General features: G+C 46.7%; 4 protein-coding genes and 1 long non-coding RNA gene across 6 annotated transcripts; 2 read left to right on the forward strand and 3 right to left on the reverse strand.

Moving 5' to 3' along the window:
• The first annotated feature begins 10,616 nt into the window (after window positions 1-10,616).
• Window positions 10,617-17,265, forward strand: LOC120967817 (uncharacterized). Of its 2 annotated transcripts, XR_006667338.1 has the most exons (3): window positions 10,618-10,853; window positions 16,482-16,551; window positions 16,727-17,265. It is a non-coding gene; the product is annotated as an uncharacterized lncRNA (long non-coding RNA). The 2 variants fall into 2 exon arrangements; XR_012189105.1 differs by having other exon boundaries at window positions 10,617-10,853; window positions 16,482-17,265.
• On the reverse strand, window positions 10,885-16,482 carry LOC109755847 (uncharacterized). The gene is made up of 2 exons (XM_020314728.4): window positions 11,432-16,482; window positions 10,885-11,342 (listed from the first exon to the last, which is right to left on the reverse strand). The coding sequence occupies exons 1-2, from the start codon at window positions 14,514-14,516 to the stop codon at window positions 11,053-11,055; spliced, it is 3,375 nt and encodes a 1,124-aa protein (XP_020170317.1). The 5' UTR covers window positions 14,517-16,482; the 3' UTR covers window positions 10,885-11,052.
• An 18,686-nt stretch (window positions 17,266-35,951) lies between the features above and the next one.
• Window positions 35,952-36,900, reverse strand: LOC141026793 (uncharacterized). Its single transcript, XM_073503645.1, has 2 exons — window positions 36,246-36,900; window positions 35,952-36,136 (listed from the first exon to the last, which is right to left on the reverse strand). Exons 1-2 carry the CDS (start codon window positions 36,898-36,900, stop codon window positions 35,952-35,954), a joined length of 840 nt encoding a protein of 279 aa, XP_073359746.1.
• An 8,312-nt stretch (window positions 36,901-45,212) lies between these two features.
• On the reverse strand, window positions 45,213-46,161 carry LOC141026794 (uncharacterized). The gene is made up of 2 exons (XM_073503647.1): window positions 45,507-46,161; window positions 45,213-45,397 (listed from the first exon to the last, which is right to left on the reverse strand). Exons 1-2 carry the CDS (start codon window positions 46,159-46,161, stop codon window positions 45,213-45,215), a joined length of 840 nt encoding a protein of 279 aa, XP_073359748.1.
• An 8,755-nt stretch (window positions 46,162-54,916) lies between these two features.
• On the forward strand, window positions 54,917-57,499 carry LOC109755858 (fatty acyl-CoA reductase 1). Its single transcript, XM_020314740.4, has 10 exons — window positions 54,917-55,124; window positions 55,199-55,302; window positions 55,412-55,611; window positions 55,718-55,818; window positions 55,909-56,101; window positions 56,191-56,352; window positions 56,432-56,513; window positions 56,605-56,871; window positions 56,967-57,094; window positions 57,182-57,499. The coding sequence occupies exons 1-10, from the start codon at window positions 55,031-55,033 to the stop codon at window positions 57,333-57,335; spliced, it is 1,485 nt and encodes a 494-aa protein (XP_020170329.1). The 5' UTR covers window positions 54,917-55,030; the 3' UTR covers window positions 57,336-57,499.
• Window positions 57,500-71,014: the final 13,515 nt, after the last annotated feature.

The following is a 71,014-nucleotide window of genomic DNA, read 5'->3' on the forward strand; positions in this document are numbered from 1 at the left end:
CCACTCCCACAATGTCCCTTTTTCCTGAAAGAACTATGTGGCGCTTTGGCTCATCGTATGATGTATTCGCTTCCTTATCTTTTCTTTTCCTCGGTCTGGTAGACATGTCCTTCACATAGATAACCTGTGCCACATCATTGGCTAGGACGAACGGTTCGTAAGTGTACCCAAGATTGTTCAGATCCACTGTTGTCATTCCATACTGTGGGTCTACCTGTACCCCGCCTCCTGACAGATTGACCCATTTGCACTTAAACAAAGGGACCTTAAAATCATGTTCGAATTCAAGTTCCCATATGTCCATTATGTAACCATAATATGTGTCCTTTCCCCTCTCGGTTGCTGCATCAAAGCGGACACCGCTGTTTTGGTTGGTGCTCTTTTGATCTTGGGCGATCGTGTAAAATGTATTCCCATTTATCTCGTATCCTTTGTAAGTCAATACAGTCGAAGATGGTCCCCTGGACAATGAGTACAACTCATCACAAACAGTGGTGTCACCTCTGAGACGTGTTTCCAACCAACTGCTGAAAGTCCTGATGTGTTCACATGTAATCCAGTCGTCACACTACTCCGGGTGTTTGGAGCGCAGACTGTTCTTGTGTTCATCGACATACGGGGTCACCAAGGTAGAGTTCTGTAGAACTGTGTAGTGTGCTTGAGACCAAGAATGCCCGTCCCTGCATATTATTGAGTCCGCTCCTAGCGTGCCTTTTCCAGTCAGTCTCCCCTCATACCGCGATTTAGGGAGACCTATCTTCTTAAGGCCAGGAATGAAGTCAACACAAAACCCAATGACATCCTCTGTTTGATGGCCCATGGAGATGCTTCCTTCTGGCCTAGCGCGGTTACGGACATATTTCTTTAGGACTCCCATGAACCTCTCAAAGGGGAACATATTGTGTAGAAATACGGGCCCCAGAATGACAATCTCGTCGACTAGATGAACTAGGACGTGCGTCATGATATTGAAGAAGGATGGTGGGAACACCATCTCGAAACTGACAAGACATTGCGCCACATCACTCCTTAGCCTTGGTATGATTTCTGGATCGATCACCTTCTGAGAGATTGCATTGAGGAATGCACATAGCTTCACAATGGCTAATCGGACGTTTTTCGGTAGAAGCCCCCTCAATGCAACCGGAAGCAGTTGCGTCATAATCACGTGGCAGTCATGAGACTTTAGGTTCTGGAACTTTTTCTCTGGCATATTTATTATTCCCTTTATATTCGACGAGAAGCCAGTCGGGACCTTCATACTGAGCAGGCATTCAAAGAAGATTTCTTTCTCTTCTTTCGTAAGAGCGTAGCTGGCAGGACCTTCATACTGCTTCGGAGGCATGCCGTCTTTTTCGTGCAAACGTTGCAGGTCCTCCCGTGCCTCAGGTGTATCTTTTGTCTTCCCATACACGCCCAAGAAGCCTAGCAGGTTCACGCAAAGGTTCTTCGTCACGTGCATCACGTCGATTGAAGAGCGGACCTCTAGCTCTTTCCAGTAGGGTAGGTCCCAAAATATAGATTTCTTCTTCCACATGGGTGCGTGTCCCTCAGCGTCATTCGGAACAGCTAGTCCGCTGGGACCCTTTCCAAAGATTACGTGTAAATCATTGACCATAGCAAGTACGTGATCACCGGTACGCATGGCGGGCTTCTTCCGGTGATCTGCCTCGCCTTTGAAATGCTTGCCTTTCTTTCGACATTGATGGTTGGTCGAAAGAAATCGACGATGGCCCAGGTACACATTCTTCCTGCTTTTGTCCAGATATATGCTTTCAGTGTCATCTAAACAGTGCGTGCATGCGTGGTATCCCTTGTTTGTTTGTCCTGAAAGGTTACTGAGAGCGGGCCAATCGTTGATGGTTACAAACAGCAACGCGTGCAGGTTAAATTCCTCCTGTTTATGCTCATCCCACGTACGTACACCGTTTCCATTCCACAGCTATAAAAGTTCTTCAACTAATGGCCTTAGGTACACATCAATGTCGTTGCCGGGTTGCTTAGGGCCTTGGATGAGAATTGGCATCATAATGAACTTCCGCTTCATGCACATCCAAGGAGGAAGGTTATACATACGTAGAGTCACGGGCCAGGTGCTGTGATTGCTGCTCTGCTCCCCAAAGGATTAATGCCATCCGTGCTTAAACCAAACCATACGTTCCTTGGGTCAGCTGCAAACTCAGCCCAGTACTTTCTCTCGATTTTTCTCCACTGCGACCCGTCAGCGGGTGCTCTCAACTTCCCGTCTTTCTTACGGTCCTCATTGTGCCATCGCATCAACTTGGCAAGCTCTTCGTTTCTGAACAGACGTTTCAACCGTGGTATTATAGGAGCATACCATATCACCTTCGCAGGAACCCTCTTCCTGGGGGGCTCGCCGTCAACATCACCAGGGTCATCTCGTCTGATCGTATACCGCAATGCACCGCATACCGGGCATGCGTTCAGATCCTTGTACGCACCGCGGTAGAGGATGCAGTCATTAGGGCATGCATGTATCTTCTGCACCTCCAATCCTAGAGGGCATACGACCTTCTTTGCTGCGTATGTACTGTCGGGCAATTCGTTATCCTTTGGAAGCTTCTTCTTCAATATTTTCAATAGCTTCTCAAATCCTTTGTCAGGCACAGCATTCTCTGCCTTCCACTGCAGCAATTCCAGTACGGTGCCGAGCTTTGTGTTGCCATCTTCGCAATTGGGGTACAACCCTTTTTTGTGATCCTCTAACATGCGATTGAACTTCAGCTTCTCCTTTTGACTTTCGCATTGCGTCCTTGCATCGACTATGACCCGGCGGAGATCATCATCATCAGGCATTGGTTCCTCTTGATCTTCAACAGCTTCCCCCCTTGCAGCATCATTGGGCACATCGTCTGGTTCCTCTTGATCTTCAGCAGCTTCCCCCGTTGCAGCATCACCGTATTCAGGGGGCACATAGTTGTCATCGTCCTCTTCTTCTTCGCCGTCTTCCATCATAACCCCTATTTCTCCGTGCCTCGTCCAAACATTATAGTGTGGCATGAAACCCTTGTAAAGCAGGTGGGTGTGAAGGATTTTCCGGTCAGAGTAAGACTTCGTATTCCCACATATAGGGCATGGACAACACATAAAACCATTCTGCTTGTTTGCCTCAGCCACTTCGAGAAAATCATGCACTCCCTTAATGTACTCGGAGGTGTGTCTGTCACCGTACATCCATTGCCGGTTCATCTGCGTGCGTTATATATAATTAAGTGTGTCAAAAACCATTACAGAACATCATGAATAGATAATTAAGTGACCAAATTAATAGAAGTTCATCATCACATTAGAACCAAAGTACATACATAGTTCTCATCTAACAACATATATATAGCTCTCCAGAGCATCTAATTAATTAAATCATACACTGAAACTATGTAAAACATTTCAATGCGAAAACAAATGCGATCATAATCGCAACCAAGGTAACAATTGATCCAACGGCATAATGATACCAAGCCTCGGTATGAATGGCATATTTTCTAATCTTTCTAATCTTCAAGCGCATTGCATCCATCTTGATCTTGTGATCATCGACGACATCCACAACATGCAACTCCAATATCATCTTCTCCTCCTCAATTTTTTTATTTTTTCCTTCAAGTAATTGTTTTCTTCTTCAACTAAATTTAACCTCTCGACAATAGGGTCGGTTAGAATTTCTGGTTCAACCACCTCCTAGATAAATAAAATCTATGTCACGTTGGTCGGTATATTTGTCATAAACAATAAATGAACCAAATAGTTATAAAAAGATAATATATACCACATCCGAATCATAGACAGGACGAGGGCCGACGGGGGCGGATACCAAAACCATCGCACTATGTAATAAGAAGGAATAATAAAAGTAACAAAATTAGACAAGTAACTATCTAAAGTAAGAATTTTTTCCTTTCAGAAAGAAGATAAGAACAAGAGGCTCACCACGGTGGTGCTGGCGACGAGATCGGCGCGGGCGATCAACGGCGGTGAAGACGGGGACGGGACGTGACGGACCGCTAAACCTAGACAAATCTCGGGGAAAATGGAGCTCGGAGGTCGAGTTTCGAGAGGACAAAGATTAACTAGTGTGGCTCAGACATTTCATCGAACACCTCATGTGCATAGGAGGTGAGCTAGAGCACCCAAATGCCCTCCCCTTGCCGGCCAGAAAAAACAGAGCACTCTGGAGTGCTCTGCTGTGGCGATGGGGTATATATAGGGAACTCATTGGTCCCGGTTGGTGGCACCAACCGGGACTAAAGGCCTTTGGTCCCGGTTGGTGCCACGAACCGGGACCAATGCCCCCTTTAGTCCCGGTTGGTGGCACCAACCGGGACCAAAGGCCTTGTGCTGCCCCGCGTCAAAAGTTTATTCCCACCTCGCTAGTTGAGAGAGCTCGAGAGTGGTTTATAAGCCCTGCTGCGCCCACCCTCTCGAACTCCTCTCAACTGCAGGCTTTTGGGCCTAACAGTTCTCTTTGCCTGTGGGGCCTACTGGGCCTTCTGCGGGCCTGAATCCTGGCCCATGGATGGGTTTCTAGTCGTATTCAGGCCGTGGTGGCCCAGTAAGTGGCATAATTTTTTTCCTCTGTTTTTTTTCTCTTTTGCTTTATTTGTTTTGTTTTGTTTCTACTTACAACAAAAAACTTATTTATTTTATTTCTAATTACTTATGTATTTTACTTTAATTATTTTATTTTTATTTATTTTACTGCTGCTATTTTTATTTATTTTACTGCTGCTATTTTTACTTAATTTATTAAGGTTTATTTATTGTAGTTACTATAGTTTATTTTATTTTATTTTATTAAGGTTTACGAGCTGTGGGAGGGACGAGGGGTGGTGACGTGCTGTGGGACACGATGCAGGGGCCAAGGAGGGACATAGAGGAGGGGCCGAGGAGGGAATTTAGGGTTAAGTTTTTATACGGGAACTGTTACACGGGCTTTAGCGGGCTTTCACCGGGCTTGTGGGGTTTTACCAGGTCATCGATGAGAGTTTCCAAAAATGTCATTAGAAATCCGTCATGGATTAACAGGTTTCTTGTAGTGATATGTCGAGCACAATGAGTGGTGATCCCATGGCCTCCCACTTGCACGCAGCCGCCGCCACCCTCCCGCTCGCTCGCCGCCGCCGTCGTCACCAGTCCCGGCCATGGCGCCGCCGCTGCCGTCGTGCCCCTGAAGACCTATTCATCTTGCCTGAAGGTGATCCTGTGTCAGATCCTGCACGATACCTCATCACTACAACACGTCGGCGGCGGTGTATGAGGCGTCCATGGCCCTGGTGGCGCCTTCAAGGGAGGACGCATGATCTTCAAGGGAGGACAGGCCATCAGATTCATCCACTTGGTAGCGTCTTTGTTCATCCAGGTTTGACGATTCATCTTTTCATTATCTAGTCTCTCAGGGATGTCAAACGTACCCTCAACAACTAACGTCAGCATTTATTTTGTTCTGTAGTGAACCCCCTCGATGAATGCATGTCTGTTGCCGTGGCTAGAGAAAATTCTACATATCCACATCCTGATAACCAACAAGATAAGTAGCAGCTTTGATATGGAGGTATTTTCCTTCACTGCGTGCTTTTTCTTTGTGCCCTTTACTGTACTGTAGTAGCATTTGCTAAATTGCAGAGAATAGGACGGCACAACAAGCTAGGGCTTCAAGAAAACCAACCAAATTCCTTTTTTTTTGGGATCAACCAACCAAATTGCTGTAATAGCACGATCCGCAAGACCGAGAAGGGATCTACACATGACATCGATGGCTTCTCCTCCGCCTGCTATTTGCCGATTTGACACTGTTGACAGATCCGAGTTCCACCTGCTAGGCTCGAATGGTAGATGTTACGGCCAACTGTATGTGAATCCCACTCCAAGGGATCGCCCTTCTCTATCCCAGATATGGCGGTTATGGAGTTGATGGCTCGTGTTTTTTTTCTCTTTTGCTTTATTTGTTTTGTTTTGTTTCTACTTACAACAAAAAACTTATTTATTTTATTTCTAATTACTTATGTATTTTACTTTAATTATTTTATTTTTATTTATTTTACTGCTGCTATTTTTATTTATTTTACTGCTGCTATTTTTACTTAATTTATTAAGGTTTATTTATTGTAGTTACTATAGTTTATTTTATTTTATGTTATTAAGGTTTATTTAGTTTTATTTATTTTATTAAGGTTTATTTATTTTATAAATATAAAAAAATGAACATAGATGCGCTTATAGAGAAAATTAAACCTAAATTAATAGTAAATTTCAAATTTACTATGAATTTAGGTGAAATTCCCTGTATAAGGGCATCTATTTTCACTTTAAGAGAAGCTCAACAAGGCATAGAGGGACGGGCTTATAAACTGGTGTGAGCGCCCTTCGGTTGGCGAGGTGGGACTAAACACTGGCCGCAACTAGGACCAGCCCTTTAGTCCCGGTTTGTGGTATGAACCGGGACTAAAGGGTGGTGGGCCAGGAGCGTGGCCCATTGGTCCCGGTTTGTCCCACCAACCGGGACCAAAGGGTCCGGACGAACCGGGACCAATGCCCCCACGAGGCCCGGCAGGCCCCTGGCCGCACGAACCGGGACCAATGCTCACATTAGTCCCGGTTCATGACTGAACCGGGACTAATGTGAATATTGCCCTATGACCAAAGCCCAGTTTTCTACTAGTGCTTGTGGCGTGTGGCGTGTGGCCTGTGGCCTGTAATATGCAAATATATATTCAGTCAATTTTCACATAAAAGTATATGCATGTTGCTTGATGTCATTTTAGAAATAAAAATCTTGTCATGTTTCTTGATGTTATAGGTTTAGGTGAAAAGGAAATAGCTGTAACTAAATGATGCTTTTGTGCAATTCATGAAAATGGTTTGAGTACCGAGTTCTTCGAAAGGGTTGGAATGTGTAGGGTTAATTGTTATGCGAAATTCAAAAACCATTAGAATATATCATCTACGGTCTCAAACTTGCTGATGTTAGAGCCTTGGAATTTGATAAAATAGTAAGCAGTCCTTTGAAGACGCCTCGTAGCAAAGATTTAGATAAAATCAGTGTTCATCTTTTGTTTTTCATTGATTTATTTATCCCCATTAATTTAATCTTTTACTATATTTATTTCGTGTTTCTATGCTGCTCTAGGTTTGCATCCTGGTCAGAATGTGTATTGTAGATGACGGTAAGATTATACTGGTAGCAAAGATTTAGATAAAATCAGTGTTCATCTTTTGTTTTTCATTGATTTATTTATCCCCATTAATTTAATCTTTTAGTATATTTATTTCGTGTTTCTATGTTGCTCTAGGTTTGCATCCTGGTCAGAATGTGTATTGTAGATGACGGTAAGATTATACTAAATAAGTCTGCAGTTAGAGACTTTGGGATCATAATATCTAAAAAAAAGTAACGATTTTGGCAGTCATGCACAGGTCGACAAATCTATAGAAGTCTGGAGTTCGCCAAAGCTGGCCACGCTGTCGCAGATCGGTTCATGATCGCGTGGGGGCATCCTCTGGAGCTTCCCTGAGGTCAGTGTTGTTCCCCATGGTGTATGCCTGTGTTCTTCTTGATACATGCATACCTGATCCCCTGTTTCCTCTGTTTCCTACTGGGTAAGCTCGATTCTGAGTGATCTTATGTGTATTGAGTGGAGTGTAGCAACAAGCAATAGCACCATGTTACATTATGTTAACATAAACCTGAAGCATGCTTTGTTTTTTCTCATATAAATGATAAACAACTATCACGAAGGAGTAATACAAGCGCAAGAAACTGTCAGCCTGTGACTGGTCCCTTTAGTCAGTTGTATAACAGTATAATTCACCATATAATTAATTCATCAATTTTTTTGGCTGCTAGTTGCTTAATTAGTATCACCTGTAGTATATATCAGGTGTAAAAGTTTGTCAGTAGCATAGGAATCACGCAAGGAGCAACTCAGTTTCCAAACCCATATCAACCTCGACAATATTTTTCTCCAAAAGTAATTAAACAATGATTTTGTTCAGAATTTTGCAGTCACCAACACCTTTACATTCACTTCTTGTTTCTAAGCTTCCAGCTTTGGAAGCTTACAGCAAGAGCACCATGTACTTGTTTGTGAATATGTGAAAGAAAAGTAGGAATGCAGAGTCACAAGGAATGCTGAAGCAGCAGCTGAGATTATGCCCTGGTTCATCTGTATTACGTCATGTACTGCAGAACACCTCGAACCACCAAGCACTAGGCAATAATAAATTTGTTTATTTCTGAATTTTTGCATTCACAACAAGCTACATTCACTTGTCTGAACTCACAAGCTTGCAACCCGTAAGTACTAGATACATTCACATTCCGAGTTCTGATCAATACTCACCAACGATATACAGTTTACAGTATATACTCTGAAACAACACACACATTCAATAAAGAACAATTGCAATGAGCTCATAAGCTACAATCTGCAGGTGCTAGATACGTTAAGCTGGAACAAAAACAACCAGAGACATGGTCCTTGTTGCTACACAGCTCACACAAGTGTAGCAGGCGCACGTCGTCAGGGCAAGGAGCAAACGCTGGATGCGAGGGAGCAGCAGATGGTGCGCTGGTTGCGGCCTGCGGTAGAATTGGCGTCAGGAACCGGCAAGACGGCGGCCGTGCGCGGAGGTAGGCCAAACATGGTGGATCTCGCCGCGGCCATCAAAAGGAGACGTGCGGCAGTTTGAGGCAGAAGAACGCGGAGGTCGGCTAAGTGCAGCTGTTGTGGAAGGAATTCGCCCGGGCCGCCGCCTTGGAGCGATTGGACAAGATCCAGATTGAGAAATTTATATTTTAGCAAAGGTCTGCTTTGGCTGAGGGGTCATTTGCAAATTCGCAAGAGCGGCTGCCGGTGTGTTTTTGTAGATTCGTGTTACTTTTGATCCCATGCGTGAGATCTTAATCGGCTGGCCGAGGAGTCGCGGGATACAGGGATGCATGAGCCATTGATATTCATCAAACACATAATTTGAATAGAGCTTGTGAAAAAATGCCCATAGAAATATTCACTTTGGATTGGTTGTGTCAAAAGGATGCAACATTTGTAACATTTCTTCTCATATTCATGAGACTTTCACTCTGTTGTTGCATTAGTCAAGTTCAATTTCATTACATATGTGTGCATGTATTAGTTTTCATATGTAAAGTGATATATTTAAGAGTTATGAGAAATTTTGCCAAATTTGATGGGCACAAAATAGAGGCATCTGGAAGCAGGACAGATGTCACTGATATTTTTTTGGTCATTTTTAGCGTTGCATCTCAAATGGAATGGCACTCATGGAGGCATTTGAACCAAGTTATCTGTTGTATGCCTAACTATGGCTTTGTAGTTCTATTGGCTCCATTGCCACTATTGGATGCTGCCTTGCTTGGGAAGGGTTAGCTTTTATGATCTCATGACCGCGTTGAACTCGGTGATGCTACTCTTTTGGTACAGAGTGAGTGTTTCTTCCTACCCCTGAACCTGATAATCGGTTATCCTGTTACATGTGCTAAATTTGCCTTCGTACAAATGTAGCATGCCGCTTGATCTTTCACCGCTTGACCGTATCGTTGGGACTGGCACCCTCGCGCCAAGGCGCGTTGCCGATCTAGTATATATAGCCACAAGTGGTGAAGCTTGCAAAACTTTTATCTATAGCATTTTTCTTACACGTTGTACATTTTTCGTATACATCAATAACATTTTCTATAGATGTTTAACAGTTTTAAAATACAAGATTAACAGTATTTAAATATATTTTTGAAGTATACTTTTATTCATACACGTACATTTTTGTATACATCTATAACATTTTTTAAGGATTTTTAAAATACACAATTAACATTTTTTTAAATACTTATTTTGAAAAAAATCCAATACATGGTAAAGTTAATTTTAATACACACTTTTGAGTATGGTATAATTTTAACTACTCGAAATTTTTGTACATTGGATAAGCATTTTTAAATTCTTTACAACATTTGGTATGAAATGGATGTATTCTAAATGTAATGAACATTTTATGTATGATACAATATAGTTTTTATAAATTGTGCGAATATTTGTATACACTGCATTTACATCTTCTTAATGTGTTGTGAACACTTTTTAAAAAATCAAGTAATTTATTTTTTATAATATATGTATTTAATATTTTTAAAATATAGATAAAGTTGAAAAAGACATGCGTGATGATGTCACGTTGTTACTGGACCAGCCCAGTACTGGCTCGCTGCAGGCGACGCTCCCGTGGGGAGTATACCTGGCCATCCGTCAGGCCGGGCCGGGCCTACCAAAGCCCGACACAGAAAACCTAGGCGCGAGCTTGGCCCGGCCCTATCGTCAGGCCTAAAAATCAGGCCCAAGCCCGGCCATCAGTCAAAAAGCTCGTCGGGCCTCGGGCCAGGCCTCCTCCTTAAACTGCAAATACGACAGGCCCGAGCCAGGCCCGGCCCAGCCATCGGGCTCAAAATCTTGGCACAGGCCAGGCCCATGGGCAAGGTCAGGTCGGGTCGGGCCGTCTGAGCCGGGCTTCCCATGGCCAGGTATAGTGGGCTCCCTGCTGAATTCCGTATTGGGCTGACCTTGGATAACAAGGGCTGTGAACAATGGGCTTTGTATTTCTGTCCTCCAAGGCCCATCAAAATGCTCTGCGGCTGTCTGTTCTTCCCTACCCCCGCCGCCGCCTGCCGTCGGAGATAAAAAGAAGCAAAGTGCCGCCGTCGATGGGTGATTCGCCGGCCGGAGATGAGAGAATAAGGGGAGAGCCAAGACAAGCCATTGCTAATTGGAAAGGGATGCGTCCTGAGCTGCCGCGAGTCCTGGGCGAAGATCCCAGGTCGTTATAAGGTGAGCTTGGTAGGGAATTCATTCTTGATTCCGACCATATAACAATGCAATGCATCAATCTTTTGCTCGTCGTGCCTACCTGATTTACAGCTTATTAATCATCAAGACTTGAAGATTCGCTCGGCCGAGCATGTTCAGTGCAGTACTACTGTACTAGTATGTGACCACAATTTATGCAACTCAGGGAATCAGGATCCATTCATACACCGAGAGCTCGATGGATCTGCTGCGTGTCTGGCCTCTCATGAGGGGAATCTTGTAGGCACTGAAACGCCACCGATATTAGCCGATTGATATCCTGCGCCTCGTCGGTCTTGGGCGTGGGAAGACGGCGGTCGAGATGCTCTTGAAGTATCATGTCTTGTTCTTGCGCAGCTGCAGGTCTGTTTAGTAATTCTCCTGGATGCTTCCTCATCAGCACCTCCAGCATCACAACGCCGAGGCTGTAGACATCGCATTTCTCGGTGACCAAGGGCGTGTAAGAAAGTTCTGCATCAAGCAAGGCAGCATAGTTACAAGGGATTGTTTTTGAAGGAGCTACAATTAACCAACAGTTTTCACTGGGGTAGTTTGATTACCAGGTGCGATGTAGCCGTATGTCCCCGCCAGCGCGGTCCAGTTCGATGAATCGGGCTTCAATATCCTTGCCGTGCCAAAGTCCGAGACAAAGGCCTTGTATTCAGAATCTAGCAAAATGTTGCTACTCGTTATGCCCCGATGGATTATAGGTGGATCACAGCCATGGTGTAGGTAGGAAATAGCTTGCACAACATCCTTGATGAGAATTGCTCTTTTCTGCCAATCAACTTGGATTGCTTGGTCATTGTTGTTCAGGATTGAGGCTAGACTCCCCCTTTCTATGTATTGGCAAACCAGGAACCTGTACTGCGTATGGGAACAGAATCCATACAGCTTGACAATGCTGCGCTGACGGACTTTTGTTAGTACTTCAATCTCACGACGAAAGCATTGCTCATCATGCATCCCTTCCTCAATAGGATGAAGCTTCTTCACTGCAACCACTTGTCCATCTGGGAGATCCACCTTGTAGACATTACCAAATCCCCCCTCTCCAATGCAATGTTTTTCATCAAAATTATCCGTTGCATTGATGATATCCTCAAAAGCTATTTTACCATCGAAGTTCCATATGGAGAAGAGGTCCCCTCTCTTTACAATGGCACTTTCTCTAGAAGAGGATTTCTTCCTCAAAATCAAAACGAAGAAGATGCATGCAGCTATACAAGTAATAGCCACAAAAACAGGGACACCCACTTTTAACATGAGGATGTGGTCCTTTTTCTGATGATTTGCAGCAGAAGAATGACAAGACGGAAGGCCAGCCAGCTCCCCGCAGAGACCTCTATTGTGAACAAACCATTCTGCCGAGGAATTATGGATCCTTCCCGGAACTGTGCCTTGTAATCTGTTGTAGGACACATCAAATACGGACATGCTTCGGAGTCCTGCTACCGTGGCAGGAATGCTTCCACTGAATTGATTGTGGGAGAGGTTTATGCTTACCAACATATCTAGATTTCCTATTTCTGGAGGAATGGCACCATCTAGGTTGTTATGGCTGACATCAAGTGTTGTCTGTAGGTGAATCAGTTTGCCTATGGAACCAGGAAGGCTGCCGTTTAAGCTGTTGTTGTTGTTCAGTTTCATGGACTGTAGTCTCGCACATTTCCCAACTTCTTCTGGTATTCTTCCATCTAGTTGATTGCTTGACAGGTCGAGAACCTCAAGAACATCCATTTGACCAATGTTTTGAGGAATGCTTCCAGATAGATCATTTTGGCTTAAGTCTAGCAAATATAGGTTGACTAGTTTGCCAATTTCAGGAGGTATCTCCCCTGTCAACCTATTCAAATGGAGGTCGAGTTTTCTGAGTTTGGTTAGCTTTGTGAGCTCACGAGGTATATGACCAGTAATCACGTTTCCTCCTAAACGCAGTTCTGTCAAGTTACCGCATGAACCCCAATCTGTTGAAAGCTGACCGTGCAGTTTGTTTGAAGTTAACCCAACAAATTTCAGATGTGGGTACACCCCAAGCTGTTGTGCTATATCTCCATCCATCTGATTGTACATGATGTCGAGGATGACTAAGGAGCTGCAGTCCTTGAAACTTCCTGGAAAGGATCCACTAAATTGGTTGGTAGTTGCGGAAAACCATTGGAGTTTTTTGCCCTGGCATAAGTCAGGCACCTGTCCGCTGAGATTGTTGTAACTCAACTCAATGTCCACTAAATTGGTGAGGTTTGAAAATGTGTGAGGCAAAGGTCCAGACAGTCTATTGCCTGACAGCCTCAAATCTGTGATTTCCCTGAAGTTTCCAAAGCTTGGAGGGACTGAGCCAGAGAACTTGTTGAAGTAGAGGTAAAGATTCACTAAATTCCCTAGATTGCCTAGCTCAGCCGGGATTGTGCCAGAAAAGCTATTGTTTTGAAGGCGAAGGGAGGTGAGAGAAGTCATGTTTCCTATGCTAGATGGCAGATCACCATCTAAAGCATTGGAGGAGAGGCTAAGCTCCTGAAGGTTTGCAAGATTCCCTAGCACATAAGGAATGGACCCAGACAAGTTGTTCTCGTAAAGGTACAGATATGTGAGCATCGTCAAATTTCCGAGACTCAGAGGAATGCTCCCGGTAAGTTTATTACCGAAAAGGTAGACCTCACGAAGATCAGTGAGTGATCCTATTTGTTCAGGAATGTGGCCACTTAAGTTGCTCCTGCTGGCTCCTAGCAGTTGCAACTTGGTTAAGTTTGTGATTGCTGCAGGGATAGTGGACGTGAATTGATTTTGTGATATCATGAGCACGGTAAGATTATTAAGGTGTGTGATCTCGTGAGGAATGGAACCAATAAGTAAGTTTTGGGATAGTCCTAAGTAGCCTAGTTTAGTAAGGTTTCCAATGCTGCTCGGAATAGTACCGGTCAGATAATTATCAGCTAAATCTAGCTCTTCCAAAGCCGTGAGTCTCCCTAGCTCTATGGGGATCGAACCAGTAAGATGGTTTGTGAACAGACTTAAATCTCTGAGCAAAGTTAGGTTGGTGAGGGAAGGAGGAATAATTCCGGTTAAGTTGTTATGGTATAACCGGAGACTTTGCAAGGACTGAAGCCTGCCAATGTTTGCAGGAATGGTACCTGAGAGGCCATTGAAGGAGAGGTCCATCACGGTGAGGCTCCCCAGCTCTCCGATGGCCGGAGGTATGCCTCCGGTGAGCTGGTTACCGGAGAAGTTCAGCATGGAAAGCATGGGGAGCATGCCGACGGTCGGTGGAATCCGTCCTGAGAGGTGGAAGTTGTTGCTGATGTCAAGGCTGGTGAGCAAGGACAGCGGCTGCAAGTTGAGCACGTCCAGCCGCCCGGCGAGTCCAGCTCCTCGGAGGGAGACCCCAGTGATGGACGGGCCTTGAGCTGCACGGCGGCAGGTGATGCCCGTCCAGTTGCAGGGGTGGACGCCGGGGCTCCAGGTGCTCAAGGCTGAACCGCTGCTGATGCTTGTCAGGCTGGATTTCCATCGGAGCAGCGCTGCTGTCTGGGCTGTGAACCAAGTGCCTCGCCGTGCTGCGGCCTTTGCCTCACCGAACATGGAAGGGAGAAGAAACAGGATGGCGAGGAGATGGAGCCATGGACACCCTGAGGCACGAGTAGCCATGGATTCAACAAGTTCTGTCGGTGGTACTATGTGGTAGAGGGGTGAGAGAAAGGCCACCGCTGCTCCGGAGCATCCACGGCTTGGCTGACTTCATGATTAGGTAGGAACATCCAGCGCGTTTTCCTGTGTGATTGAATAAAAAAAATAGTAGTAGTTGCCAACGTCTCGGGCATGTGTTCCCATGTACCGCACTCAAGAGAATAAAATAAAGTCTTGGAGTGATTATTCTAGTTTGTGTTAGAAATGGCTTATAATCAATTGAGCGTGTTGTTGTCATCCCTTTCGTTTCACTATGAGCGCGTTAGCAACGATTTATAGTTAATTAGGTGGTTTATAATTACAGTTTTACTATTTTCAGGTGTCTGTTTTTAAATTCGGCTCAGGCCGTTTTTCTGTCGTCGGATTCACACGAATCTCTGCGCGTTGGTTTGTCCTCAGTCCCCACGTACCAGGTCGTCCTGTCCCGTTTTTTTATTGCCGGTGGCGTGCGGCGGGTGCCCGGCAAGGAGCGCTTGAATGCGGGAGGCGTGCTTCACAGGACCGCTGCAGGTACGGGAGATGTTGGTCTGGAGAGGAGCTCGGCGGAGCTCTCCTGTCGTGCTCGCCACCAGCAAGCGCCCGTTGGTGTGCGAGGTAGTAGTCGCCGGCGCGGTGGGGCGCAAGTTATTTTCCCCCGTCTCCGTGCTGTTATCGCTCTGCCCAATTTGTCCTGTGTTGCTCGATGTGATATGCCTCTCCCCGCGTTCGATTCAGTTCATCGTCATGGTCGCCGGTCATAGAGCTCGTCGCAGGTGTCGTTCAGTTAGTTGGTTGTTTTGGCCAGGAATGTTTGTGATAGCTTAGTTCATCAGGAACGCTCCGGAATTTTTTTTGCAGGCACCCATCCACGCAATTCATCAGTTTAGTAAATGGGAATCCATCAGTTTAGTAAATGTTCAGTATGTTTCTCATTCTTTAGTCATCCAGTCCTGAGATTTTTGTTATATATCAGCCTTCAAACAGTTTTTTTTCAGTTATGAGTGTACTTCATTAATCAGTGTACTATTTCATTGTTGTTCAGTGTTGGGACTTTTCTTTATTTTCAGTCTTTCAGCTTTCATTTGTTCATTTTTTCAGTCATTCTGAAATGCAGCCTCCAAAATCTTTGGCTCTCATTTCATTAATGTTTCATTTAGTTGATCAGTGTGTGTTCTCTCTTCAGTTTCAGTATTTCAGTTTTAGTAATTGTTCAGATCGTCGTCACATCTTTTGTTAGTCTAAATTCTGTAGCATGTTCATTAGTATCAGTCAATGTTCAGATAGTTGATTCATCAGTCAATGTTCAGAGAGCATCAGTAATATCTTCAGTTCATTCTAGTGTTTCTTCAGTCTTCTTTTTTGCTGTCTCCAGTGTCTCTTTTTTCTGAAAACTGATGCTGGAAGTTCATCTTAGCTATACATTGGCATCAAGACCCAAGTGTAGTATTTGTAACCAACTTCAGGATTCCCAAGTATTCAGTTTCAGGTTTAAGTTTTAGTAGTGTAGTATTCGTACCCAAGTTCTTCAGGTTTCAGTTTCTTAACAAAGAGCGGCGTCAGTTTCTGTTTCCAGTAGGTGTCATTTTCTTCAGTCCACAGTAGGTGTCATTTTCAGGTTTCAGTATGTGTCTTTTTCTGTTTTTCATTTTAGTCATGGACACTTAATTAGGGTGTCACATAGGCAGCACCCATGCTATTCATTCCTGAAAGAATAACAACACTGATGTATCTTTTTCAGACTCATGTGTGTGGTTAGGAGCCAGTTTGAACCTATTAATTAAGTAAGCTATCAGATTAATTTTTTTTAGTTTGTGCATTATAATTGTTTTCTTAGTATATCCAGTGCATGATCAATTATCAGAATTATTCATTCACTGAGGTTTCATCCTGCTGGGTTCAGGTGTATTTTTGTTGTGTATTTTCTAAGACTTCTCAATTTAAATTCAGTCTTTGCAGGAAGGTGATCACATTTTTTCTTGAGTTCTTCTCTGCCAAGTAGAATATAGCAAGGACACAAGTAAGCCTTATTCTATTTCTCAATCGAGCTAAATTTTGCTGGCCTTTGTTACCTGAGATGATTCCCCTTGGGGCGGCTCCAGGCAGCTGTGCTTCAGTTTTTATGATTTCAGTCTTGTTTCATTTAGTTGATCAGTATCCCAACATCTGTCTTGTGGTTGAGTCACTTATTTTAGTCTGTAGTTGATTCACTCATTTAAGCTTGGGCAAAAAGAGCTTCACTAGGACCGAGTACAACACTGCACCCGATGGTCGGATCTTCTTCAAGCATGGACGGAAGAAGTTTCTTACGAGGACTGGACTTGAGGTTGGAGCGGATGTGTTAATAACATGCAAGACAAAGGTCGGCAATGAGCTCGAGATGATTGTTCTTAGTCTATTGTTCAATCAATGTTTATTATTATCAGTCATTTTCTTATAATAGTTGACTCACCAGTCAATGTTCAGAGAGCAGACATCATTGTTCTATTTATCATTCATGAGTTTTACTCATCGTTCAGCCTTTCAGATGATATTATCTTCTTTGTTATCTTTTCATTTTCTTTTCTTTATTCCTTTTGGCCCAAGCATGAGTTAGGTAAGTAGAAAGTCCTTCATTATATGTCCATCTTCCTACTCCCTTTAGTTTCCCCAGATATTTCCGTTTCTTTTCTCTGATTTTTGTTTAGTGGCTTTTGTCAGTGGCACAAGTTTACTTCTAAAGCTTGTTTTGTGATATGCATGTATCCTTAGCGATGATTACATACATTTCTTAGTAGCTGTTTGCTCCATCTTTGGTTTCCCGCATACACCCGGCGCTTATTCTTTCTTTTATTGAGTGAATAACCCTCAGTGTTTGAGTATCTCTCAATTATTCAGGAAAGAACAAGGTATTATCAGTTTTCTTCAGGAAATAATAAGGTACTATCACTGTTCAGGGAAGCAACAAGGTACTGTCCATTTTTTGCAGAGAAATGTTTTATGGGAAAAAAATGATGAAAACTGAACGTTAGGGATAGCTGCATTTTCCATGTTCTAGTAGTGAGAAACGTCTACAAAAATATTACCCCTCTGTTCACAAATGTAAGATGCTCTAACTTTTTTTGTGAATCGGATGTATATAGACACATGTTTTAGTGTGTGTGTTCACTCATTTCAGTTCGTATGTAGTCCATACTGAAATATCCAAAACATCTTATATTTGTGAACGGAGGTATTAGATAGAAAAGGCTTGTGGGCGCACTGCAGCCAAATTGAGTGAAAAAAGTGTGAACAAACTCTCTAAAAACAGATAAAACACATTGAGCATGCAAGAAATCATCGACATTTTGTAGATATCTCCATTAGTAAGTGTCATTCAGCCCTTAGTTCTTTAGATTTTATTGTTGTGCTAGTTCTCATCAGTCTTCAGATATTGAGCACGCAAGAAATCATTGACATTTTGGCACAGTTTGTCGATATTACCCCTTCATTTTTGTTGAGCACAGATATTGAGCACGCAAGAAACACATTGAGCACGCAGGAAATCATTGACATTTTGTAGATATTACCCCTTCATTTTTGTTTTTCACTCTCATTCTTTCTGTCCTCGGTTATCTTTGTTTTTTATACCTTAACCTTCAGTTACCATTTCCTTGTATATTTAATCATTCTTGAGTTCCGTTCATGCATGTTCATTATCTTGATATTGCTCACGCTTTTTCTGATGGATAACTAATCTTAAGTGCAACCCCTTCAGTCCTTGTTTAGTCGTTCTTTGTCTTGCTGAAGTAAAAAGTAAAAACAGATGAAGTAATTTTGTTTTCTCGTAGAACACTTTGTTATTTTGTCCTGCGTCATCTTCATCGTAACTTTGTATTTGTTGCATTTGTTATTTTCTTCTTGTCACGTACATGTTTTTTCTGTTTTTTTTTGTTTTTTTTTGTTTTTTTTGCATCACATTTGAGCTAGAAGCGGAAGAGCCAGAGCTTTTTACATAGGGGCCTCTTTTTGAATTTTTTGGATTGCTTACCAAATGTGTCATGTGGTACCTCTTTATGTTGCTCCATGCACCATCCATCTCCTAGCCTGTTGTTCGGTTCAGTTTCTTCAACGTCCAAAGCCCAAACCCGTTGTAAGTTTTTGGGGGCCATCAGAGCAGGGCAGGTGTAGTACAGCTGGCACATTACAATTGGCTTAGAAAAACGATGCAAGACCAAAATAAAATCAGACGGTTGTTTATTAGACACACCCTATGAAGGTGAGACTAGGATGGTAGATACGTTAATTTCCAAAAGGAAAGAGATGGTCCCCCGTGACCAATGAAGCTGAGACAACATTGGCAGAGAAAGGGTACCATGGACTGCACATCACCGGCTCTGTATTCTAACTTCATATTCACAATTTGAACACACCGGCTAAACAAAATGACACACGACTCAGGCTGGACGTGGCGAGCGGGCTTTTGGCCCGGCTCGCGGCCAGCTAAGGACCGGACCGAACGGTCCAGGCCCGGTAAAATAATCACTCGGTCCGAGCTCAAGAATCAGGCCCGACAAAGCTTCGGTCCGGTCCTGTTTTTGACCGAGCCGACCGAGCGGACCGAGAATCCGAGCGGCGACCTGAACCTGCGCGACAGGAGTAGTGGAGGAGCAGTGTAGGAGAAATCAGGACCGTTGTGCTGCTCGGTCCGGTCCGGCCCGGACCGCCGCCGGCCGGTCCAAACGACGGCTCGGACCGGGACCGGACCGGCCCGGACGGTGTCCACCCTGACACACGACCCAATCAAACGTAAATGACTTGATTGTAGTGATCAACGATGGATGGTGTCCATGATGTACGCACTTTGGCCAAGACCCTATGATAGTAGAACCGATCAGCGGGAAGGGGCACAACAAATACAAGTAAAGTAAATAAACTAGCTAAACCAACTCGGGTGACTTATGCGCCATCTCGAGCTTGGGGATCAGTGAATACCAAGTAAATAAATGATGAGTAAATAGGCAGTTTTTTGATTAAATTAATTCATGAATGAATCATGAGCATGACATGGACATCATTGATAACACACTGATTACGATCTAACAGAGCATGTACTACGCACATAGTAGAAACATCTACGCATATTGCTAGTACTGCTACAACAGGAAGAAACACGAGAGGGATAAACGATGTATACCCTCCAATCGGCCACGCGGCGGCGGTGGCGGTGGCAGCAGCCGCGGCATCCTCAGCGGCCTTCTTGTCGGCCTCGGCCTTCTCAGCGGCGGCACGGTCGGCATCGGTCGACATAGTGATGACAAAGGTGATGCGGACGTAGATGAACAGAAGCGAGCAGTCGCGTAGTCGCTACCCAAAAACCTAATCGCCCCTCTCCCATACAGGCTCCGGAGAGGCGGGGTTTCGGAGGCCTGCTCTCCGGTCAACCGTGTACGCGGTGAACGGGACGGAGTCGCCGGCGGCAGCAGCAGCAGAGGAACAACATGGGCGTGGAGGCGGAGATGGAGATGCGTTCTGTTTTCGCGGTGGCTAGGGTTGGCAGCGCCCCACATATATATGTGTGGCCGCGCGTGGAGAGACGTGGGCTGAACCCACGTCCAAGTCGATAGCCCATGATTCGACGTCTCAGATCGTGGCCCTACCTGTCAAAGACTCTCCGTTCCTGACCGGCAAAAAGAAGCGCATAGGAGTGAGCTCGGCTCAGTCCCGCAACCCGCGCCGCGCGGCGAGTGGAGGAGGAGGAGGAGGAGTGCGCGAGGGCTTCTTTTCTTCTCAAGCTCCAATAGCATGAGGGAGAGAATCCCTTATAAACCACTCCAACTCTCCTTCCACTTTCGGGGTGGGACTAAACTTCCCACCACCTTGTCATGCCACCTACATGGGCCCTTAGAGATTAAATCTGAAATTGTCATATGGGCTCTAGGCCCATCTCATATTTCAACAATAAGGTCGCCAACCAACTTTGTGATGGCAGAACCAATGTGCGGAATGGGGCCTCATCCGTTTAAGGTCACATGGACCATATGCTTAAGGTCTCGTGGACCATTGTTCTTAGGTTTGCATCTTGTTACTTTAACAAGTTTAGTCATTGTTTAGGGTGAATCATCACATTCAATTTCCGTACGTGCAACATCTAAAGTACTCATAGCAAGCATATGAACAACCACATATGACATGCAAGCATATGAATCATACACACATGTAACATATAGATCAAGACGAACATTACACAAGTAAATCATGAGCAATGCTATGGGGCACACAACAGTTGATTGGCTTGCCTCGGATGAAGATCACTAGAAAAGATGGATGGTTGCCGGTTGGATCAGAATATGAGAAATTATGTTTCAAAATTTTGTGAATTTCTTTGGTAAACTTTGACAAATATTTTGTGTGCTTCACAAATTTTAGCACGAAATTACATTCATGGAAGTTGTAGCAAAAAAAATTCATCGATTTTTTAGCCACGCTTCCACGAATGTCATTTCATGATAAAATTTCGCAAGCACCCAAACACATTTGTCAAATTTTACTACAAAAAAAGCATATTTTTTATTTTGTTTACTTTTTATTTATTTTACAGTTCATCAGAGAGCATTTGAGCTCGGGAGCAGATACTTCACGTCCCATTCAATGTTCATATATGCAACATCTAAAGTACTCATAGCAAGCACACATGCAAGCATATGAATCATACACACATGAAACATATAGATCAAGATGAACATTACGCAAGTTAATAATGAGCAATGATGTGGGCATATGATAGCTGATTGACTTGCTTTGCATGAAGATCGCTTGGAAAAGATGGTTGTTGTCGGCTGGATCGGGAATATCAGAAAGTATGTTTCAGAAATGCCTAAACGGATAACATGCGTACAAGTGATAATTTAAAAACTTACAACATGGATGAAAAGGGTTGCACTCCATCAGGCTCGGAAAAGGATCAACTTAGTCCTAGAGTCACCTCAATCGGATCAATGAACAAAAAGTTATTGCGGTCCTAGTGCCAGGGACCTTTCTTAAAATAATTATTGCATTCAGGTCCTGCACACTATTCTGTAAAGGAAAAGGTGTGATGGCATCCGGGAGCCCCGGCACCCTCTTATCTGGCGCGTCCAACCGTTTTGAGATTTGTGCAGGGGCACAGCGGTAGCAGGCCATTAGCGAGGCGACGTTTAATTAAGCACCTTTTCGACAGTGATGGACAGGGTTGGTCGTAGGTTGCGGCATGCATAGCAGGCTCTGGCAAAGGTAGGCCTGGGTGGGGACCATGAAATGACAGCTCACAGGGCGGTGCATGCAGGTCACAATTTTTTATTCTTGCTTGGAGCAACAATTATCTATTACTCCATGTTTCCTTTTCTGCCTCAATCATTCTTTCTTCTTCCTGAGAGGTACCATGCAAGAAAGAGAAAGGTGAGGACAGAGAAAGAGAGTAAGTTTGCTATTAAGCATTTTTCTGGAATTAGATTTTTAGGATGTTTTGAAAAAGCGAGGAGAGAGAGATGGTTTTTAGGATGTTTCTTCTGGAAGAGAGAGAGAGGTGTTATGCGTTAGAGAGAAAAGAAAGAAAGAGATGCCGTGAGAGGCAGAATAGTAATATAGAATGGAGAGATGTGTTGCACGTGTGACAGTCTGAGAGGAAAGGAGAGATGTGGACAGCACGTTTACTTCTTTTCTTTACTACTAGCCGACATGTCACGTCCAGCTCCATTTGAAATCCTCTCAGATTCCCTCGGTTCACAACCAGTATGTCTGCTAATCAGTTGTTTGCTACAGTACACTGCACATATCCCTAAACGCTGGAATCTGTACCAACGGTGCTGATAAGGGGGTGCCTAGGTACCCGGGTCCTGAAAATCCACTCTCATTCTGTAAATGAACAAGAATTAGTCTATTGCAATGGGCCGGCTCGGGCTGATTCTCTCCATAACAGGACGTTGCTGGGCCGAGGAGACATGAGATGCAGACGACGTTGGAGACGTGGACTACACTTTCTTCAGTGGAAAACCTAAAACAGTATAGATTAGAGTATCTACAACCACATGTATCTAATTCGAGTTGCCAAACACCAGTATGTTGAAATGGCTACAAAACTACAAAGTCACACCATATCAAGGGCATGGAAGGATGCCATGAGGCAAATTGTCATTAGCACGTGCGAGTCAGCAATAACACGGTTGATGACATATATAGGGCAGGCCCATCTGGCTTCTTCGCAAGAGGTTGATGGACCAAATTGCTCCCACTCATCTCATTAGTTGCCGTAGAATTATCCTTGATGCCTCTCATCCCTACACAACTCATTTATGGACTCTACTTCTTGGATATATGGATGATCTATGTCCATTATCAGTAGAGGAACTACACATAAGAGCGTAGGAATGCACCTAAATTTATACGCCAAGAATTGTTGATGTGGACGCCTTTCAATAGATGTCTTCAGTACATTTATGGGCATGTATAGCTGCTCGCGTCTATTGCTGATATCAAGGAGATCCGGTAGCTCACTTCATTGCATTTATCGGTCTATATGGCTGTATATAAGTCTATGATTTGAAAGTACTTCAGTAGCTCCTACATGTTATTTAACGGCTTGTATGATTGCACATGTAACAAGTTTTGGCACATGTGATACTTCTCTTAGTCTGTGATCCAGAAGATTCGCACGCCATGGCTGTGATTTATTGTTCTTGGTGGTCACTCTTCCTTTGACGTCGACCCCCGCGGAGTACTATGCTAGCCCTGTCCTTAGCTTGTGTGACGTGTCTATACTTCAAACTCTGTCAAACGAGCATGCATGCAACGTCAACAACGTTTCTGCATATGAACTAGAAACCAACGATGTACTCCTATGTGACATGCATGGCTGCATGCGATGTCATAAGTGCGATGCAAGAACTAGAAAACTAGACCAAACCGGTGTCTCACAGCAAAATAATAATAAAAATTGTAAGGACATGTTGTTCAATGTTCGACACATCCTGCTTGGAAGGACGTTTGTTCGTATTGCCACAAAAACCCTGATCAACCAGCCAGAATTGTGGTGAATCTAAGACGGAACATTTGTCAAATTTTGCAAGCACCCAAACACATTTGTCAAAATTTACCACAAAAAGCAGATTTTTATTTATTTTTACTTTTTATTTATTTTACAGTTCATCAAGGAGCATTTGAGCTCGGGAGCAGATACTTCACATCCCATTCAATGTTCATATATGCAACATCTAAAATACTCATAGCAAGCACGCATGCAAGCATATGAACAACCACATATGACAGGCAAACATATGAATCATAAACACATGAAACATATATATCAAGACGAACATTATGCAAATTAATAATGAGCAATGATTTGGGCATATGATACTTGATTGACTTGCTTCACATGAAGATCGCTTGGAAAAGATGGTGGTTGTCGGCTGGCTCGGAAACATCAAAAATGCCTAAGCGGATAACATGCGTACAAGTGATAATTTAGAAACTTACAACATGGATGAAAAGGGTTGCACTCCATCAGGCTCAGAAAAGGATCAACGTGGTGCTAGAGTCACCTCAATCGGATCAGTGAACGAAAAGTTATTGCGGTCCTAGTGCCAGGGACCTTTCTTAAAAGAATTAGTGCATTCAGGTCCTTCACACTATTCTGCGAATAAACAAGAATTAGTCTATTGCAATGGGCCAGCTCCTGATTCTCTTCAGAACAGGACGTTGCTGGGCCTAGGAGACATGGGCTGCCGACGACGTTGGAGACATGGACTACAATTTCTTGAGCGGAAAACCTAAAACAATATAGATTAGAGTATCTACAACCACACATATCTAATTTGAGTTGCCAAACACCCACGGACACATCTAGACGCATCCGCGGACGGTGATTACGCATAGCCCAAATTTCATCGCAAACAACCAAACTAGACATATCTGATTACCATTTTCATATAACCCATGCAACGACATGATCTACTAAACTACTTCTATCAACTACTAAAGTACGCGTCCTCATCGTCGGAGATATTGACGCTATTGGTGCTTGAGCCATCGGCCTCATGGTCATTGGTGGCCGGGCGCACCAGCTACTTGCCCTCATCCTCCTCCTCGAACTCGGCGAAGAGCTCATCAATCTCTGCCTTCCCCTGGAGGAGGATGCGGGCGGTTCGCCTCCACCTCGTGCTCCTACTCAAAGGACTCGAGTAGGGCCTGCTGCTCCGCCAGCTCGTCCGCTTGGGCCCCTTGAACTATGCCATGGTGTTGGCCATGTCGAAGCTCGCGGACGATGGATCTGCCGCGGCCGCCTCCTTTGGCTCCTCCTCGAACACGCCCGCCTCCGCCGGCTCCAGCTCCTCCTCCTGCATGGCAGTGTCCTCTTCCTCTGGCTTCACCTCCTCCTCCTTCGGCTCTTGCGATTCTGGCAGAAAGCCGACAGCGAAACGAGCAGCGTGCAGACCCGTATCTCCTCCAGCAGCTGCAACTGGCGCTCTGGCGTCAACATGGCATATGTGGTGACCTCTGTCGGGCCATGGCTAGCGGCTACAGTGAGCGGATGGAAGCTGGCGGTAAGGGTGAGAGGGAGATGGGAGGAATGGGACGGGCTAGGGTTGGGCTGCCGCCGTCCAACTTAAATAGCAAGTAGCACGCCAGAGCGACGCCACACGGCTCCATGTATGTGTCTGCAGCGAGGACCGGATGAGGCGTCTGTCGGACCAACGATCTCTGTTTGTGACCACGTGGGTCCTTATGGTCAGTCCTAGGTGGCGGACGCGTTTGGGCGTTCCCTTATTCGCCCCAAATATGGGCCATGTATGGGAAGTGTCGGTTAGTTCGGGCGTTTGAGCCGGATTATGAGGTCCGGTTAGGTATAGTTTTTGCGTCGGGCAGCCCGCCCGGAAGTTTGAGGCCGGTACGATGGGTCGGTTGTAGATGCTCGAGTGAAATATAAAAGAACCTTAAAATATCCCATTTTGAAATAAAAGAGAGGCGGACTGACAGGTCCCACCCGGTCCCACATGCCGCGGCAAATGGTCGTCGTCTTCCACCTCACGCTCATGACGTCATTTAGAGGCGCCGAGAGATATTGCCGGCGATCACGGCCACCGTTCGCCGCGACGAGGAGAAAGGAGTGCTACGGAGGTTTTGCCTCACCCAACTAGGACCCGGTAGTCGGCCTGGACTGAGGCGACGGCGACTTTGGCTCCCGTGGAGGAGCTCGTCATCCGTTGACGATGCCGACGATCCGGTCGTCCCGCGGGGCAAAGGAAGGTTTGGGAAGCTCATACGTGTCTATTTTATCATTCTGGAGGGATTAATCAAAGAGGGGAGGCGCGAGGGGCTCGCCACGGTCGAGCAACTCGGCGGCGGTGATCTCGCAGGAGATGGAGGAGAAGGGCACTAGCGGCCGATTTATCGCGATAGTAGGTTTATAGAGGGGAGATGAGAAGGATGGACCAAGCGGGAGTTCTCGGGAACGGCTTAAATAGACGGACGCCGAGAGGCGCCATGAATGATTGCGCTCGGGCGCGTGATTGCCGGCGGCTGTGTAGGAGCCGGGGCCTGAGAGGATGATGAGGTAAGCAATGACACACGGAGGCTGTGCGCTGCTGCGTCGACCTGACGGCGGAAGCAGACCGTCGGCCGAGCAGTGGCGCACATGGGCAGCCGGGCGGAGTTTTCTGCCGGGTCCGAGCACGCGACCGGAGCACAAGGGAGGACTGCGGAGGGTGAGGAGTGTAGGAGCGTATAGCTGTCAAGGGGCGTGCACAGACGGCGCGCTGCAGAGGTAGGGGACCGGCGGCCACGTTGGGGGTGACCAGGGATTTGGCTTGCCACCGACGCCGTCACCGCGTGAGCTACATGCAGTGGCATTAAGAGCTCACTGTGCTCAATCAGTCTAGTGAAACTGTGCCAAATTGGTTCTATGTGCGTATAATTATGCAATAGGAAGGTTGGTGCACAGGATTAGACAGTGGAGCACTTCATCAGTTGGCATTCATTATTTGATTAATTTTGTTACCTTTTTTTTACCGGTCGAGACAAATTCTCCTGGAGCTGAGCATCTGCCAGGTTGATTATTGAGAGTAAAACATAGTACCGTAGAAATAGTTTCAAAGGATTTGGATGAGTGGAAAATTACTTTTGATCATATTTTGCAATTTGAGCAGGAAGTTGAATAGATTATAGCCACCAAATTTTGAACTAGACCACCACATATTATTGAAGGTCTGGTGTCTACGTACCACGGGTTAGCTCATGAAGTTTTGGACGATTTAAAAAGCAACAAAAATAAGGGTTGCTTTGTACTGTGGGTAAATTGGAATATGGGAAATATAATTACATGTGGGGCCTCTACCATTAGGACTGATTTGATCTTGCTACCACAGGTCATATCAAGTGTAAGGAGCATCTCCAAATTTATATGGCATTTTGACAGGATCTGGGGTATTTTCAAGGGTTTAATATCTCCAGAAGCCAGGAAAAGGAATTAATTTTAGTTGCAAAATATTGCATATGACGTGACAATAGTTTCACATACACGAGGTTCATAGGTGTAGGAGACTACCCATGGATATTTTGGGATCATTTGGAACAAAGAAATGAGGGTCCCTTTGTAAATGGGAAATTAGGGTTTAATCCTGGCATTATTTGGAATTAGGGTTTTAGAGATAGAGATAAGAGCCTGTGATTAGGATTTTCAGTGACAAGGGATGTTGAGGTCCATGACTATGGTGTTCTGGGGAGAGGCTTAGCCAATTCACAACCATATGGCACTAAGATTCAATGAAAATCCAATGAACTCCAAATGAAAAAGGTGGGAGCTAAATCCCGCAGAGGAGAAATCCAGAAGCGAAATTGGGGTGTTACTATGCTCTAATTGGGACGCGGCAATTTGGTGCCCAGGATCATCTGCAACCAGGCATGAACAGTAAAATCTAATTAAATATGAAAAAAAAAATCTGATTTCTTTTGCCATGAAAATATGCTCGAATGTGCGATGTGCGTGCAAAATTTAGTGTAGTTTGGACATCTGAGGAGGTCATGAAAAAGAAAACAAATTTTGGCTGTGAAACAAACTTTAAAAAATAACACTATTTGGGCACGATTTCTTTTGCTACCTCCTCGAATGTCCCAACACCACAAGAATTTGCACGCTTCTCGTGCACCTTGGCATCTTCGATGCCAAAAAAGGCAGTCTTTTTTGAATTTTTACTGTTATTTTCAAATTTATTGTTCATCGGGTGTAGATGACCCCAGGCTCAGACTTGGATTATCGCTCTAATTGGTCCATCTCACGTTACGCTTGTATTTCACCACCAAAGACCCCTGATTCCACTTCTTCAAGATGTGCCACATCACAAAAAAAATTGGCCACTATGTACTTGTGAGATAGACCAAGGTAGTCCTGCTTGACCGGGTATGCCCCAAATGTTGAGCGCTTGACCGGGGTGCCAACCCCTCAAAAAAAAAAAAAACAGGGTGGCTAGGCGCTCCACAATCGTAACACTTCACTTATCACCATCGACTTCATGTTGCATGGTTCTATTTTTCCCCAGACGCTATATTAAGATTCCTGGCACACGGTCGCGGAGGGAGGAGTCCCCGGCTGAATTATCTCTCAAGAAGCTAGTCCTGCTACCATCTCCAATATAATGCTAATTTTTCAGATGAAAGGATCGAACCGAGCCCGAGTAGGGCTCGATCTTTACCCGGCTTTGAATTAACAAAGCCATCAACCGGCCAGGATTACAAGAGCACACCATACAACCGAAGATAAAAAGGAAAACGGGATGCAACCCCAGGCAGCAGATACAAGGCACCGATGAGGCTAAAATCTACGATCAGAGAATAAAAACATTACAACTTGAAGACCTAACAGGGCTAGACGGGATTGCGCCAAGGAAGGAGCTCGCCATCGACACGCCGAAGGCAAAGCGGAGCTGCTCTCGCCAGAGCCAGCAAGAAAACAGGGCAACCACTCGAGCACACCCGAGGCCACAAATTGCAACTTGCACATGAGGAGCAGGCCGCAGACAATAGCCATAGGAACAGAGCACTTCAAGAAGACACGGCGAGCAATGGGCAACGACGCCACTAGGAGGGCCGAGCCACACCAAGACCAGCGACACTCCTCCAACAACGCGACCAGATCGCCGTAGAGGGGGGAAAAAGGCCCATATCGGTGTGATACCAGTAGAGCTCAGAACTAAGAGTTGCTCGGGGTTCGTCTATCGGAACGCCGGTCATGGCTGGAACCCTGGCCATCGCAGACGCAGGAACCTGCTAAAATGGTTGAGGTCAGTCACCCCTAGGGTACTGTGCACCCCTTCTTGAAGGGTGTGTTTGGTTTGATAACGAAGTGGAATGGAATGTCATGCATGGTTCTATTCCAGTAGAATGAGTCGCTTCCATTCCTAAGTTTGGTATGAGTTAAAAAAATTGAAATGGAACGGTTCGGTTTTGTGTTTAGTTCGGGAATGAAAGATGACGAATTCAATCCAAATCACCCTCTTCTATGTGAATGGTGAGATTACCTTGCATGGGTCAATTTGAGCAAGAAATATAGATCAGTTTCGAACACATCTGGAGCTATAGTTTCCAATCTGCAACAATCCATCGCTGCTCAAGTAGCACACACATTTAAAAATTTCTCATTGACCTCAGGTCCATCCTAATCCTGCATGGCTGATAGCGCCACACACGGCTCGAGCACGACATGTGAAAAATTGCTCAAGCAGCACATAACATCTAGAAAACTGCTCAAGTGCGCACAGACATCCAATGCGATTGCTCATAGCAGCACACGGCTAGCGGCGTGATCTACGTGTATTTTTGCATCGTCCCCTCCCTTCACATTCATGGAAGGAGAGCCGCTGGGAGCATCGTCTCAACACCGCTGCTGGCGAGCATCGGCTCAACACCACCGCCAGCTCCACTAGAAGTCTCAATAGCTTGTGCCTTGTCCTGCCGCCACTCGTCTCCTCCGTCAGATCTGTGAAGGGGCAGGGACGAGAGCGGTGACGGCCCAACCTTAGGCCGAAATTGCGGTGTGGCACCACCAGAACTTTAAGAGGAGAGAGAGGGTGTTGAAATATATTGCCCGTCTCTCTTCATTAGTTCGGACTTTTAAATGAGTTGGCTAGAGCGTGAATTCAATATGATATCTGAGATAGGAGGTCTTAAGTTCAAGACACTACCAACGCAGTATTAAAAAAAGAATTCTGCAGCCTACATAAATCGCACGTCTTGAGTTTGAACTTTTAGATGAGTTGGCTGGAGCATGAATTTAATTAGGGATCCAAGGACGAGGGTGGTAATCTCCTTTTGTCAGACTAAGGGAGAGACGAGATGGGGTTTATGGGGTGAGTGAGTTGGGAAGGTGAGAGCCCACACGAGAAACGATGTGATTCCTCCGATAGTTGCTACAGGCACATTTCACATCTAGGCCGAATATTTGGTTCGAGGGAATGAGTGGTTGTCTACCAAATGCGGGGGACGTGTTATAGGGTGCAGAACGGATCTGTTGCAACCCTAATGCCCAACCAAACACACCATAAGTTTATGAGAGAGAGAGTGTAATCTTTTTCTTGTGATATGATTTTTTTGGGAAAACTTCCGGTCTATTCATCTTAAATCATGGGAGTACGATGAACACCAGAAATAATAAAAATGGGACAACGATAAGTGCACACGTTTGGGCGTTAGGAAGTCTGCCCACATATTTTGTGTGGTGTAAAAGAGGAACAGCCCACACATCTACGTGTGGGCAAAACAAGTAATGCCCACACACCTTTTTTCCCTCCCAATCCCTCTCACACGCGTGCGTGTGGGCGAAATAGATAACGCCCACACGCCTCGTACATCAGGCCTCGTACCTCGTGGTCCCGCACGCCCCGCGTGACAGTCACCGTGCGTCCCGCTGTTGCCATGGTTCAGACCCTCGTCCTGCAGTTGCCATGTCGCCGAACTTCGGTTGCCATGTCGGACAACTACAGTTGCCATGGTTGCTCAACTGCAGTTGCCATGTATGGTCTGGTCTACTGCAGTTGCCATGATTTCAAAACTTTAGGAGTTGCCACCGACTAACACTAGACAGTTGCCATGTAGCACTATAAAAAGGCATGGCAAAAAAACATGTTCGGGTAAAAGAGAGAGTTGCAATGTGCTCACAAGCACGCTAGGGCAGTTGCCATGTAAAGAGAAAGAGTTGCCATCTGCTTACGTGCACGCTAGGGCAGTTGCCATGTACCATGCAAAAACACATGGCAACTCGGGTAAAAGAGAGTTGCCATCTGCTTACAAGCAAAGCTAGGGCAGTTGCCATGTACCCTGCAGAAACATATGGCAACTGCCAGCTTTGGGTGTGGGCGAGGAGACGGGCGTGTGGGCGAAGTGATAAACGCCCACACACCAGCCCCCTTTGCGTGCGTAAAAACTGGTGCGTGGCGAATTGCTAAACGCCCACACACCAGCCCCTCGTCTGGTGAAAAAGGACGTGTGGGCGACCGGATGAATGCCCACACATCAGTTTAGTCCTACGTGGCACACAAAAACTGCTAGAACGCGCTAAGATTCGTGCAGAATTGGTTGAACGAGGATCCATGCGTGTGGGCGAGTTGCCAGACGCCCACACGTGTGGGCGTTAGTGTTTTCGTAAAAATTACATCCAGATCCGTAGACCACCTAGCGACGACTACAAGCACTAAAGTAAGTCGAAGACGCGCCACCGTCATCGCCCCTCCCTCGCCGAAGTTGAGCAAAAGTCGTCCTTATTATTTTAGATATTTAAACTTATTAGTTTTTATATTTTGTTTGCAATAATTTGGATGTGTGTATTCTTGGTTATGCAAACCTTCCATCTTCAAAAAAAAAATATTCTCAACGCATGCTACCTTTGTTTTAAAACAATTTCAACAAGTCATTAGCAAATATTCGTGCTAGTATCCATAAACCTTACATAAAAAGGCTTGATGAAAACAAAATCCTCCTAAAACACAGGCTCTCGCCGTGCTTTTTACATAATGCACAAACCAAAATACACGACCAAGCAATACAAGATAGTAATGGAACCCTCTTGCATAACAGATCCTAGGATAGCTGGACAACCTAAATGCACGTGACTACGGTGTCAAAAGAACACAGGCAGACCCAAATACAGCACCAAGACACACCCTAGGATGCCTAAGTTCTACAACAGTGCCATCAGGAGAGGAAAATGGCACTACGCATCGCTGCTGCCGAGTCCGAGACGGAAAAAGGTTTTCACTCAGAACTATAGCCCAGAGAAAAGGACCACAACAATGTCCTCAATAGGAGAGCTCCACCTGCAGGTGTGGCCACAGTTGGTGCCAAAGCGGAGAGCTTTCACTCGGCACCGCACCCGTGCCACCACGATGTACCCAGAATTGCCGTGAGGAGCACAAGCCACTGCCCGCGAAAGAGAATTATCCCGAGCCACCCACCGCTACACCCTTTGCTGCCTAGACATCAAGAAAAATAGCCACCACCGCCGTCATGATGCCCGTCAAAAAACCAAACATGCGGATCATCATTCGGGGTTGCTGCCTCAACATTCATGCCAATAGACACTGCCAACCATCCACTTCACGCGACCCAATTACAATAGGAGTGAAAGGCACCTCCTTCCACTCCTAGCCTGGGATCATCCACTGGGTGTGGGTCGCCACCTCCACTATAGCAAGCGCCCAAACCTACATCCCCAGCTCGTCCCGGTGGAGCGGGGGATACAACCCAGTGACTGCTCATGGCCACCACAGAGCAAGCTTGAATGTCTCCATGCATGTGGCGATCGGCGCCGATTCGTATGACGACACAGCAACTCTCGAAGAGGCTGACTCGGACCGACACCATGAATAGGCAGCATGCTAGAGCACAACATGAAGGCAACCAACACAAACCAAGTCAGCCACTCGTACATGTGCGCCACCAGGCGTCGCCTCCTTCTCTGGCGACTCGGGGAAGATCCAATTGCATCGCCGCCAGACTCCCCTTCCCTCCTGCTCATCTCGCCGCCGCCTGAGGCCCTGCAGGCGAAGCCCGGGCAGGTCCAGGGACGGCGGCGGCGGGGCACTTCCCTTAGTCAGCCTCTCTCCCCCGGCCTGGATCTCATTGGCGGAAACCCATCGGCTGATTCATATCTCATCGGCCTGCCTCGGGACTTTCTGGCTTAGAAGGATCCAGTCTTCCGGCCATGGTGGTCCTATGGTGAAGTAGGTGGACGTGGAGCAGCTAGGCTCATTTTTCTGGAGGAGATGGAGACTGCGGGCCAAAGCCAGACTTCGACTACGGTCGAAGCCAATGACGATGGCGCCTATGGGCGTCTCTACCTTGATGAAGGCATCAACATGTAATCTTTGTCTTCCCTCCCAGAACACTTGAGGGGAAACCCTAGGTCCGGGTTTGCCCAGATCGGATGATGGCGGTACTTGGGGTTGTGTTCCCCGTTGGGGGTATCATCTTGGAGTTGGGCCTAGCTAGCGAGACTAGTGGCTGATGGCGGTTTGCCGCTTGCTTTTGTGCCGTCAAGCAGGGATGATCCGTTGCTGCGGTGTGGCCTTGCGAACATGGTGCATAGTTGTAGTCCAGGGACGTGTGCATAGAGGCACAGATACCGAAAAAGGCTTTCGCCTCGCTTTATAAATAAGGTAAACTGCCAAGAGCACACATACACGGACTAGTTCAGAACACACACACCCAAGTCACACACAACAAGAAGTACATAGGTTATGCTGAGGGCACAGCTCAACAAGCCCAAATAAAAACAGAAAAAAGGGGCGGCCGCGGCCGGAACAGGCCGGGCGACTAATCTGGCTCCGGGGGAGGCGAAGGGGGCGGCGGCGACAGACGGACGGCCATCGAGCGAAGGTTGGCGATGAAGGCGGAGATGGTGTCTCGATCCTGAGGGCGGCTAAGCGGCCGCCAAAGCTGCAAGTAACCAGACAGTTTGTAGAGCGCGTCAGTAGCCAGTCGAAGAGGAATACGCTGAATCACAAGCTTATTGCGAACCGTCCAGAGGGTCCACGCGAGCATCCCAATCTCAAGCCACCTAATGTGGCGAGAAGGCAGAGGGGAGTTCTGGAGTTCGGCGAAGAGGTCGGGGAAGTTGGTGTGACATCAATTACCTCTCACCACCTCTCTAAAGCAGCTCCACATGAATTGGGCAGAGACACAGGAGAAGAAGATGTGATTCGAATCTTCAGGGGTACCACACAGCGGGCAGAGGCCGGACCCTGGGCCATTGCGTTTGCGGACCTCCACCCCAGAGGGGATCCGTCCGCGGATCCATTGCCACATGAATATCCGTATTTTAAGTGGCAGGCGGATGGACCAAACCGCAGGGAGGGGGGAGGAGCGGTGGAGGGGGCGATGGCCATGTAGAGGGACTTGGTGGAGAATTGGCCTGAAGGCTCAAGGCGCCACTGCACCTCGTCCGGCCCAGCATCCACCACCGGCTTGTGGAGAGCGACGCACTCAAGCAGCTCAAGCCAAGCGGCGGCTTCCGGAGGCCCAAATGGCCTCCAGAAAGCGAGGCGCCCTAAGTCCATAAGGGCCCTCTCAACTGAAATCAAGGGGGCGACAGCGATGGAAAAGAGGTCTGGGAAGCGAGCCGCGAAGGGGGTGTCTCCCGCCCAACGATCGAACCAGAACAAAGTCGCACTACCCGATCCAACCGAGATGGAGGTCCCAATGCGGAGGACGGGTAGTAGTTGGATGACCGGCTGCCAAAACTGGGAACCGCCAGACCTTTGACAGAAGGCTAGGGGTTGTCCGCGCAGGTACTTGTTCCGGATGATGTTCAGCCACAGACTGCCCTGCCCTTGGGAAATGCACCATAGCCAGCGGGAAAGGAGGGAAATATTCATGCGCTTAGAGCATATGATACCGAGGCCCCCTTGCTCTCGGGGCTTGCAGATGTCTGGCCAGTTAACCATATGATACTTCTGCTTATTATTATCGCCAGCCCAATAGAAGCGAGATTGGACTTTGGCGATCTCATGGTGAAGGGTCTCATGAAGGCTATAGAAGCTCATGAGGAACAAGAGGAGGCTGGAGAGGGAGGATTTAATGAGGATCGTCCGAGCCGCCTTCGACGGCCACCTACCCTGCCATGGCTCAATGCGCGTTTGCAGCTTGGCTACCGTAGGACGAAGGTCCGCAACAGTAAGCCGAGAGTCACTGATGGGCGTTCCCAAGTAGGTCGTGGGGAAGGAGCCAAGGCGGCATTTGAGGCGGTTGGCAATGTCGAGGGTATCTACCGGAGAATAACCCATTACTATCACATCACTCTTGTCAATGTTGATCTTGAGGCCAGACATTTGTTGGAAATAGAGGAGAAGGAACTTAAGGTTGGCGATGTCCGCGTCCGAGCCTTCGACCATGATGATGGTGTCGTCGGCGTATTGGAGCATGGAGATCCCGGAGCCACCGGCCAGATGAGGGTGATCCCTCGAATATGGCCCGCGGCCTTGGCCATATCTAGGATGGCGGCAAGCGCATCCACCACCATATTGAAAAAGAATGGGGAGAAAGGATTGCCTTGTCTAACCCCACAAAGGGTGGGGAAGTAAGGACCAATCTCCCATTGATGTTCATGGCGGTGCGACCGCGGGACACCATCTGCATCACCTGGGTGATCCATCGATCGTCGAAACCCTTATAGAGCAGAACTTCCCAAAGGAAGGGCCAACTAACAGTGTCGTATGCCTTATGAAAATATATCTTCAGGAAGACCGCCCTGAGGTGTTTAGACCGGACCTCATGGAGGGCTTCATGGAGGACCAACACCCCATCCAGCATATATCGCGCTCGCACGAAGGCGGACTGGTTCGGGTGAGTAATGTGGTCAGCTAGCAAGGTCACCCTATTGGCGTACCCTTTTGCCAGAATCTGAAAGATCACATTGATCACCGTGATCGGTCGGAACTGGCGAATATCGGAGGCCCCAGGCACTTTGGGGATGAGCGAAATGATCACATAGTTAAGGCGACTGAGGTCGATGGACCCAACGAAAAACTTGTTGAAGATGGCCATGATTTCAGCCTTAATCACATTCCAGAAGGTCTGGAAGAATTTAACCGGAAGGCCATCTGGCCCCGGGGCCAAGGAGGGGTTCATGCCTCTAATGGCAGCCCAGACCTCCTCCTCAGAGAAGGGCGCCGTGAGGGCCGCATTCTCCGCAACGGAGACTAGCTGGCGTCGAGACCAGCAATCGAGGGCGAGAGAAAGACCGCTCCTAGGCGCGGAGGAGAACAAGGATCTATAGAACTCGTTGAGATGGGCCCTAATGGCAACCGGAGACTGCAGAAGGGTCAGCCCATCCCAGAGGAGGGGGATGGTGTTGCGTCTACGACGCCCATTCGCTATGGCCTGAAAGTAGGCTATGTTCGCGTCGCCGTTCAGAATCCATTTCTGGGAGCCCCGCAAACGCTAGTAAGCCTCCTCGTCCGTGTAAATGACGGAGAGTTGGTCCTCCAGGTCATAACGGGAAAACCATTCATCAGGGGAGAGGCCAAACGTGTCAGCCCGGAGGTCGAGAGCCTGGATGGCGGTCAGCAGGGCCTTTTTCCGCTCACGGAGGTCGCGGCCCAAGTTGGCGCCCACCCCTTCATGAACTGCCGGCCACGTTTGGCACAAAGTTGCCAAGAGTCAATAGCCGAGGGGGGCGAGGGTGGGGAAGGGACCGAGCCTCCACCCAGCAGGCCCCGACAGCCTCCACGAAACCAGTTTGAGACAGCCAGAATGTCTCAAACCGGAAACGTGGTGGGATCAGAGGGCGCTCGTCGGCGGAGGACAAGAGAAGAGGAACGTGGTCGGAGCCGATTCGAGTGATGGCCCGGAGGGAGGCCAGAGGGCAACGGAGGTCCCATTCCGGGGAGACTAAGACCCGATCTAGGACGGATTGGGTCGGGGAGGCCTGACGATTGGTCCAGGTGAACCTGGCACCAACCCTATCTATCTCGCGAAGGCCAAGATCAGCAATGCAGTCATTAAACATTTGCGTACGTGCAAAGTTGACATGATCATTGCTCTTGTCTTCCGCGAAGCGGAGAAGGTTAAAATCGCCCCCGACAACAATGGGCAGGGAGGCCGCGGAGACCTTCCGGTGAAGCTCCTCGAGGAAGGAGGCAGACCTACTATGGTCAGCCGGGCCATAGACGATAATAACCTCCCATTTGAAATTCAGGGCTCGTTCGTAAAGTTCCATGCTGACAAAGAACTGGCCCCGGTCCATACTTCCCACCTCGAAGGTGGCATCCGTCACACCTAGAAGGATGCCACCTGAATGGCCGGCAATCCCACTAGAAGGGAGCCAGTGCCACACAAAGAGGTGGGAACTCAGCCTATCGAGCTCCGGCAGGGAGAATTCGGAGCGCATGGTTTCCTGAATCGCAACTTCTGTAGGAGATATGCCCTAGAGGCAGTAATAACAGTTATTTTGTATCTCCAAAGTTTGTAATGAATGTTTGGCTTCCATGCTATAACTGCAATGATTCCTGAGTCTGCAATATCCACGAGGCTCGGAGGGAAACTCATGTGCACGTGTGGTATACTAAACGGTAAAATGTATTCCTAGTCTTGCCTCTAAGACTGGCTCATGTATTGCATGATGATCCTGTTTTCCTGATCATGGGCATGTCTATGCTGGCAATTCTGAGGGCGCGATGTTGGTAGAACACTTGTGTTGAATCGACCCAAATTGATGTTATGCTATGAGATTCTTTTCGTCACAAGTTTATGGTTAATAACACAGAGATAGTTAATGTTTGCATAATTCCTTAGACCATGAGAGTATCGAGTTCCTTCATACTTGCTTTGTGAACTTTGGGGTTTGTTAAACGTCATCCGTAACTGGGTGGCTATTACGGCGGCTTACGGGTTCACGGAAAAGTATGGCAAGTAACGAGATAGCTCAAGATTGGGATTTGCTCCTCCGACGATGGAGAGATATTCTCGGGCCCTCTCGGTGTTACGGTATCCATAATCGTCTGGCCAGACACCTTGTGATTTGATCACTGGGATGCCGGAACACGGAAACGAGAAAAGAGAACAGAATCGGTAACGAGGTAACTTGCATGGTGGACAAATTGTTCGTCCACGGGGATGCAATAAATCTCACCTCGGGTGTTTGTGGCATATCGTGAAGCAATAGGAATAGCTCACTACAGCTGGAGGTTCACTCGAATATTCATTCGTGTGGGTATAAGGGTCAATATGGGTGTCCACGGCTCCGATGTTGATCATTGATCGGAAGGGGTTCCGGGTCATGTCTATACTTCACCGAACCTATAGGGTCACACGCTTAAGGGTCATCTATCTGCTGAATACTAGACAGGGAGTATGAGAGAAAATCACCGAAAAAGTTTCGGACACCGGAAAGGTTTCGGACAGCAGAATCATACCGCAGAGAGAGGTCATCGGATAAGTTTCGATGGTACCGAAAAGTTGTTTCGGGATATACCATTAAGTCAGATTGGTTTCGGCAAATGCCTGATAATTCTTGGAGGGTGACAGAATCATTCTGGAAGCTTTTTGGAAATTTCTGAGATAAAAACCGGAAATGTTCCGGAGCTGCCGGAGCCACTTCAGATGCGTTTCGCAGATGAAAATCACTAAAACCGGAATTGTTTCGGAACGCGTTGAAAATTATTTTAGTGGGTACTGGAAATGTTCTAAGCCCACATAAATATTTTCAGTTCGAACGGACGCTGAAAAATGTCGTCGTGAATAGTGAAAGTGCTTTTTGGGATAATTATGGAGAGCCACCTTTTTGACTTGGTCAAAGTTCTAGAAGGAAGTGGCTTACAAGGGAAGGAACCCCATTTGGGGGGGGCCCCTAGGGGTGGCCGGCCATGGGTGGTGGAGCTCCTTGGAGCTCCACATGGCATCCCATTTTGTCCTTAACACCCTCATGTGTGACCTAATGCATGGGGTTTTTTGGTAATTTGTGGAGGCACACTACCCCTTGGTTTTCCTATAAATAGAGGAGGTGAGGGCTGCCATCTCTTCATCCATTGCTCTCATACACATGCCATGCATTATCTGGCTTCTTCTCTCCCTCCCACGAAAAGAGTTTCGTAGAGCCGTAAGGCTGTCTGGGTTCCGGCAGGAACTAGTTCCGGACGGCGAAGCCCTGCCGGATAGCTGACACCGTATGTGTGCAACCCCGTAGAGAGATTGTAGTTTCGATCTTTTGCCCGAGGGGCTGTTCGAGTGTCCTCCCGAAGGGCTGTCCGAGTCTCCGTCCGAGTTTCGAGGGTCCTCCCGAAGGGCTGTCCGCGACATTGTCCGGGGGACTGTCCGACCGCCTCCCGAAGGGTTGTCCGGAGAGGGAGTACATCCTCGCGGTTGGGAGGTTGTAAATCCTAGCTGCGGGGATCTGCACCAACGATCTACACCGACTCTTCTTCCGCTGCGCTTCGAGTCGGTACGGATCAGATCAAACCTTGTATGCAGTCTCCATAGTGGTCCTGGGCGTGCTCGCTATGCCGAAAATTTTCGTTTTCTGTCGCGTTCCCCTACAGTGGCATCAAGAGCCGTGCTATGCATAGATGCAGGTTTCGATCTAGAATACATGGAGATGTATGGGTATTGCATAAAATAATTAGGTAGTAGATGAGATCTATTGCTGAAATTATTTATGCGGGTGACAGATGAAATCTGTTACCCGACGTTCTTGTTGCTTCCCTAGAATTTGCGTTTGCTCAATCTCGAGACAGCATTGTGGAATTTGACAAAGTTCTGGCAATCCTTGATCCTGATTGATCATGGAAGTGCTATCAGTTCTTTGGGTTCTGCCATAGTCAAAAGAAAGATGAAATTCGCAGATGAAAGGGCATTGCAGATATGATCTGCACGGGGGTCATGCGTATGACGAAGTTTAGTATGGGGCTCGAGATTTAATTATCTCGTGTTTCATACACCCCGAGATGTTAATCTAGCAACTTGAATAATCATACTTGATGATAAAACGTTGGTAGCTGCGGTTTAAGTCAAAACCTTAGAAGCCACGTAAAATAAAATTTTGCATAAACCGATTAGAGGCATCTAACTTGGTTTTGCAGGATGTGCATGTGATGTGGTATAACAATGCTCATATTCAATTTGATTATGTATGAGATGACTATATGATGTAACTAACATGACCTGCGTGTCATGATTCTGCATGATGGCTGGAGCCATATGATTGCACTTTAATGACCTGCGTGTCAACCTTAAGTAATGCACTTATTTTATTAGCTATAGAGATAGCAATATTATCTGGTGCATCGACAAGGTGGTGGCAATCTTCGCGAAGGTGAACACCGACGCGAATGCCGAAGACGAAGAAATATTTAGCTTCTCCGTCAGAAGAGGCTATACCATATCATGCTATTATGAATTGCCTGAGATGTTTATCCCTCTTGATACACCCTTCTTGATTGCGCGGTAGTCGCTTTTATTAGGGTGATCTCTCAAACTTAAAATATCAAAGTAGTTAGTGTTCACCCAAGTGTAGCACCGTCTGAAATTCGTATCTTTTCGGGGTGCGCCATGTACACATGAGCACGAACGAATCGAGAGGAATGAGGCGGGTGAGGTCAGACCTCGCAGCAAGATCACTTGGTTGTCTTTGACGTTCAGGCAGGAGAGTCCTGAGCTCGGAACACGCCCATCGAAAGATGAACAAGAATCACATAGAGATGTGATCGGCAAGTTGGCCTACCGATTGAAATTCGTGTCATCAGTGATGAACCCGTCAATGGCATCGAATAGAAATATGGATCTTGAATCACCCTAAATCAATTTTGAGAGATATTGATTTGAGTGAGAGCACACTTTAGAATAAAAATGTTTATTCACTAGTGCAAATTTCATTATAAACAAAAGTCTAAGTGAAACTTGTGTTTTCAGTTGTAGATCAAATGGCTCGCAACACCGCGTTCAACTTAGGCCCGATGTTAGAGAAAGAGAAGTTAGCTACGACTGGAAACAACTATGCGGACCGGGTCCGTAACCTGAGGATTGTCCTCAGGAGCGCTAAGAAATTGTACGTGCTTGAAACTGCTCTTCCAGCTAAACCGGCGGCAAGTGCACCGGAAGATGAACAAAATGTCTGGGCCACTAAGGATGATGATCACAACTTAGTGCAGTGCCTCATGCTAGCTTGCATGAGTCCAGGGCTTAAAAAACGTTTTGAATTCCATAAAGCCCGTGATATGATCCGGGAATTGGATGCTCTATACAAGGAAACCGCAAAGTCTGAACGATATGATATCATGAAGGCTTTGATGGATTGCAAGATGGCTGAGGGTAGTTCAGTTGGCGAACACGTGGTCAAAATGATTGGCTATTCTGAAAGGCTTAAAGCCCTAGAATTTCCACTTCCACCTGGCCATATGATGGACATGTTGCTTTCTTCACTCCCCCCGTCTTACGACGGTTTTGTCATGAACTACAACATGACAGGAATGGAGAAGACACCGGAAGAGGGGCTCGCCATGCTGAAAACTACAGAAGGAGGACTGCGGAAAAATCGCAAGCAAGTGTTGCTTGTGAATAAAACCGCCAGTTTCAAAAAGAAGAAAGGCAAGCCAAAGAAGGGCAAGGGCGCCGGTAAGACCGGCTCCCAAAGCAACTCTAAGGGCGGAGCCAAGAATGAAACTGAGTGCTTCTACTGCAAGGGCACAGGACACTGGAAGAGAAACTGCAAGAAGTATCTGGAAGATAAGAAGACCGGGAAAACCGGAAAAGGTATAATTGTTATACAGGTTAATGTCATTGACGTTTTGCTTGCTAGCGAAATTCTAAGTCTTGGGTATTTGATACCGGATCGGTTGCTCACATTTGCAACTCGATACAGGGGCTTCAGAAGGTGCGCAAGCTGGCAAAGAATGAAGTCGTAATGCGCGTCGGGAACGGCACTGGGATCGCCGCTCAAGCCGTCGCCATTATGCCTCTACGTCTCCCTTCAGGATTTATCTTAGAACTAAGTAACTATTATTTTGTTCCACTGCTGTGTAGAAACATTATCTCCGGATCATGTTTAGTACACAATGGGTATTCGTACAAGTCTGAGAATAATGGTTGTTCACTTTATTGTAAGGATATGTTTTATGGATTTGCACCCATTGTTGGGGGCCTTTTCATACTAAATCTTGAATGTGGAAATGATGTCTTTAACGTGAATGCTAAACGCCTTAAGAAGGCTGATACCACCACCACTTTCATGTGGCACTGTCGGCTTGGCCACATCGGAAAGAAACGCATGCAAAAACTCCATAAAGATGGAGTTTTACCGTCTTTTGATTTTGAGTCATTTGACACATGTGAAGCTTGCCTGATGGGGAAATGACCAAGACGCCGTTCACGGGTCATCCTGAACGGGCGGGTGAATTATTGGAAATAATACATAGTGATGTATGTGGTCCAATGAACACAGGCGCACGGGGTGGGTATTTCTACTTCGTGACTTTTACTGATGATTTGACTAGGTATGGCTATATCTACTTAATGAAGCATAAGTCGGAAACCTTTGAAAAGTTCAAAGAATTTCAGAATGAGGTAGAAAATCATCGTAACAAAAAGATTAAGTTTCTGCGGTCTGATCGCGGAGGCGAATATCTTAGTCATGAGTTTGGCCAACATCTGAGTGACCTTGGAATCGTTTCACAGCTTACGCCTCCCAGAACTCCACAAAGAAATGGAGTATCGGAACGACGTAACCGAACCTTGTTGGACATGGTAAGGTCAATGATGTCTCTTACAAATCTTCCGATATCTTTTTGGGGTCACGCACTGGAAACTGCTGCTCACACACTTAACAGAGCACCGTCTAAATCAGTTGAGACGACACAATACGAGTTATGGAACGGGAAGAAACCCGGTTTGTCGCATATCAGGATTTGGGGTTGTGAGGTATACGTAAAACGTTTACAACCTACCAAACTAGATCCCAGATCACACAAATGTTACTTTGTAGGTTATCCCAAGGAAACAATTGGGTATTCCTTCTACCACCCGTCCGATAACAAAGTGTTTGTTGCTAGAAATGGAAAATTTCTTGAGAAAGAGTTTCTGGCCAAAGAATTAAGTGGGAGGACAGTACAACTTGATGAGATTAGTGAATCTTCGGCAACAGTTGATATGGCTAAGGAACCGGAAGAAATTCCGCTAATTATCCCTGCAACTGAGCCTGAAGTTGTCACATATGATGCGGAGACTTCAGACAATGTTGTAACTGAACCGCGCATATCAGGTAGGGCTATCCAGCCACCTGAGTGGTTTCATAATGAAATCTTCATTCTTGAAGACGATGAACCTGCGCACTACAAGGAAGCGATGGCGGGGCCCAGCTCAAAGGAATGGCACAAGGCCATGAAATCCGAAATGGAATCCATGTACGAAAACCAAGTTTGGAACTTGGAAGAACTTCCTGAAGGCGTAAAGCCGATTGGTTGTAAATGGATTTTCAAAAGGAAGACAGACGCGGATGGTAACATTACTATCCACAAAGCTAGACTTGTCGCGAAAGGGTTCACACGAGTTCCAGGAGTGGACTACGACGAGACTTTCTCGCCGGTAGCTATGCTTAGGTCTGTTCGGATATTACTAACAATTGCTGCTTATTTCGATTATGAAATATGGCAGATGGATGTCAAAACGGCTTTCCTAAATGGAAACCTCAAAGAGGATGTATACATGATACAGCCAGAAGGTTTTGTCGTTCATAAGGATGCTGGAAAGGTATGCAAACTTCAGAAAGCCATTTATGGTCTGAAGCAAGCGTCAAGGAGCTGGAACATTCGTTTTGATGAAGTGGTCAAAGAATTTGGCTTCATCAGGAATGACAAAGAATCTTGTGTTTACAAGAAGTTTAGTGGGAGCGCAAAAGCATTTCTAATCTTTTATGTGGATGACATATTATTGATTGGAAATGACGTGAATTTTCTTAGCGAAATAAAAGACTCATTGAAGAAAAGTTTTTCAATGAAAGACTTAGGCGAAGCGGCATATGTATTGGGCATCAGAATCTATAGAGATAGATCAAAACGCCTGATAGCGCTTAGCCAAAGCACGTACATTGGCAAGGTGTTGAAAAGGTTCAACATGGAGAACTCCAAGAAAGGCCTACTCCCCATGTCACCTGGCACAGTGCTTTGCAAAAATTAGAGTCCTCGGACTCTGGATGAGCGAGTACACATGAATGATGTTCCATATGCCTCGGCAGTTGGTTCTATTATGTATGCCATGCTATGTACAAGACCAGATGTTTCCTATGCGCTAAGTGTTAGCAGCCGGTACCAAAGTGATCCAGGGTTGGAACACTGGGCCGCAGTCAAGGGTATTCTTAAGTACCTCAGAAGGACCAAGGATTTACTCCTTGTGTACGGAGGTGATGAAGAGCTCATTGTAAGTGGTTACACTGATGCAGGCTTCATGACTGACCCAGATGACTTCAAATCTCAATCAGGCTATGTTTTCATATTGAACGGCGGCGCAGTTGATTGGAAAAGTTCCAAACAAAAGACTGTGGCGGATTCTACGACGGAGGCGGAGTATGTTGCCGCTTCAGAAGCCTCCAAGGAGGTGGTATGGATATAGCAATTTCTTGAAGACCTTGGTGTGGTTCCAAGTGCTCTGGACCCGGTGGAAATCTATTGTGATAATAGTGGCGCCGTGGCTCAGGCAAGGGAGCCAAGTTCGCACCATAAGACAAGACATATTCAAAGCAAATATAAACTCATTCGACATCATGTCGAAGAGGGTTTAGTGAAAGTACGCAAAGTTCACATGGATCTGAACGTGTCAGACCCGATGACAAAGCCTCTACCCCGAGCAAAGCATGAGCAGCACCAGATAGCCATTTGTGTTAGGGAAGCCATGTAACTGGATTATGACTCTAGTGCAAGTGGGAGTCTGTAGGAGATATGCCCTAGAGGCAGTAATAACAGTTATTTTGTATCTCCAAAGTTTGTAATGAATGTTTAGCTTCCATGCTATAAATGCAATGATTCCCGAGTCTGCAATATCCACGAGGCTCGGAGGGAAACTCATGTGCTAAACGGTAAAATGTATTCCTAGTCTTGCCTCTAAGACTGGCTCATGTATTGCATGATGATCCTGTTTTCCTGATCATGGGCATGTCTATGCTGGCAATTCTGAGGGCGCGATGTTGGTAGAACACTTGTGTTGAATCGACCCAAATTGATGTTATGCTATGAGATTCTTTTCGTCACAAGTTTATGGTTAATAACACAGAGATAGTTAATGTTTGCATAATTCCCTAGACCATGAGAGTATCGAGTTCCTTCGTACTTGCTTTGTGAACTTTGGGGTTTGTTAAACGTCATCCGTAACTGGGTGGCTATTACGGCGGCTTACGGGTTCACGGAAAAGTATGGCAAGTAACGAGATAGCTCAAGATTGGGATTTGCTCCTCCGACGATGGAGAAATATTCTCGGGCCCTCTCGGTGTTACGGTATCCATAATCGTCTGGCCAGACACCTTGTGATTCTAGGCGCGGAGGAGAACAAGGATCTATAAAACTCGTTGAGATGGGCCCTAATGGCAACCGGAGACTGCAGAAGGGTCAGCCCATCCCAGAGGAGGGGGATGGTGTTGCGTCTACGACGCCCATTCGCTATGGCCTGAAAGTAGGCTGTGTTCGCGTCGCCGTTCAGAATCCATTTCTGGGAGCCCCGCAAATGCTAGTAAGCCTCCTCGTCCGTGTAAATGACGGAGAGTTGGTCCTCCAGGTCATAACGGGAAAGCCATTCATCAGGGGAGAGGCCAAACGTGTCAGCCCGGAGGTCGAGAGCCTGGATGGCGGTCAACAGGGCCTTTTTCCGCTCACGGAGGTCGCGGCCCAAGTTGGCGCCTACCCCTTCATGAACTGCCGGCCACGTTTGGCACAAAGTTGCCAAGAGTCAATAGCCGAGGGGGGCGAGGGTGGGGAAGGGACCGAGCCTCCACCCAGCGGGCCCCGACAGCCTCCACGAAACCAGTTTGAGACAGCCAGAATGTCTCAAACCGGAAACGTGGTGGGATCAGAGGGCGCTCGTCGGCGGAGGACAAGAGAAGAGGAACGTGGTCGGAGCCGATTCGAGTGATGGCCCGGAGGGAGGCCAGAGGGCAACGGAGGTCCCATTCCGGGGAGACTAAGACCCGATCTAGGACGGATTGGGTCGGGGAGGCCTGACGATTGGTCCAGGTGAACCTGGCACCAACCCTATCTATCTCGCGAAGGCCAAGATCAGCAATGCAGTCATTAAACATTTGCGTACGTGCAAAGTTGACATGATCATTGCTCTTGTCTTCCGCGAAGCGGAGAAGGTTAAAATCGCCCCCGACAACAATGGGCAGGGAGGCCGCGGAGACCTTCCGGTGAAGCTCCTCGAGGAAGGAGGCAGACCTACTATGGTCAGCCGGGCCATAGACGATAATAACCTCCCATTTGAAATTCAGGGCTCGTTCGTAAAGTTCCATGCTGACAAAGAACTGGCCCCGGTCCATACTTCCCACCTCGAAGGTGGCATCCGTCACACCTAGAAGGATGCCACCTGAATGGCCGGCAATCCCACTAGAAGGGAGCCAGTGCCACACAAAGAGGTGGGAACTCAGCCTATCGAGCTCCGGCAGGGAGAATTCGGAGCGCATGGTTTCCTGAATCGCAACTTCTGTAGGAGATATGCCCTAGAGGCAGTAATAACAGTTATTTTGTATCTCCAAAGTTTGTAATGAATGTTTGGCTTCCATGCTATAACTGCAATGATTCCTGAGTTATCCACGAGGCTCGGAGGGAAACTCATGTGCACGTGTGGTATACTAAACGGTAAAAAGTATTCCTAGTCTTGCCTCTAAGACTGGCTCATGTATTGCATGATGATCCTGTTTTCCTGATCATGGGCATGTCTATGCTGGCAATTCTGAGGGCGCGATGTTGGTAGAACACTTGTGTTGAATCGACCCAAATTGATGTTATGCTATGAGATTCTTTTCGTCACAAGTTTATGGTTAATAACACAGAGATAGTTAATGTTTGCATAATTCCTTAGACCATGAGAGTATCGAGTTCCTTCATACTTGCTTTGTGAACTTTGGGGTTTGTTAAACGTCATCCGTAACTGGGTGGCTATTACGGCGGCTTACGGGTTCACGGAAAAGTATGGCAAGTAACGAGATAGCTCAAGATTGGGATTTGCTCCTCCGACGATGGAGAGATATTCTCGGGCCCTCTCGGTGTTATGGTATCCATAATCGTCTGGCCAGACACCTTGTGATTTGATCACTGGGATGCCGGAACACGGAAACGAGAAAAGAGAACAGAACCGGTAACGAGGTAACTTGCATGGTGGACAAATTGTTCGTCCACGGGGATGCAATAAATCTCACCTCGGGTGTTTGTGACATATCGTGAAGCAATAGGAATAGCTCACTACAACTGGAGGTTCACTCGAATATTCATTCGTGTGGGTATAGTGGTCAATATGGGTGTCCACGGCTCCGATGTTGATCATTGATCGGAAGGGGTTCCGGGTCATGTCTATACTTCACCGAACCTATAGGGTCACACGCTTAAGGGTCATCTATCTGCTGAATACTAGACAGGGAGTATGAGAGAAAATCACCGAAAAAGTTTCGGACACCGGAAAGGTTTCGGACAGCGGAATCATACAGCAGAGAGAGGTCATCGGATAAGTTTCGATGGTACCGAAAAGTTGTTTCGGGATATACCATTAAGTCAGATTGGTTTCGGCAAATGCCTGATAATTCTTGGAGGGTGACAGAATCATTCTGGAAGCTTTTTGGAAATTTCTGAGATAAAAACCGGAAATGTTCCGGAGCTGCCGGAGCCACTTCAGATGCGTTTCGCAGATGAAAATCACTAAAACCGGAATTGTTTCGGAACGCATTGAAAATTATTTTAGTGGGTACTGGAAATGTTCTAAGCCCACATAAATATTTTCAGTTCGAACGGACGCTGAAAAATGTCGTCGTGAATAGTGAAAGTGCTTTTTGGGATAATTATGGAGAGCCACCTTTTTGACTTGGTCAAAGTTCTAGAAGGAAGTGGCTTACAAGGGAAGGAACCCCATTTGGGGGGGCCCCCTAGGGGTGGCCGGCCATGGGTGGTGGAGCTCCTTGGAGCTCCACATGGCATCCCATTTTGTCCTTAACACCCTCATGTGTGACCTAATGCATGGGGTTTTTTGGTAATTTGTGGAGGCACACTACCCCTTGGTTTTCCTATAAATAGAGGAGGTGAGGGCTGCCATCTCTTCATCCATTGCTCTCATACACATGCCATGCATTATCTGGCTTCTTCTCTCCCTCCCACGAAAAGAGTTTCGTAGAGCCGTAAGGCTGTCTGGGTTCCGGCAGGAACTAGTTCCGGACGGCGAAGCCCTGCCGGATAGCTGACACCGTATGTGTGCAACCCCGTAGAGAGATTGTAGTTTCGATCTTTTGCCCGAGGGGCTGTTCGAGTGTCCTCCCGAAGGGCTGTCCGAGTCTCCGTCCGAGTTTCGAGGGTCCTCCCGAAGGGCTGTCCGCGACATTGTCCGGGGGACTGTCCGACCGCCTCCCGAAGGGTTGTCCGGAGAGGGAGTACATCCTCGCGGTTGGGAGGTTGTAAATCCTAGCTGCGGGGATCTGCACCAACGATCTACACCGACTCTTCTTCCGCTGCGCTTCGAGTCGGTACGGATCAGATCAAACCTTGTATGCAGTCTCCATAGTGGTCCTGGGCATGCTCGCTATACCGAAAATTTTCGTTTTCTGTCGCGTTCCCCTACATGTTGATGTGTTCATCTCACATGTACTCGATGAGTTGGCGGCGTCGGCCATCATGGCCGAACCCGCGGATGTTCCAGAATAAAGCACTCATCAAGGAGCCATTGGGGGCCTGCTTGACCCGAGAACACGGGAAGCGCTTTGGGCGCGAAGGGCGGCAGTGCGGGAGCGGGTGCGGCCATGAGGCTCGACCGCCTCCACCGGGGGCGGCCAGCAGCCCTACGGGGCAGTGCCTAAGCGTCCACCGGAGGAGGGACTGGGGGGATGGTGGGGGCGAGGAGGACCTGGCGGGCCTCTGCCAATTTTCCATCAAGAATCTCGCGAGTCTGGAAGGCCGCGATCTGCACTAAGGGGGGAGCGGCCTCCCCCCTGAAAATGATCGCAGAATCTGCCGCAACCTTCGCAAGGTGACCAAGTGGGACCGATTCGAGCGCAGAAAATGAGCAAGTAGCAGCAGAGGGGGGGACGGCAGGCGTACCTGGCTCCAGGTTCCGGGCAGCGGCCTGGAGCTCCGCCCGCTCGGGGATGGGCAGAGCTGGGCTTCCGTCCAGCCGGGCGGCAACGAGCCGGTCGCTCCGGCGTGAGGCCGTCACCGGGGTGGAGGAGGACCGACCGCGGTGGGAGTAGGCAGCGGACCGTGTGGGTGGGGGCTGGGAAGCCACCGGGGTGGTCACCCGAGTCCCCCCGTCCCCATCGGGGTCAGCCGCGGCCGCGTGGAGGAGTGTCGGCCCGGTGCAGACGTGGAGCAGGGGGATGGAGCCGAGGGTGGCGGCGCGGGATTAGACGTAGGAGGGATCCAGGCCACCGCCGGCAGTGGAGATGGTGCGGGGTCGGCAGCCGGGGGTGGCGGGGGGTCCTCGGGGACCAGCGCCGGGGAGGGCGAGCTGGGGCGGAGGGCCGAGTCGACCTGGAGCGCAGCCATAGGGGAGGCCGGGGAGGAGCACGCCGCGACCTGAAGCGCAGCCAACACTACTAGGAAAAGGCATGCTAGTGGCGCACCTGTTTTGGCTACTAATGGCGCACTACAGGTGCGCCACTAGCATCACGCCATTAGAATTTATTACTAATGGCGCACCACAGGTGCGCCATTAGTATCTGGTATACTAATGGCGCACCAGGGAGTGCGCTATTAGTATATCCCACGGTGCGCCATTACTAACAATTTTTTTTCCAGAAATTTCACATTTTTTTTGTTTTTTTCTTAATCTCGGGTCACTATGGCTTAATCTCAAGCCAATATGCTTAATCTCAAGTCAAATCACGCTTAACTTCGCAGTTCTATCCAACCCCAGCACCAGCTCACTTCACAGGCAGTTGTTGATATATCTATCATATCAATCCTATTAAACCTTGTTGATGTCTAGGACTTTGTTCATGTTCATGAGTGTGAAGAAATTTTAAAAAAATATTTCAAACTTCCCGGTCATATTATGTATCATATTTTGAAAAAAAATTCCATTTTTTTAAACCATTTTTTTTCTATTACTAGTGGCGCACCTCATTCTGTTAGGTCATATTATGTATGTAACTTTTCGAGTAGATGATTTTTCATATAAAAAACTTTTTAATCCGAGTTCGTATGCAAAAGTTATGCCCATTTTACAAATTCCAGAGAGATTTTGCAAATAAAGTCGAAATTCATATTTGTAAATTTTCCCAACAACTAGACCACATATCACATGGGAAACTTATTTTATTTTATTTTTTTGACATTTCCATCATTTTCTTTTATTTTTTCTAAAACTGAAAAGGCGGTCCACGTGGGGGGGGGGATTTTTGGGCAAAGTTAGTAATGGCGCACCGTGGGTGTGGTGCGCCATTACTAGTAATGGCGCACCATGGGTGTGGTGCACGGTGCGCCATTACTAGTAATGGCGCACCACACCCACGGTGCGCCATTACTAACTTTGAAAAAAAAATTGTTAGCAGTGGCGCACCGAGGGTGTGGTGCGCCATTACTAGTTAAAACTAGTAATGGCGCACTATACCCTCGGTGCGCCATTACTAGTTTAAAAAAAATAAAAAAAATTGGTAGTAGTGGCGCACCGAGGGTGTGGTGCGCCATTACTAGTTAAACTAGTAATGGCGCACCAGGGGATAGTGCGCCATTACTAGTTTTGAAAAAAAATAAAAAAAAATTGTTAGTAGTGGCGCACCGTGGATGTGGTGCGCCATTAGTATTTGGACACTAATGGCGTACCAACACATGGTGCGCCATTAGTATATAGTAGTGGCGCACCACATGTGTGGTGCTCCATTAGTGTCCATATTATCTATAGCCCTTTTCCTAGTAGTGCAAAGGGGGGAGCAGCAGGGCACCAAGGTCCGGCATGGCAGGGAGAGTCGCGGGGGAGCGAGGCGAGGAGGCAAGGGTGACGATGAGGCTAACGTTGGAGGTATCACTCCCCTCGGAAGCCACGACCGACGGTGAGGGGGCAGCGCATCAAGCGCAGCTTGCCGCCCCCCACGGCTCGTGGACGGGGCCGGGTGAGTCGGCAAGGGGGAGCGAGAGGGGCTGTCCTCCGAACCCTCCTCCTCGTCGGAGCGGTGCGAGCAGGGGTGATGGCGGCCGCGGTAGTCATCATGGGACCTAGGAGGAGCGCTGAAGGGGGCGTCGTCGAAGAAGCGGGGCCGACCCACATGGTTAGGCGGCTCGAGCGCAATGCGGAGGTCGAAGCCCTGGTCGTTGAAGAAGACCCGGACGGTGGCTCGCAGCTTGGAGGAGTCGAGGCACTTGACTTTGACGCGGACCTTCTCCTCCTTGCGGAGGGAAAGCTCGTCGACCACCACCACCTTGCCAAGGATCCGAGACATGTTGCGGAGCACACGCTCGGATCGGGCAATGTCAGGAAGCCTGGCGACCAGGATCCAAGCCGTGTCAAGAACCGCGACGGCCTTGGGGTCGAGGATTGGCTCGGAGATGTCGACGACGAGCTTGTTGAGGGCGAGAGTGATCTGGTCACTGCGCGTGGCGTAGCCGTGACTGAGAGCGTCGGGGAAGACCACCGAGAAAGCGCCACCGATGGTGAGGGTGGCCTGCCAGTTCCATTGGCGGCGGTAGAGGTGGTTGAGCTCGGCCTCAATCATCTCGGGGGAGGCGACACCATCCACCACCGTGACGATCGCCTGGAGGGAGGGGGTAGGGACATTGGGGAGCTCGATGTGGAAGAACCCCAACCCCTCAATCCCGTGGCCGTACATCATCAACTCCTCATCGATAGGCTTGTCTGGGCACAACAGAGCGGGGTGGGAAGGATCCTTGCAGATGTAGCAGCATGGGAGGTTTACACAATTGACCTCAGAGTGCCCCGCAACGCCGCAATTGAAGCACGGCGGACGGGGGAGACCAGAGATAGGGCCAAGGCCGACAGCGGGACCGGCGGCCGTCACGGAGGGCGCCAACTGGTTAGCCCGAGCCTGCTCGCGCCTCTTCTTCTTCTTGGCCAAGCCCTGGCGACCACGGGTCTGGCCACCCCCACCACCAACGGCGGCGGGAGGGGCAGAAGGGTTCGCGGCATGCGGCGGGATATACTTCCGGGCCTGAGCAGCCGCGGGTTGGGGAGGCGCACGCGGGGAGGGCGGTCGGGCCGGTCGGGGAGGGGACGGGCTTCGCTCCCGGCGCCGAGCCGGGGAAGGAGAGTGTCGGCGAGAGGAACGCCAATCGCCCATCACCGGCGGAGGGGAACGAGAGCGTGCCCGCCCATCGGAGCGGCAGCTGTCCCGGTCACGAAGCTCGCGACGGAGCTCTTCCTCGCGTTGGGCGGCATCCGGAGAGGGACGGGGGGGGTCTCGATGGTCGCCATAGCGTCGCTTGCGGCGGTCCTAGCCGTCATCCCACTCCCGCGGCATGGGCGGGGCCCGCGGACCGGGGAGGGGGCGGAAAGGAGCAGGACCGGGCCGGCGGCCACCGGCGCGGCAAGCCGAGGTGGCGGGTGGAGCTGGGCGGGAGGGGAGGGGTTGGGGTTCGCTTCGGGGGAGGAGGGAGTTGGGGAAGACTGGGTGGCGGCGAGGGGAGGGGATGGGGGGCGTGGCAATCCATAAGGGAGCCAGATCTAGCGAGGGGGCTCGGAGGGCCTAGGGCACGGAGCCGGCCCAAGGATCGACGGCCCAGCCGCCACCGCCAGGGGGAGGGGCCACAGGCCCTGAGGGGCAGGCTGGCCACCTGGCGCGAACGGGTCAGCGCATCACGGCCCAATGGGGCACGGCCCAGGACAGGGGGCGTGGCACCAAGCGGTAGGGTTTCCACTTCGCTGGAGGATGCCGCCGCCGCCGTCGCCGGTGCGAGGGGGAGCGCGGCCGTCGGCCAGGGGCGCCGGGGGACAGAGAGCGGGCGGAGCTGAAGCGCCGAAGAACCAAACGCCGCGATAAAGGGCCGGAACGGGGAGCAACGGGCCATCACAACTCCGGCGGCCGGGTGGGCGTGGAGGGCCGAAGGGGGCGCCAGAGCTGGTCGGGGAGAGGGCGAAGCGGACGGGCGCCACGAGGAGCGCGCCAACCCCAGGTTGGACCGGCCCGCCACTCCCCAGGAGCGGAGTCGGCGACCTCCCAAGCCCCGCAAGGCCGCGCCTTAGCCCCGTGGTGGATGAGCAGCGCTCATCGGCCGGTTCTGCGAACGCCGCCGCAAGCCGGAGGCAGAACCTCCGCATCGGGAGGCTGAGCCAGCGGCCACGCTGGTCGGCGTCGCAAGAACGGGGCACGAGGGGAAGGGAGGTGCTAGGACGGCTGACGGCCGGGGTCGCATCGTCCTCCTCGGCGAGGTCTGCCCAGCGGAGCCGCGGCAGAGCCTCAAGGGGGGGCGGGGGCGGCAGGGAAGCCGGCGATGTGGGCGGAGGGGAAGGTGGCCGGGGATCCGGCGAGGCACAGGGCAGGGAGGGAACGCCGGCCGCGGCGCCCGCCGGGGACGGGGGCGCGGCGCCAGACTCACCAGAGCCCGAGGCCTCCATCTCCGGTCCGTCCTATTGTTCCTCTTTTTTCCGAGGCACAAATAGCCAAGTCATGTTCGATGATATTGACGGCTTGTTGCAGCCAAGGCGGCGCAGTGTTGGCTCGTGGTGAATTGTCTGGGGCCCATGGTCATGCTAAGATTTATCATCGACAAACACTTGCATCGGAAGCATGGGATCGCCGGAGCGTCTCCATGAGATTTTGGCGGTACCATCTCTTCTTGCCATTTGAGCTGCGACCGATGTCACTTGAACATCAACGGAGGTTCTGGTTCCACGGACGGTCTTTGCCAAGCCGCTTTCATAGTGCGTGCGCGTTTAGTCTGCGTGGATGTGTCCACGTTCGGATCACATGCGCTTGTACCATCTTCTTTTGGATCAACACCTACTCGGCATGGATTATCATTGCTTTTTTTTCACGTTCTTTTTGTTTTCTATCCGTCTTGGCATAGCTTCGGTCATATGACTTTGCTAGTTGCCGGTGTAATTTTTGTGTGTGTTCGTGTTGGCTGTGTGCATCTTAACTATGCAGAGACCGGGTGTATGCTCTTTGTGTTTGTATCTCCTTGATGCTCGATATTCAGCTAATAAAATCCATATTTTGTCGAAAAAGGCGTCGTCCGCCACCACGAACTACTCCATCCGTTCCTAAATATTTGTCTTTTTAGAGATTTCAAATGGACTATCACATACGGATGTATATAGACATATTTTAAAGTGTAGATTCACTCATTTTGGTTCGTATCTAGTAACTTGTTGAAATTTGAAGAAAAACAAATATTTAGGAACGGGGGGAGTAGATCTTTGTTGCCCGTCAAAAATGCTAGTGACCCGGACGCCCCGTCAAAAATGCTAGTGACCCGGACGCCGCCAGAGCTGTGCAGACGCGCCGCCCCATCGCAAATGTGGTGGACCCCGAGTAACGTCGCCACCGAGCCTCACCGGCCGGCCACGACCCATGCGAGAAGCCCGCCACGCCGCCAAGGTCCACCCGCAGAGTGCTCAAGGGCCTACACCAGCACCCCGCGCGGCACGCCAACTCCGATCCTGCCCCAAATCTGGCCAGATGTGGCCTGAAGCAGCCCGCACGTCGACGCTCCTCCTCCGGCCAGCGCATGCCACTAGGACAACCAGGCTGCTAGCAGCCCTGCCCGAAGTCCCCAGCCACCAGGGCCACCCGCAGCGCCCGCCTACGCCTGCCGCGTACGGCAGCCACCAAGACCAACAGGCAACAACCCCGCAACACCTATCAGCTCTCCACACCGCCGCGCCCACCAAGCGCCACGTATCGGCTCGAGGAGGCTGCCTCGCGTCAGCCCACCCGAGGGATGGGAGGACGGGAGGACTAACGCGTATAAAAGAGAAACATCTTAATAATGCAATTCATTCGAGCGAGAATCCAGACCTGTCTAAAATTTTCATATTTTCTAGACGACATTTCGTGGGACTTGAAGAGTAGTTATCTATTTCTGGTGGGATTAGGAATAAATTAGCTCCAGCTGAAAGCAACGGTTTTCTGCTGCAGAAAAAAAACTATATAAAAAACAATAATGCAACGATCTAGGTGACCTGCCTCCGCCTGTAATTTCCGTGGACATCCATCAATGCGAAACTATAGAAAACAATAATGCAACGATTTAGGTGCTCCATCCGCCCTATAAATCCATGGCCAAGTCGTCACAGGCATCAAACACGGAGATACCTTTATCAGACTACCACCTACAAGCCTGCAAGTGGGCTTAAACATCGGGACATAATCTCACGAGCTCAGCTTGTGGCAGACGGATCCGATGGTGATCGGCGAAATGGATGCTGCTCAGGTCGCAGCATTCTTCAGGGGCAAGAATATCCTCATCACCGGCGCAACTGGGTTCCTTGGAAAAGGTATGCCTCGATCGATACACCCATTTCTGTTTCACAGTCTGCATGCAATGAATAGTGCTGCGCTATCTGTATAGTGCTCTTGGAGAAGATACTGAGGATCCAGCCTGAGGTCACGAAGCTCTTCCTCTTGGTTCGAGCCACCGACGACGAATCCGCAAGGCGGCGGGTCCAGACTGAGGTAATGTATTTCTAACAGTTCGAGAAGCAACACCGAACATGGGAAGTTTTAAGACATCTCCAGTTATAAACACACAAAAAAACTGCAAACGATGTTTCGTGGTCTGCAGGTAACAGGGAGGGAGATTTTCCAAGTTCTCAGAGAAAAGCATGGCAAGGGTTTTGAAGATTTCATCGAAGAGAAGGTGTACCCTTTGGCAGGAGACGTCATGTATGAGGATTTTGGACTAGACACCGCCAAGCTGAAAGAAGTGTCCAAGGATGTAGACATCATCGTCAACGGAGCTGCGACTACGAATTTCTATGAAAGGTTAATAACTGTGAAATCTGCGAAAGCATACATGTTCTTACCAATAAAAGAAAATTTTGAGAACATTCTGTTTAGATACTTGATCAAAGAGCGATGCGGTTTGCAGATACGATGTATCTTTCGACACTAACGTCTTGGGAGCGAAGCAGATCTGTGCATTTGCAAACAAGTGCACCAAACTGAAAATGCTGCTCCACGTTTCAACTGGTGAGAAAAAGAGGATTATATTACTAGTATGTTTTGTTTTCAATGAATTATTACTCTGATTTCTCAAAAGTGATTAACTGACTTGAACAGCCTACGTATGTGGTGAACAAGAGGGACTAATACTAGAGAAACCATTCATGATGGGGGACACACTACGGGAGGGCACACACTTAGACATTGAATCCGAGCTAAATCTGATCAAACATACCCAGATGGAACTGAAAGCTAACTGTGCTACTGACAAGGCTCAGAGGAAAACCATGAAGGAACTTGGCCTCAAGAGGTTAGAAACAAAACATAAATGATTAATTGTGCATGTGTGCATATTTCTGCAACAGTAGTAACACGTCTCCCTGTTACACATGAATGAAGAGCGAGGCGTTTCGGGTGGCCGAATACCTACGTGTTCACCAAGGCAATGGGCGAGATGCTGCTGGGGCACCTGCGAGGCGACCTTCCAGTCGTCATCATCCGGCCGAGCATCATAACCAGCATCCTCAAGGAGCCATTGCCTGGATGGATGGAAGGAGTCAGGTAATGGAATTAAAAAAAACATCTCTATAGTTTGTTTGTTCAGCTTATGGTGACACTAACTTGCATTTTTCTTCTTCAGGACTATCGACTCGGTTTTCTTGGGTTACGCCAAGCAAGCCTTGAAATTCTTTCTAGTAGACCCCAATACCATAATGGACGTGGTGAGTTTACATCCTCACATTGAAAACATTAAAAGAGATAGCATTTACATACTTATAACTCACAAGACACAACTGAGTTTGGTTTGGACAGATTCCGGGGGACATGGTGGTAAACTCTATGATGGTGGCCATGCTAGCGCACTCAGGGGAACAAGCACAGACCATCTACCATGTGACATCATCCATGAGCAACCCGGCCTCCTACATGACTCTCCGGGAGTCGGCCCACCGCTACTTCGTGGACAACCCGCCGCGAGGGGAAAACGGCGAGCCCATCCGGCTGAACAAGATGCGCTTCTTTAGCACGGTTGCAAGGCTCCGCATGTACATGGTCATCAAGTACAAGCTCCCTCTTGAGGTTCGGCCGATATTTAGATTTGAAATTGGAGTCAAATTTGATTTCGCAGATGAGAATGAGACTAATGTGTTTGTCCTATGATTGAGCTTGAACAGATCCTTCATCTGGTAAACATTGGGCTATGTGGTGTTTTCTCAGGGCGCTACAACGAGCTCAGTGGAAAATACAGATTGGCCATGCATCTGATCGAGCTCTATGCGCCTTACACCTTATTCAAAGGGCGGTAAGAATCCTAGACGAAATGTTTTACCCTTTTATTTTATCAAAGAGCGTTATTTCTAAGACGATTTTTGGCCTCGATGTTTTGAAGCTTTGATGACATGAACCTTGAGAAACTGAGGAAGGCCATGGAGCAAAATAGTGATGGAGGAGAATACTACTTTGATTTCGATCCCAAGAAAATCGACTGGGACGACTATTTCTACATGGTTCACTTTCCTGGTGTGCTCAAGTATCTGGCGTGAGAATTGAATTTCATCCAACCAGCTAAATAACAACTATCTTTGAATGTATTGTTGTACTATTTGTTACAGAACTCTCAGGAGTGTGTTGCCTTCGCTAAGATAGTTTTGTATGTTCCATATTTTTTAAGATGCGCCATTAATAAAGCATGGGATCACAATTCAAAGTGGCGCGTCTGAGTGGTCACATGGTGTGACTGTTTGCATGTTATGATCTTGCTGTCAACTTTGCTCTAATGGTCTGTTTGGTTGCTGTCTTGTAGCAAAATCATGGGCCAAACTCTGTCTGCGGGTTGTACTCGTTCAGGTGTTGTTTCAGGTTATTGGCCAAACGCTGCTTTGAATAAGAGATGTACATGATCAGTCAATTTGTGACACAACATTAGGCCACTCTCAGATAAGAGAAAAGCTCAGGCACGTTCCTCAGGTTGCAACCAAACGTCCTCAAAAGCCGTGCTTGGAATCTATGATATTAATACAGAGGTGTGTAACTTACACGTATATCTTACTGGCCGCTCAGAGACGTGTAGTTTTTAGAAGGGTATTTAAACGGAAAATGGTGATCTAAACAGGGATTAAGACTCAAGGCGGGCCATCTTGAATGCCAGAATGTTTGTGTACAATGCACCAGCTTAATAAAAGAGAGAACATTAAAAGGACCCACATAACTGTTACAACCTATAGTAGTATAGTGCAGACAGATATTGAGGGTATCTCCCACGCGGACTCTCAAACTGCTCGCATCTGTTCTGACCATGTGGTTTAGACGTGTTTTACCATCCAATGCAATCCTGTATACATGGGCTGGCCGTTCCGGACATCCAGAAACCGGAAGCAAACGGGGGTGGGGGGCTTTGCGGGGGTCCGGCCACCCCTTGTTCCGACGACCCTGGCCCATCCAAAACCCTCTCCCTTGCTCATGCACTTTCCCGCCTGTAGTGGTCTGCGCCGCTACAGGGCGTCAGTGCCGCATTCATGCTGGCCCAGAGCGGGCGTGAGCTTTCATTGGAATCGACATTGAAGCGGCGTGCCGGCCGATAGCGCCGCCTGCTGCATGTGCCTTCTCTCCGCGTTGAAACAACATCCGTCCGTCCGCCTGTCTACCTCCATAAAACCAACACGTCTGCTCAGGAACCTAGTCTGGCACCACGAGCGCCGCACGTCCGTCCTTATACCGGCAGCAAGACTTAAACAACCTGGCGCTTGGTGCCATCCGCCCACTATTTAAATGTCGCTAGACATCGGGCAACAACCGCACCACACCTCCACTCTTCATCTCCTCTTTGCACTACACCCGCCAAGCCCTTTGGGGTGGCCTCTCAAAGGAAGGAACTCACCGGCATTGCCTCAAGCTCGAGTAGAAGAAGGAACTCTCTGGCATTGCAGCTGGCTAGGTGGCCCAGGGAGCTAGCCAGATACAAGTTGGATTGCCGATGAGCTCTCGGGAGAGCAGCGACTCAGACGAGCTGACACCACCGCCTCGCCGGTCCAGGCCAGCATCACCATGGGCAAAGCGCAGGGACACTACACCGCATGGTGTTGAAAGAGTTGGAGGTCGTGTTCCGGCAGGCGCATGCCGACCAGATGTACAACTAGCGCCTCCTCGACGAGCACCGACATGCAAAGGAGTTAATTGCAGGCACGAGCATCATGGCAGACGTGGATGAGCAGAAGACGATGCTCCTGTCCTATGCCGCCGTCCGGGAAATCCGCCGCGAGTGATGGCAACACCGCATCCTGCAGGCGGGGAAAGAAGCCACGTTAGTGGAGATTGATGCGGCAATAGAGGAATTTGAATGGGGTACCAACAATGTCGCAAACTCCGCACCCCCCCCCCCACATAACGACGACGCCGACACGTCCGGTTTGCTAATTTTTATCTGGTATGTTGAAATCAACTTTGAAATGTATGCGGGCACAGAGATACCGATATATACTTTTGGCTTTTCTTTCCTCTTTCCCAAGGCGACTTAGGAAACCCTTCATCCCTTTGATCTCCGCCAGGGAGCCCGTGGATTCGCCTCCTATCTGCCTGCCGCTCCGGCGACCATGGTGGGGAGGATAATCCTAGTGTCTTGACTCCTGCTAGTAGATAGGTAGGGTTTTAGTCCTCGCAAGGGCGGCGTTTGGACGGATGTCGGCGCTCCTTGTTCGAGTAAGTCTTTCGGCTCCGACCCTCGTCAAGTTCGTCCATTGGGATGGGTTAGACGGAGCTCCGGTGCAGATTCCTGCCAGCTCCTTGGGGCGGCGAGGCTAGGGTTTCTCGCCGTGCGTATGCAACGACGATATTTGGTGTCAGGTTCTTCAGATCGATTCTAGGATTCCACAGCGTCGACTGCAGCTCCAGGGCGCGCTGGTCCTTAGGGGCACGTGGACGAAGACTTTCCGGTTGTCATCGACAAGGCTAGGCCGGCTTCGGTATGGGAGCGGTGACAGCGGCGCGTTGGCGGCTTGTTCTGGCGGCGGCAATGGTTGTTTGGTGGTCCATGGATCTCGATGTAACTTTTATTATGATTGAGGTGCTTTATACTTTCGTTGAATCTTTATAATAGATTTGATCATTTTCACAAAATAAAAGTATACGTGATTCCCATATCAATGTCTACGGACTAATCCCCAACTATAAATGAACGGATGTGGCGTCTGATTTAGGGGTAGCATTGAAGATGCTCTTGGCCGCCTGAAGCAATGTCTTCGGAATCCACACGAAGCCGACCACAACCGCACGGCGTGCGCCCATCGTACCCACCCACCCACACGGCCACACGACAGCTTCGTCCTTCGTGTGCGGGCCGCGCGTGATAGCCGGCTTGGCCCCTGGCGGTGGGATGAACCGGTCGTTGCCCGGGCGATGATGCGTCGCGTTCACGCATGCATGGCTGGCGCTGGCTGGCGGCATGGGGAATTGGGGATGCACATCACCGCGGAGGGCATCATCGTACGATCGAAGGATGACAGGATTGGCAGCTGGTTTGGCCTTCAATTCATGGATCGCTACGGCTTACAGGGGTCGGTCGTACTCGTACGTACATTGTGGTCTCTCCCTCTCGATGCTGGCGTATGCGCATGCACGCACCTACAGTTCGCGGTACCCATTCACAGCAACTCCTGCTCCATATCCGTGCATCCATCATTGATCGTGGTGGAGGTACCAGCAAGGCAGCGGCCACACCAGGTCACCAGCACACACCATGATCTTCCCACCTAGCGTAGCAAAGGCAGCCAAGGTTAGTTGGTTCCTAGCACGAGTTTAACACAACGTACGTCTTTGCTTCCTAGCCACAAAATACATTTTGACGGAAAAACGAGAATTCAGTGCTGTTGTTCGGGGTATTGTGATGTGGCCGGCAATCTTCTGTTCTGAATTATAAGATGTTTTAGATATTTTAATATAGATTGCATATGACTTAAATGAGTAAACAAACACACTAAAACGTGTTTCTATGCATTTGGTTCTGAAAAAAAATCTAGAACATCCTACTACAATAGTGAACAACCGAAGTATGTGGGAAGGAGGTGATCAAGGTAGTGCTTGGCCTGCTTATGGGAAGGGAGACCTTTTATAGTGTGTATCCCAAAGGTACCGAGCCAGGAGGAGGCTATTTTTTTTTAAATAATACATTTTTTTTATTAATTTTCATAAATATTACGCTGGATAAAAAAATTTCAAAAATAATACACCGTCGGCCCGCTGCAGGCCGACTGGGCCTAGTCGGCCCACAGCAGGCCGATTGGATTCCAGTCGGCCTACAGCTGGCCGACTGGCCCCTGTCGGCCCACTGTGGGCCGATTGAAGCTAATTGGCTGGCTGTGGGCTAATTGTTTTTGCAAAAAAAAGTAGGCATAAAAAATATATGTTTAAAAAATGTTAATCATGTAATTAAAATATGTTAAACGAGTATAAAAAAATGTTCCTGATGTATACAAAAAATGTACAATATATATGCAAAAAAGTTGACATAAAAAATATGTTTTAAAAAGTGCTAAGCATGTATTTAAAAATTGTTAAATGTGTGTATAAAAAATGTTTCTTATCTATTCAAAAAATATAGAATATGTATGAAAAAAGTTGACACCAAAAAAATATGTTTGAAAAAAATGTTCCAGTTCCATACAAAAAGAGCAACCAATCATACTTAGGTCCGTGATGCTCCCATACCGGATCCGGAGCTGGAACATTTTTTATACACGTTTAACCTTTCATTCCAATACATGAAACATTTTTGTGTACTCGTTGAACATTTTTTCAAATACATGATTAACATTTTTTTCAAACATATTTTTTGGTGTCAACTTTTTTTCATACACATTCTATATTTTTTGTATAGACAAGGAACATTTTTTCAAATACATGATTAACATTTTTTTCAAACATATTTTTTGGTGTCAACTTTTTTTCATACACATTCTATATTTTTTGTATAGATAAGGAACATTTTTTATACACACATTTAACAATTTTTAAATACATGATTAACACTTTTTAAAACATATTTTTAGTCAACTTTTTTGCATATATATTGTACATTTTTTGTATACATCAGGAACATTTTTTTATACATGTTTAACATTTTTTAATTACATGATTAACATTTTTTTAAACATATATTTTTTATGCCTACTTTTTTTGCAAAAACAATTAGCCCACAGCGAGCCAATTAGCTCCAGTCGGCCCACAATGGGCCGACAGGACCCAATCAGCCCACAGTGGGCCGACAGGGGCCAGTCGGCCAGCTGTAGGCCGACTGGAGTCCAATCGGCCTGCTGTGGGCCGACTAGGCCACGGTGTATTATTTTTGAAAAAAATTTACCCAGCGTAATATTTATGAAAATTAATAAAAAAATATTATTTAAAAAATTTAGCCAGGAGGAGCTGGGGAAGTTCGGGCCTATAAGGTCATCTCTAATGCAAAGGCGCTTCTTTGGGCCCTTGAGTAAAATAAAAATACACCCCTAAAAGTAAGAGTAAAATAAAAATCCATAAAATAGCTTCGCGTCCTTATTTCCAACGCTAATACCGAATGGCAGGGGCTACAGGAACAATGCTAGCGCTCATCTGTCCAACGCAAATGACCACCAAGCGCACTTCGCCCTTCTCTCTCCGTAACTCACAGCTCGTGTATTTTCTTTTACGAGAAAACTTCTGATCTATTCATCTTCAATCATGGTAGTACAACGAAAACCAGAAATAATACAAATTATATTCGGATTCGTAGACCACCTAGCGATGACTACAAGCAATGAAGCGACCCTAAGGCGTGCCACCGTCATCGCCCCTCCCTCGCCGGAGCCGGGCAAAATTTGTTGTAGGAGACAGTCGGGAAGTCGTCGTACTAAGGCACCATAGGACCAGCGCATTATTACATCAACCGTCACCCATGAAGAGATGCGTAGATCGAAAGGATCAAATCTCAAGACACACGAGCATCGACGAGTGAAGACCGGATCCGAGTAGATCCACCAAAAACAACCATCCTGCGAGATCCGCTGGAGACACACCCTGACATCTTCTCCCCTCCGCGTTCCTCCTGCCCGATACACTTCCGCATAACTCACGGGATTCAGTCGATGTTGGTCTTTGGTGAATCTGCTTGGATCCAGTCTACATGTGTCTGCATGTTATGATCCCGTTGCCAACTTTACTCTAAGGGTCTGTTTGGTTGCTACCCGGGCGCAGATTACCTAGCCGGAGCCATTGCCCTGTAGCCTGCCTCGGATATTTCCTCTGGCAAAGCTGCTGACGCAAGCGAATGAAATTAGACGCCCGAGCTTCCCTCTGCATCCTCTCATTGCTGCCTGAGTGTAATAATCGTACTCTGGTGATAATACGGCTTTAAATGCACCCCAGGCAAAATCATGAGCCAAACACTGTATGTGGCCGTTGTACCCTTTTGCGTGGTTTTAGGTTATCGGCCAAACGCTGCTTTGAATGGGAGATGTTGGTGATCAGTCAATTTGTGGTCCAACTTAAGGGCACGATTAGAAGAGAAAAGCTCTTCCTCAGAGTTGTAACCAAACATCCCAGGACAGACCATCTTGAATGCAAGAACTTTTGTGTAGAGTGTGGACGTTTACAATCTAGTACTCCAATACATCACTCGTCCGGAGTCCCTCGAAATCAAGACGAAGCCGGCGCGCGCCCATCATACCCACCCACCCCAGAACGGCTGCGTGTGCGCCTTGGCCCCTGGCAGTGGGGTGTACCCGTCATTGCTTGAACTTAACATTTACTCCCTCCGTCCCATAATATCAGAGCGTTTTTGACACTAGTGAGTAGTGTCAAAAACGCTCTTATATTATGGGACGGAGGGTGTACATTTTAGCTATAGTAAGTCGCCTGAATTTTAATTTTGGGTCAATCAATTTCTTGGCCGTTCATTCTTGCTTTGAGATTCGTGCCTTTCTTTTTCTAGACTGTTTTGTGAGCTGGTTTGGGCCGTTTTTTTGATTGACCACATATTTGGGTTAGTCGATTTGCTATTGGGCTGAAGCCCATTACATGTACCGCTCAGTCCATCCCATCCCTCCTTTCCTTTGTTTTTTTTCCTGTTTTTTTTTTTGTTTTTGTGCTTTCTCCTTTTGTTATTTGTTTTTATATATTTTTTTCCTTTTGTGGGTATTTTTGGGATGTTGGGTAAGTGTAAATATGAACACATAAATACTATGTAATATGTGTAAAATTTTCACTATTATATGATTGTTGTTTGCATACTAAAAAAAACAATTTTAGTGCAAAGTTGTGTGCAAGTTTTTTTTTCTTTTTTCGTTATCTTTATTCATAAAGAGCAATACCACTGGCACAAAATCATCATTTTTTAGAAAACTCCATTATTTTAATTTTGTTTAGTTATTATTTCATTTTCTTTGTTCTTTAAGGGAAATAACAATGCCACTAATTCATTCTGTTTTAGTAAAAAAAATTGCGGAAACTTATCTATTATATGATTATTCTTGCATATTTTTAAAAAGAGCGGTTTTTGTGTATATCATGTGCAAAATTTGTCAAACCATTGTTTTCTTCTTCCTTCTTAAACGGTAATACTAATGCCACCAATTTATTCATCCTTACAAATCTCATTATTTTGATTTTCTTTTAATTTTAATTTTCATTTTATTTCTTCTTAAAAGTTAATATCAATGTCTCTTCTCCATTTTCCCTCATAAAACTTTATTATTTTGATATTTTGCTATTATTTCTTTTTAAGGGTAATACCAATGCCATTAATTCATTCCTTCTTATGAAATTCCTTCTTGTGAAAAATCCATTATCGCATTTCCATATTATAAAAAGCGCATTTTTGTGTAATTCATTCTTCTTTATGCTTTATTATTTTGACTTTGTTGTACTTGTTGTTTCATTTTCTTTCTTCTTAAAGGATAACACCAATGCCACTAATTCATTTTTCCTTGGACAACTTTATTAGTTTCATTATTTTGCTTTTATTTATTTTTGTTTCTTCTCTAAGAGTAATACCAATGCCACTAATTCATTCCTATTTTGAAAAATTCTTTTTACAGAAATTTCACCATTTTATGCTTATTCTTGCATATTATAAAGCAGCGCAATTTTTGTCTAATTTTTTCATTCTTTTTAGTTTTTTTATTTTCTTTCTTCTGGAAGGGTAATACCAATGTCACTAATTCATTATTTCCTAGAAATTTTCATTTTGTGTGTGTGTTTTTTTTTAGTATTAGTATACAGGGGAGAAGGGGGCTAGAGAAAAGAAGGTGGCTCGTCCTTTTGATCTTGATCGGGTGGTGGAGACGATTTGACTGAACACCCCAAAAAATGAGGCGCCTATCAAATAATGGCCCCCATAACATGGATATATACATTACTAACTCATTTGATATGTAATATGTGTGCGACTCATGGCGCTGCCAAAAATCTACTACTATATGCTTATTTTTGCATATTATGAATTAAGTGCAATTTCTGTGCCAACCGTTTGCAATTTTATATCATTGTTTGTTCTATGTGTTCTTACATTTTCTCTCATCTTCTAGGCAATACCAATGTACTTAATTTATTTTTATTGGAAAAAAATTCTATTTTGTTTTTAGTCTTATATTAGCTTTGGTTTTAGCTTTTGTGTAGCATGTGTTGCATGCATGTAGTCCTATCCATTTATCTGACCAAGTTTAGCCATGAATGGCATATACACGTAGCCCATCCATGTATGACATGCCCATGAAATAGCATATGCAACTGATGCCAAAATGGTGGGACCTTTCATCAACCTAAATCTAGGGATCAGAACTGCTAGGGATGGTACATAGTGAAGAGAAGCAACAAACAGGCGGACGCGGTGTTTTGGCTCCTAGGTGCATATGCACCCATTGTCTAAATACACATTTTGAAAAGTTGAAAAATTCGGAGCAAAAATCCCGCAGTATATCTGGACATTCTATGTGCATGCACAAAATATGGGTGAAAATCGACATTTTTTGTGGCTTGTGTAAAAAAGATAAAGAAATACAAAATGAATAGTTGTAATGAAGCATCAGAATTTGTCTTTTTTACACAAGCCACAAAAAATCTTGTGTTTCACCGAAAACTTTGTGCACGCACATAGAATGTCCGGATATACACACGGGATTTTTTTCCGGAATTTTTCAACTTTTCAAAATGTGTATTTAGACAATGGGTGCATATGCACCTAGGAGCCATTGCCAATTTCCGCAAACATGCATGCATTATTTAAAACATAATAATAATTTGTTATTATGTTGGTGTGTATTTGACCTGGTGTAACACTAGTTAATGTTGTATTAGCAACTAAAATATAATTCATTTTATAATGACCTACTAAAAACATAATATTATGCAAAATTACCCTAGGCTTAAACTATGTATTTTTGCATATGTATGTGACATACATGCAGTTCTATGGTTCTATCAATTCATCCAGCAAAGCAACTACCAAAACTATCCAAGCTCACGTGAGTGAACATGATCTTGAGCTGCATGCATGCAATGCAAATATTAACAAGAGAAGTCAGCGGGCATGCAAAACATCTCCATGTTCACACAGACGAGCGGCGAGACGCAATGCTATAAAATAAAAAAAGTGATTGACCCAAAAACAAAAGTCAGTCACCAGATCAGTGGCCGGTCCCTAACATTTATGATGGATCGCTAGTGCGTCGCGTTCATGGCTGGCTGGCGGCGTGGGGAGGGATGCGTAGCACTGCGTGAAAATGTATAAAACTGGCCTTTATCTGAAACTTCAACACAAAATGACCCCAATCTGAAAAAAATTCACGAAATGGCCCCATTTGCATGACGCCCGGGGCTAGAGCGCATGCCAGATAGCATGACGCCCCAGGCTAGGGCGTCATGCTATTTGGCATGGCACCATCGGTCGAAACGCCATGCTACATGTCGCTACCATGGCACCCTAGCCCGGGGCGTCGTGCTCTCTAGCATGACGCCCTAGCCCCGGGCGTCATGCAAAAGAGGGCCATTTTGTGAAATATTTTCAGTTTAGGGTCATTTTATGTTGAAGTTCGTTTTGTTCATTTTCACTAGCACAGCGGAGGGCATCATCGTACGATTTATTGGATCGTCATTGAAGGATGAAGGATGTCTCGTACGATTGGACGGGGCGCCACTGTTCGTTCTCTGCTGGGGTGGTGGTGGTGCCAATGAGGCTGCTGCTGGGCTGGTTTCGCCTTCAATTCATTGATCGGTACAGCGTACAGGAGGGGTTGCACGTACGCTGTGTTCTCTCTCTCTCTCTCAGCGCTGGCGTGCGCCTGTGTACACGTAAAGTTCGCGGTACCATCCACACTGTGAGTCTCCCTCTATTTACATGCATCGTGGCCAAGGCATGAAGGCACGAGCAACCTCATCAGGGTCCTCCCACCTGGCGTAACAAAGGCAGGGAAGGCTAGTTGGTACGCCTACCACGATTTTTTTTTGACTTGGTTCCTACCACGATTTTTTTTGACTTGGTTCCTACCACGATTTTAACACAACCTCTTTTTTTTTTTAACTTAACACTACCTCTTTGTTGTTTCCTAGAGCGATTTTGTCGTACGAAATTTTGTGACAAGCCACAGGAGACATGTCGATGGGAAAACAGAATTCAGTGCTGCTGTTCAGGGTATTGGGCTATGGCCTGCAATTCAGTGCCGCAGTTCCAGGTTCGCCCATCCCCACCGCCTGGTAGGCCCAAAGGTCCTGTTCCGCGACCTACGTGATGGATTGTGGGCAAACGCATAACCCATGCAATTTGTGCCCTTTTTTCCATTTGCTGTTTTAACTCCAAAAATTATTCACAATTTTTTTAAATGATCATAGATAAGAATTTTTTTAAGCTTTTCCAAAAATAATAATGAATTTGAAAAATATTTCAATTTTCAATAAATGTTCACAGAATTTTATTACTATTCCGAGATTTCAAAATATGTTCCAAGTTAAAAATATGTATGTGAATTAAAAACTATTTTCAATTACACAAAATGTTCCTTGATATCCAAAAACCTTCATGCATTTCAAAAATGTTTCATTATTTGTAAAAAGGATCATGAATTTGAGAAAATGATCTCAGAATTCAAAAAAAATGTTCTAAATTTAAATATCGAACTAAAATGTTCATGAATTTGAATTTTTTGTTCTGTATTTCAAAATATATTAATGATTTTGAAAAATGTTCTAGGATTTCAGTTTTTTCTTCCAAAATTCCTGAAATGTTCAAGGATTTGAAAAATGTTCCTTGATTTATAAATGTTCTTGGATTTGAAAAAATATCTTGGATTTCAAAAGGATTCCATGAATTTGAAATGTTTATGAATTTCCAAAAATGTTTGCGAATTCAAAAAAATCTTACAATTAAATAAATAATAGTAAATGGAAATAAGAAAGTAAACACCTGAAAATAACAAAAAGAAAAGAAAAGAAAGAACAAAAAAAATAAAGCGGTCGTGGCATTGCCAAGGATGGATCTGAGAGATCCACGTCAAGATCCACTCAATGATTTGGACGTTGGCAGGCTGAGATAGAAAGAAAGCAGAGGCTGGTTTGGTAGTAACCGTGGTTAGGAGCGGTTTTGAAGACTTGCTTTATTTTTAGAAAATTTTGGGCTAGTTTGCTAAAGGACGGCGATGGTAAGGCAGGTGCCCAACCCAGCTATCAAATGGGAGCTACCATGTCTCTCTTCTAGCGAGACAGAGCTGTTGGCTTGCTCAGGGGCCTCACCAAATGGGCCCATGTAGCGCGCTGGAGGCTACTGCCTCGTTTTTGTTTTCAGTTTTTTTTCACATTTTTTGCTTTCTTTTTCATTACTGATTATACTCCTAAATATTCTAAACATATATTACAAAAATACTTACATAACATGCATGAAAAACTATTGATCAAGCACTAGAAATGTTATGTACATGAAAAATATATACAAAATATATACCATGTATACGAAAAAATATTGGTAATGTATTTCAAAAATGTTAAACATGTATAAAAATGTTTCTGGTGTTTGCGAAAATACATCAAAAAACAATATGTTTAAAAAGTTAATTCAATATTTATTTATTTTTAACACGTAGATAAAAATGTTCCTGATGTATACGAATAATGTATATTGTTTGGGAAAAATGTTTATTTCCATTAAAATTGTTCAATTTTATTGAAAAATGTTGACCATGTATTAGAAAAATGTTAATATTGTTTTAAAGATGTACGATTAAATGTATTAGATATATAACAAAAGTGTATAATATGTATGGGAAAGGTAGACATCAAAATATATAAGTTTTTAAAAAAAATCATGTATTTAAAAAATGTTAAACATTTATAAAAATATGCTTTAGCATACGAAAAATATTGAATGTGTACTGAATAAATTTACATGTCTTGAGCAAAAAGTAAAGCAATGATAAACAACAAAGATACTAAGAAAAACGAAGAAAACCAATAAAAACAAAAAATAAAATATGAAAACCTCAGAAAACGAATGCAAGAATGAAAATGGTCAAAATCAAGAAATTATCAAAGTAAACTATAGAGAACAGATGAAAACTAAAAAAGAAACAAAGAAAATGAAGAAGGAAAATCAAAATTACCCAAAGAAAACCTCGAAAGAAACAAACTAAAACAAAGAAAAACGAAAAAAACCAGTGAAAACTGTGAAAGAAATGAAGAAAGCCAGTAAAAAGCGAAGAAAAACGAAAAAAATGAAGAAAAGCGGCGAAGAAAGGGAAAAACCTAAAGAATAAATAAAAGGAAACAAAAAATAAATACAAAAACTAAAGAAGCGAACACAACCAACCCCCGAGCAAGCTAGCACGGATGGAGAAACGCTAGAATGGGCCGATCCAGTATTGTACGTCCAGGTGAGACGAGATATAGCACTCTCGCCGAAATCACTAATTAAGGAGTACTCGTTGCAAAGAACACTCCATCTTCCCAGGTCATGACAAGTGGCGCACATGCAGCGCGCCACTTGTCGCAACCTGGGAGATTTCCTCTTTTTCGTAGATCCGTTTAATCAAAACGTTTTATCTCTTAAACCGTGCGTCCAAATCTCAAACCGTTTTCATAATTGGATTCCTCGCGTCGAGATCTTCAAAACTAGATACTATGTTGATAGGTTTTGACGAACTTTTTTTCACGAAAAAACCAGACGAAAAAAACCGGACGAAAAAACCAAAACCGGGAGCATGGTTTTTTCCCTTTCCGAAAGAGGCACGCCCGTGCCTCTCGCGAAATCACAACTGTGCCTCTCGCTGAAGCAAAATCGTGACTCTCGTGGAAGGAAAAAAAAATAGAAAACGCGTTTTTTTCCCTTTCCAAAAGAGGCACGCCCGTGACTCTCGCGAAAGCACAACCGTGCCTCTGATAAAAGCAAAACCGTGACTCTCGTGAAAGAAAAAAAAACAGAAAACGCGTATTTTTTCCCTTTCCAAGAGGCACGGCTGTGACTCTCGCGAAAGCACAACCGTGCCTCTCGCGGAAGCAAACCGTGACTCTCGCGAAAGAAAAAAAAACAGAAAACGCGTTTTGTTTTTCCCTTTCCGAGAGGCACGGCCGTGACTCTCGCGAAAGCACAACCGTGCCTCTTACGGAAGTAAAACCGTGACTTTCGTGAAAGAAAAAAAACAAAAAACGCATTTTTTTTTTCATTTCCGAAAGGCACGGCCGCGACTCTCGCTAGAGCACAACCGTGCCTCTCGCGGAAGAAAACCATGACTTTTCGCGAAAGAAAAAAAACACGTTTTTTCGCGCAAAATTTTTTTTTCGAATTTTTTTTGATCGAAAAGCTAAGGAAGACCGGGGAAAAACCAAAACGTCGAAAAAACCCCGGAAAAAAAACCGTTTAAAAAGCCGAGTGGCGCGACACGTGCATCTCGGGGGAGCGTCCAGAGCGCGACACGTGGCGAATGCCTGCGAGTGCGCCAAGTGGCGCTGGTCATTGCGAGGCTTCCCAAGGAGCACTCTCGCCCTTTCAAACAACGTGCATTGTCTAACAGGGTGGCCTCATGGGCCCACTACAGCCACAATCCTAAACTACCTGATAGGGTGGCCTCACCACAACTGCCTCAATCTTACACTGTGGACACATGGGCCCACCACAGCCTCGACCAACCACAAGTCTACAAGGCTTCTTTTCCTAGAGAGCTGAGTAACTTGGTGGATATTGATGATGCGGATATCCTGCAAAATTTTCCATATCCATATT

Source organism: Aegilops tauschii, chromosome 7, assembly GCF_002575655.3.
Source record: "Aegilops tauschii subsp. strangulata cultivar AL8/78 chromosome 7, Aet v6.0, whole genome shotgun sequence".
Taxonomy (NCBI): domain Eukaryota; kingdom Viridiplantae; phylum Streptophyta; class Magnoliopsida; order Poales; family Poaceae; genus Aegilops; species Aegilops tauschii.

What these genes read in the sequence shown, in the direction of transcription:
- LOC109755847 (XM_020314728.4), bottom strand. Translation starts at nt 14,516, where the DNA reads ATGGCTACTCGTGCCTCAGGGTGTCCATGGCTCCATCTCCTCGCCATC. An exon ending in ATACGGCTACATCGCACCTG is followed by an intron (nt 11,343 to 11,431) that starts GTAATCAAACTA and finishes TGCTTGATGCAG; the next exon opens with AACTTTCTTACACGCCCTTG.
- LOC141026793 (XM_073503645.1), bottom strand. Translation starts at nt 36,900, where the DNA reads ATGCGCTCCGAATTCTCCCTGCCGGAGCTCGATAGGCTGAGTTCCCAC. An exon ending in ATTCTGGCTGTCTCAAACTG is followed by an intron (nt 36,137 to 36,245) that starts GTTTCGTGGAGG and finishes CGTGGCCGGCAG; the next exon opens with TTCATGAAGGGGTGGGCGCC.
- LOC141026794 (XM_073503647.1), bottom strand. Translation starts at nt 46,161, where the DNA reads ATGCGCTCCGAATTCTCCCTGCCGGAGCTCGATAGGCTGAGTTCCCAC. An exon ending in ATTCTGGCTGTCTCAAACTG is followed by an intron (nt 45,398 to 45,506) that starts GTTTCGTGGAGG and finishes CGTGGCCGGCAG; the next exon opens with TTCATGAAGGGGTAGGCGCC.
- LOC109755858 (XM_020314740.4), top strand. Translation starts at nt 55,031, where the DNA reads ATGGTGATCGGCGAAATGGATGCTGCTCAGGTCGCAGCATTCTTCAGG. An exon ending in AACTGGGTTCCTTGGAAAAG is followed by an intron (nt 55,125 to 55,198) that starts GTATGCCTCGAT and finishes CTATCTGTATAG; the next exon opens with TGCTCTTGGAGAAGATACTG. An exon ending in GGATGGATGGAAGGAGTCAG is followed by an intron (nt 56,353 to 56,431) that starts GTAATGGAATTA and finishes TTTCTTCTTCAG; the next exon opens with GACTATCGACTCGGTTTTCT.